Below are 71,843 nucleotides of genomic sequence, written 5' to 3'. Positions count from 1 at the left end.
GTCTTATCCATGAGGTTATCAAGAAAATTTTTATCAATACAATCTCTCATTTATTTATTAAGTCATTGGGTTAGCAATTATTGTGTTAGCTACTGGGCAAATGGAGGGGGAGAAAAATAGGGTAGGACAGAGTCACTCACTCAACAGAGAAGGAGCAGAAATCAGCGCTCCTATGGAGGTCGTCGGAGGGTGCACAGGAACACAGAGGGGCAGTCACGCTCAGTCTGAGGAACCCTCAGGGGCTGAGCTGAGTCTGAAAGGATGCGCAGGCCTTAAGTGAAGACCATAAGGGACAGGACAGCATAGGTAGGACTGGGAGGCACAAGTGAGGCCTGGTGGTTGTGTGGAACACGTGTTAAGGAGCCCTGAGAAGAGAAGCTGCAGTGGGAGTGGGAGTGGGCGGTGAGTGAATGAAGGACTGAGTATCACACCCCATGGGAATTCCAAATTTACTTATTTATCTGCTTATTTATTTATTTAAGAGCAAGAGAGAGAGCAAGCAAGCGAGCAAGAGAGCATGAGAGAGCTCCCATCCACTGGTTCACTCCTCAAATGCCTGCAACCCCAGGGGCTGGGTCAGGCCAAAGCTGGGAGCTGAGAACTCCATCCAGGTCTCCCACATGTGTGCCAGGAACCCAGTAACTAGAGTCATCACCATTGCCTCCCAGGAGCTTTGTTTGTCTTGAAGGTAACTGGGAATAGGCAAACAATTCACAGATGTGCCTTTCAAACTAAGTAAAGGAATAGCTTTTTTTCTTTTTAATTTTCAATTTATCTTGAATCAATACTTACATAAGACAAAATAAGTCTGAACTCTTGGGAAAATAAAATAGAAAGCTATGACACTCAAATTGGCAGCCTCAGGTTTTAAACTAGCTTCCTCTGCAAGCTACTGAACGAATGCTCTCTGTTTCTAGTCTTACCAGAGGACAGCCAGGTTTCAGAGTCCACAGGCTGACACTGACATGGAACTCCTTTTGCGTTTCACTAATTTAAAGAAAGGTGGGGGCGAACTCAGATTTGTACTTTAAAAATGAATTTTATTTGAAAGGCAGAGAGAGAGAGAGAGAGAGAGAGACTGTCTATCTGCTGGTTCATTCCTCAAATGCCTTCAACAATTGGGACAGGGCTAGGCTGGAACCAGAAGCTGGGAACTCCACGCAGGTCTCCTGCTTGAGTGGAGAGACCTAAGTATTTGAGCCTGAGGCCTCCCAGGGTGTGCATTAGCAAAAGTCTGGATTGCAAGCAGGGCCATTACTACAACTCAGGCACTCTGATTTCCGAAACCAGCATCTCAAGCTGGAGCTCCAAATGCCCGCCCCTCCCAAGTGCATTTTAAAAGATGTGCCTGGCTGAGCAAGGCAGGAGGCCGGCGAGGAGCTCCGGTGGATATGCAGCAATCCTGAGCCGTGCTGTGGTGGTGGGGAGGAAAGAGTGCACAGAATCTGTGTGTTAGGACCGGAGAGGGGACCCTGACAGTTGTGTTTCAGGTTCTTGCCACCACACAGAGCCATTCTGGACATGGGCAGTGCAGGATGAGGAGTAGCTTTATTTTTTGTTTTCAGTTTTAACATGAATTTTGTTTGAAAGCTTTATTTATTTAGTTGAAAGGCAGAATGACACAGAGAAAGAGAGAGAGAGAGAGAACTAGAGAGAGCGAGCAAATGCAGAGGGCACTCTTATCAACTGGTTGAATCTCCAGACGCCTGTAATAGTGGGAGCTTGGCTGACACTTGGAGCTGTGAACTCAAACCAGATCTCCATGTGGGCAGCAGGAAGGATTACTTGAGCCATCACCACGGCTTTCCAGGATCTGCATCCGTAGGAAGCTAGAATAAAAAGCTGGAGCTGGCAATTGAATCCTGTGACTGCAATGTCATAGGCGTCTCAACCGTGAGGCCAATGCCTGGCCCAGATACATGCTATTTTAGAAGAGAAATTTATTTTGGAAAGCAGTTGTTATATAGAATGATTTTAAAGCTGCAGCAAGAAAATAAAACCAGTTGTTAACAGAGTACAGATTTCATCTATCGCCATACGTCCAGCTAAAATTTTCAGGATTTTTGGTGTCCTGGCTTGGAAGATGGATTATATGGGCACTCTGTCCATAGATCATATTGGGAGGATTAACACGTTGCCAACACAGGGGCTTTCATGTTCAGTTTCCACCTTGGTGGGAGCTCAGCGGAGGTGTCTGGTTTAGGCGGGGTGAGGTGGCTGTTGGCTGTGCTCAGCCGTGACACTGTAGAAAGTTTGTTTCCATGTTCTAGGCGGTGCGGAGGCGAAGATAAAGGAACAGCCCTAAAATGCAGGGTTGAGGAAGGCAGTGAAAGAAGAGTCTGGAATCCACGGAAAGCTGGCGGGCGGGCACTCAGCAGCGCGGGGAATGGGGATTTGATCAAGACCACGTGTGGGTCTTAGGCAGCAGGGAGACCTCCACCGGCGTTCTGGTCGAGGTCAAGCCAGTTCCGAGCGCGTCCCGTGGTCTCCAGCCCCCTGCAAGGCACCCATCCTAGATCTGTCACTTGAGAACTAGAGTAACCTCCGGGGAAATCAAACTTAGTCTCTGTGGCCTATGTTTCTTGCTGTAAAATGTCTCTTAAACGCACTCCGAATCACTCAACGTGATTATGGACAATCGCTAAAATCAGCTTCTCGCCGCTACACACCTCAGTGTCCACTAGATGGCGCTGTTTCTCAAGTTAGGAGCCCATCGGGGCTGATCAGGGCTCAAACCACGGGTGGCAAGAAGGCTTTTTCAGATCTGCTCTAGACCTGTTCTGCAACTGTCCCTCCACCTGCCCTTTAATGAACATTTCTTTGTGTGTGTGTGTGTGTGTGTGTGTGTTTTAAAGGTTTGTCTATTTATTTAAAAGGCAGAGTTAGAGAAGGAGAGACACAGAGAGAGAGTAACTGGGGCTGGACCAGGCCAAAGCCAGGAGCCAGGAGCTTCTTTTGTAGCTTCCACGTGGGTGAAGGGACCATGGACATGAGCCATCTTTCCCAGGTGTATCAGCAGGGAGCTGGATAGGAAGTGGAGCAGCTGGAACCCGAACTGGCGCCAATATGGAATGAACGAGCCCTGCCAACATTTTCTATCTTTTGACTTTTCGATAACAGGTATGAGATGGTATCAGTTCAGATTTTTCATGTCCCACTAATTAGTGATGTTAAGCTTTTTTTTTTCAAGTTGGCCATTTGTGTGTATTCTTAGGAGAGATGTCTGTTCACACCTTAACCCATTTCTGAATCAGTTTGTTAGTTTTTTTTTTTTTTTTTCTACTGAGTTGTAGTAACCTCTTACCTATTTTGGTGATTAAACCACTGGGGTCCCTTTTTGTTATCAACGGATGCAATTGCCTGGCTTCAGTTACTAAGCTCCATGTTAACCTCTCTTTTTGTCTTCCAAGTCTCCCTTCAGAGTCCCAGCCACATACCCAACTCCCTGTGGATACCTGAATGTGACCATTTCCCAAATTCTGGGACCCAAGCTAAATTTGTGATTCCCTCTCTCATGCTTGCTTCTCTTCCCTGCTCTCTTTGGATGCATATGGTAACACCATCACACAGATGCCCCAGTTGGACTCACATAATTTTTTACAATAGTTTCTCTCTTTCATCCATACAACTAATCACCATATCCTGATATCCCTCAAGTCTACCCACTTCCCTGCTGCTACTATCCTGGTTCAAACTCCAAGGTTCCTCCTCTGGATCACTGAAACAGTCCCCTAAGTCACCTCATATTGTGGTATTTTTCCCATCCCTTTTCCACATTGCAGCCACACACGTATACCTATACTCACACAATGCATATATACACACATGTATACATATATGAAGACATGCATTTGCAGAAATACATATGCATCTATTTATTATACATGTAGGCTCCTCCTCACCCCAATGCAAGCTCCCATGAGGGCAGGGGTCTTATCCATTTTGATGTGTGCTAAATCTCCAGGGCCTACCATAGTGCCTGACACATGGTTCGTGCTAAGTACTTGTTTAATGGGAAAATTCCCTGCTGAACCAGTAGCTGTCGCTGGAGCAATGTTGTATGTTGAATGGCTTATACTTTAGCTATATGTTTTATTTATAAGGCTAGGGTGTGTGTGTGTGTGTGTGTGTGTGTGAAACTCTCGGTAGAAGACAGGAGTGAGCTTTGTGGAACTCAAAATAAAAATGGGGGCTGTTGTCAGAAAGAAGGTAAAAAGAAGAACAAGCAGCAACTTTTTTTTTTTAAAGAAACTTCCAGTCCAAATAAATTCAATAGGCATTAACTGAGTATCTACTATGTGCAAGGGCTTATATTAGGTATCTGCAATACATCAATGGACAACAAAGAGAAGACATTTTCCCTGACAGACCTGACATTTCTACTCATTTTTATCAGGTTTTCCAGGGTTCTCTCAATGTCACACTTTTCTCAGTATCTGGTCCTGTCCCTGCACTAATGAACACATCATTATCTTATTTTGGGTTTTTGTAGTCTTTACAGATTTTTTTAAAGATTTACTTATTTACTTTAAAGTCAGAGTTACACAGAGAGAGGAGAGGCAGAGAGAGAGAAATTTTCCATCCGCTGGTTCATTCCCCAATTGGCTGCAACAGCCAGGAGCTGTGCCGATCTGAAGCCAGGACCCAGGAGCTTTTTCCAGGTCTCCCACATGGGTGCAGGGGCCCAAGGACTTGAGCCATTTTCCATTGCTTTCCCAGGCCATAGCAGAGAGCTGGATCAGAAGTGGAGCAGCTGGGACTCGAACAATCGCCAATATGGGATACCAGCACTGCGGGTGGCAGCGGCTTTACCTGCTATGCCACAGCACCAGCCCCTTCACAGATTATGTTTACAGCAAGAGTTATTTCCAATAAACTTGAGGAAAGACTGTCTTCCAAGGACTGTTTCTTTTTTGGTGGAATGGTGTTGGGAGGTGGGTTGCTGAATGCCACTTTCTTGGATCTGTTTAACTCTGGTGAATTCTGTATTTGACATGGTTTCTTAGTAACCTTGGACACTCCCTTCAGCTTGAGAGCACCCTAATAAAACCAAGGGGTTTTGCTGGGAGTTGTCTCCTGGTACTCTACTGTCCTTGAACTGGGCTTTGGAACTAATGTTGGATTTCCCTGTCCACACTGGGCTCTCCGGAGAGTTCAGCAGAATCTTCTTTTTCTTTCCCTCCCTCCCTCCCTCCCTCCCTCCCTTCCTTCCTTCCTCCCTCCCTTCCTTCCTTCCTTCCTTCCTTCCTTCCTTCCTTCCTTCCTTCCTTCCTTCCTTCCTTCCTTCCTCTTTTTCTTTCTCTCTTTCCTTCTCTCTCTCTCTCTCTCTCTCTCTCTCTCTCTCTCGATAGGCAGAGTGGACAGTGAGAGAGAGAGAGAGAGAGAGAGATATCTTACTTTTTCTGTTGGTTCACCCTCCAATGGCTGCTGCGGCCGGCGCGCTGCGGCCGATGCACCGTGCTGATCCAAAGCCAAGAGGCTGGTGCCTCCTCCTGGTCTCCCATGCGGGTGCAGGGCCCAAGGACTTGGGCCATCCTTCTCTGCACTCCCGGGCCACAGCAGAGAGCTGGCCTGGAAGAGGAGCAACCGGGACAGAATCTGGCGCTCTGATTGGGACTAGAACCCGGGGTGCCGTCGCCGCAGGCAGAGGATTAGCCTATTGAGCTGCAGCGCCGGCCTCTCTCTCTTTCTTTCTTTATTTCTTTCTTGATTTATTTTATTTACTTGAAAGACTATAGAGAGAGGTAGAGACACAGAGAGAGAAGTCTTCCATCCGCTGGTTCATTCCCCAAATGGCCACAATGGCCAGAGCTGAGCTGATCCAAAGCCAGGAGCCAGGAATTTCTTCTGGGTCTCCCACATGGGTGCAGTGGCCCAAGGACTTGGACGATCCTCTGCTGCTTTCCCAAGCACATTAGCAGAGAGCTGGATAGGAAGTGGAGCAACTGGGACTCCAATTGGTGCCCATATGGGATGCCGGTGCTGCAGACCAGGGCTTTAACTCACTGTGCCACAACACCAGCTCTGTCATCTATTCTTTTATAGCTTATAAAACACACACCCCTACAAACTTCATGAATACTCAAAACAAACTTGTAAAATAGGTAGTTATGATTCCACCTGCTTTGAAAGGGGAATAAAATGTTCAGAGAGATCTTATCACTTGCTCAAGGTAAAAGAGCTCAAAAAATGCACAGATCGAATCAGACTCAGGTTTATCATTTCTCATCAAGAATTACAGGAGTCTGTGTCCCATAATTTAAAAATTATCTACAATGATACGTCAAAAAGTTAGTGGAGAATGTAGCTGAAAGATAAGTTTACTTTGATGAAAAACAATTTGGAATCCATGCATATGAAGAGGTCTTCAAAAGGCTCACGGAAAATGTGTACTATGGGAAAGCTACTATGGTTTTCAAATTTCTGAAGATTTTAAAGTATCCCTATACTTTAAATCTGCTTTAAGTTTGAATTAGTAAATACTAGGGAAGGAACAATTTAGGGGAGGAGATAGGTTGAGTTTGGGATACTTTGTGTTCCAGGTGGTGAGTTGGGTGCAGCTGGGGGGCAAAGGGAGCCCTAGCCAACAAGCACAGCACCCCAGGAGGGGGCAAAAATTCACTCTGACCTCTGTCTCCCCCCACGCCATGAAATTTAAGCCCCATTGGTACAGAGGGCAACAGGAAGAGCACTCCAGGACCCATTCTGTAACTAATGGCATCATCTTCTGCCTTTTTTGCACAGATTCATCTTGTGTAACACAGCTTCTTTACTTTCAGTCTTTCTGGACCATTTTGCTGCCTGAGTGACTATGAGTTATCCCCACAACTCAGGGTGGAGAGATCAGGATATTTGGTAGAATGGCCTGTGGAGGGCAGCAGCATTGGACTTGGTGAACAGGAGCAAACACTCTGCTCAAGAGCGCCCCTATCTGCATGTGCCTCCATCCACACGTGAGACCAGTGAGCATGGCCTGCACCTACTGATGTAGCTTCATGGGCACCAGGTGTGTGGGGGGTAGCCGGGGTGGGGGGTGGGGGCCCTTCCTGGCCTATCTCCCTTAGAACCTTCAAAAATGGCTCAGGAAAATGCACATAAGGGGAAATCTTGAGACAATCCTCAGGTAGTTGACATCTAGATACGACCTACTGTGTCAGGCATATGCCCCATGTCTTCCATACATGACTACATGTATTTGCAGCCCAAAAAATTTAGGAAGTAGGGGCTGATAGCCATCAGGTCTTGACATTAGACTGTCTTCCCAACTTTTACCTCTAGACTCCAGCATTATCTTTCTATGCATTATTGCAATTAAGTGATGAAAATACTGATTATTTTCTTTTTAGGGAACTGTGTGTTCAGGGTGGAATCCAGCTCTGAAGGCTGAGTTTAGTAGCCTTGTCTTGTTACCCTGTTGTAAGATGCTTTGTCTCTCATTCTAGGAGTTCAGGATATTTTTGCATGAGTAACAATCTCCCGAGAATCTTGTTAACATCCAGAACAGGTCTAATCTCTACAGGATCTGATTTATCATCAAAGGTGGGGCTCAAGGATCATTATTTTGAAATAAATCCCACAGGTGATTCTGAGGCAGTTTCTGAGCATCCCATATTGAGAAATTCTGTTAGCCCCGTGGCGATGATGCACCTCCACAGACACCTGGCCTAGCCCCTGCTTCCTAACTCCCTGCCTGTCTCTATGAGGGGCACCCCAGGTGAGCCGACCAATCAAGGGGCTATTCCTGGCCCTGGGGACCCCCTGTAGTCCACAACATTGCCTTCACTCTCAGTTGTATTTCAAGTGTGGAATTCCTGTCCATCCTTGGAGTTGGATGCTGTGAATTACCTCCCCTTCAGGTGAGAGCCATTCCTTGTAGGCAGGTGTGGCCTCACCCACAGGTCAGGCTCTGAGTGGTATAATGCCTCAATTGGGAAGCACACGCAGGCCCAGAGTAACCAGGTTGGAACAATGGTGGCAGAGGCCATGCTCACGCCCAGCCCTGAGGATGATGAGGATTTATCAGGCAGGGCAAGGGTGGGGTAGAAGATATTTCTGGGAGCAGAAAGCAGGAGCAGTGGAAGGGCAGGGTGTGTTTGGGAGGGCAGAGTGGGGCCTTGGCTTAAGTGTGTGTGTGTGTGTGTGTGAAGAGGGGGGATGAGCCCACAGATGTGGGCATGAGGGCTTGGTCAGTCACACCAGGAGGTTGTCCTTGTTGGCTGGGGACGTGAGCAGGGATGCACTTACAAATAGACAGGCTGGGAGAAATGGGGGACAGATTGGAATACAGGGAGTCAGTGGAAAATAGAAAAGCTGACTGGAGAGAGTTGGAGTAGAACAGAATAAAGATCAGGAAGGTTTGGTCCAGGGCAGTGACAGGAGGGCCCGGTGACAGAGGAGGGAGGTGGAGACATTTGGCAGGTAGAAGCAAGACATCTGATGACCTGTTGAAGATGGGAAGTGGCTAAACCAAGGAGAAATCAACTAAATTTCCCAGATTTTAAACTGAAGGAAACCAGCAGACAGAGGCCATTCTGTAGGATAAGATGCTTAGGAAGGAGGCTGGTTTGGAGGAAATACATTAAATTTAATTTTGGATGTACTGAGTTGCGTGTGTCGACAATTTTCTATTGGTACAGATGTCCGTATTTTCTTATAAAACCACATATTAAAATATTCTTTCATAAGAGTGAACAACCAGTAAAATCTTATTGCATAAACTGGAGAAACACTATACATGAATGCATATGTGTGTAGTTTGGGGCAGGAAAGGGAACTCAAATAAGTGAGAACAGAATTATACCAATAAAAACATAATTTATCATTTAAACATTGATGCTTTATTAGTTGACTTGGGCACAGTATTAGGTTACTTTTTCACCCTATTCAAGTTAAATTATCCCTCATCTACTTGTTTCATAATAGCTTCCTTTTCTTCAGGAACTTCCTCCTATGACATTTACAAACCTGCAGGACACTTTCTTGCTCCAAGAAATATTTACTGATTACTGTAATACTGTAATACTGAGGAGAGAAAATAAAAATGCCACCAAAGTGTATAGAGGAGCCTCATTCTATGGCCATGGCCATCTCCCTGCTGAAAAACAAGAATCCTGGGAGTGCTACTGAATCATTGCTAGCTAAATGACCTGGATGATCTGGGCACCAGGTCAGAGCCCCAGCCTGGAGACTTTGCCATGGTGAAGTATCCCTGTCCAATGCTAAATGATCCAGCTGACCATGGCATATAGAGCCCCATCCAGATGGCTTTGCTGTGGCGAGGTATCCCTGTCTGCTGAGGCAAATCTCTTTGGTGACGTCAGGCATGAAGCTACCATTGCTGGCTTAGGGGTGATACTTCAGGGGCAGACTGGGAGATGTCTTTACCTCCATCATATTCTCAAGTATGAAGATCACACCTCCGCAGGCCTAGACTGTCTTCAGTTACACTGCCATTCTGTTGCTGTTGTGTTTTAGCTAATTTATACACCTTCACAGTCTAAGGGATAGCACAGGATGGCCAAGTCTGGACCTACTCCTCTCCCTGAACTTGCAAGTCTCAGCTTTTGAAGCAGAGGAGGGGCCTCTTTCCCATGGAGTCAGAGCTTGCTTCCATTTCTTACCCTAGGATGAATATTTCTCCACTCAACCAAAATAACACTTGTGAAAGTCAGGAGTTACTGTCACACTGCCACCTTCAAATATGTCTTACTTTCAAAGAGTTGCCCTTAATACCAGGTAGCGAGTTGTATCAGTCAACATCGCCAGCCAGCAAGTCCCTATCAGGTTTCCTCAGATTATGCAACACATGACACTCACAGACTCGGGCCCTGCCTCAAGGATTCACAGTGACAGGTGTCTAGTTAAGCAAAGTGAGTCACAGGGAGGCAATAATTAGAACAACATCCTTAAATGGGAGGTGTGGGCTAGAGTAGGGGAGAAGAAGTGGGGAAAACCTTATGGAGGTGAAGGACTTTGAACAGCTCAGAACGCAGACTCATGTTTCATGAACATTACTGACCATTTCCTAAGAAGGAGTTGGAACTGGATGCTAAGGGGACCTCTAACAGTATTTGTTGAGGGTTGGCCCCAGGATTTCTTTTTTTTTGACAGGCAGAGTGGACAGTGAGAGAGAGACAGAGAGAAAGGTCTTCCTTTTGCCGTTGGTTCACCCTCCAATGGCCACCGCTGCCAGCGCACTGCAGCCGGCGCACCGCGCTGATCCGATGGCAGGAGCCAGGTGCTTCTTCTGGTCTCCCTTGGGGTGCAGGGCCCAAGCACCTGGGCCATCCTCCACTGCACTCCCTGGCCACAGCAGAGAGCTGTCCTGGAAGAGGGGCAACCGGGACAGAATCCGGCGCCCCGACCGGGACTAGAACCTGGTGTGCCGGAGCCGCAAGGCGGAGGATTAGCCTAGTGAGCCACGGCGCCGGCCCCCAGGATTTCTTAAGGATGCTAAAGCCTGAGGATGCTCAAGCTACGATATTTGCATGTAGCCCACACTATATACTATATACTATATACTATATACTATATACTATATACTATATACTATATACTGCTATATACTTTAAGTCCTCTCTGGATTACTTCTCTTTTTTTAAGATTTATTTATTTATTTGAAAGTCAGAATTGCACACAGAGAGAGGAGAGGCAGAGAGAGAGAGGTCTTCCATCTGCTGGTTCACTCTCCAATCGGTTGCAATGGCCGCGCGATCTGAAAACACAAGTCAGGAGCTTCCTCCAGGTCTCCCACGTGCGTGCAGGGGCCCAAGGACTTCTACCTCAGGCCACAGCAGAGAGCTGAATTGGAAGAGGAACAGCCAGGACTAGAACCGGCTTCCATATGGGACGCCGGCGCTTCAGGTTAGGCCGTTAACATGCTGCGTCACAGCGCAAGCCCCTACTTCTTCTTTTTCTTCTTCTTCTTCTTCTTTTTTTTTTTTTTAAAAGATTTTATTTATTTATTTGAAAGTTGGAGTTACACAGAGAGGGAGGGAGAGGCAGCGAGAGAGAGAGAGAGAGAGAGAGAGGTCTTCCATCCACTGGTTCACTCCCCAAGTGGCTACAATGGCCGGTGCTGTGCCAATCTGAAGCCAGGAGCCAGGAGCTTCCTCCAGGTCTCCCACATGGGTTCAGGGGCCCAAGGACTTAGGTCATCTTCTACTGCTTTACCAGGCCATAGCAGAGAGCTGGATCAGAAGTGGAACAGTCAGGAATTGAACTGGCGCCCATATGGGATGCTGGCACCGAAGGTAACGGCTTTACCTGCTATGTCACAGGATTACTTCTAATACCCAAATCATTGTAAATAGCTGTTTAACTGTATTGTTTTGGGAACAGTGAGAAGGGGAAAAAAGCACTACAGACATACCACTCCTGGCCCCCCTACATTTAAGAAATGATATTTTCAAGGAGCCGGGGGTAGAAAGAGAGAGAAAGCGAATAAGCGCTCCTCTTTCCTGGGTCATTCCTCGAATGTCCACAGTCTCCTGGACTGGGTCAGGCCTAAGCCAGGAGCTGGAGCTGAGAGTTCTGTCAAGATTTCCACATCAGTGGCAGGAGCCCAACTACTTAAGCCATCGCTTGCTGTCTTCCTGGATGCACATTAGCAGAAGGTAAGCCAGTTCAGAGGAAGCTGGAATAAGGACTTGGAGCTGGCACTTGAACCCAGGTACTCTCATATGCCTAACATGGCATCTTAGCCACTTGGCCCTGTAGCTACATTTTTGATCTGGAGTTGATTGAACCTGTAGTTGTGGAAGTTGCTGATAGGGCTCACTGTGCAGGACAATGCCATATCTGCTTTTGTTCCACAGAAGAAGATTAACCGGAAGACCAGAGCAACAAAACTTCCATGTACACTGATCATCTACGTAGGCTAAGCGTCCAGGATAATTCCTCTTTCAGGCCACGAGGTGTTGTTTGAGGCTGAGAGTTGAGAACACTTTCCATTGGCCAATATGAATGGAGGATACAAAGAGCCAACTACATTATTTTTCTCTGTCCAATATAATTCATACTTAGGTAAATATTGCATTGCAGGGAAGAACAATATTTCTTTTCTTAAAGATTTATTTTATTTATTTGAAAGACAGAGTTACAGAGAGAGGCAGAGACAAATAGAGAGTCTTCCATCTGCTGGTTCACTCCCAAAGGCTACAATGGGCAGAGCTAAGCGGATCTGAAGCCAGGAGCCAGTAGCTTCTTTCAGGTCTCCCATGTGGGTGCAGGGGCTCAAGGACTTGGGCCATTCTCCTTTGCTTTCTCAGGCTCATTAGCAGGGAGCTAGATCAGAAGTGGGACAGCCAGGACTTAAACTGGTGCCCATATGGGATGCTGGCAATGCAGGCCAGGGCTTTAACCTACTGGGCCACAGCGCTGGCCCCAGAACAATATTTCTTTAAAATCATAGGGTTCCCCAAGGCACTACAGACCCAAATCTGTCATTATAGCATTGCCACCTGAGGAACATAGAATGCTTGTCCAAATGTACAGGGTTTTGCCAGGGGTGTAACTGGGGTTTTTCTGAAGCCCAACTACTTAGGGGAATTTAATTAGCATTTGTTGATGGTAATGAATCCATGCCCCAAAAGAGATTGAGTATCCTCTCGAGTTGCTTAATTTTCCCTCTCTATGGGCTTGCTTGAATCTCAAAATGTCGGTTTCACTCTTATACATTACATTTTTTGGTACTCTATTAGTTACCACAGATCAGGGAAACATACGGTGTTTGTGTTTTTGGGAATGGCTTATTTTAGTAAGTGTGATGATTTCCAGTTGCATTCATTTTGTTGAAAAGACAGGGTTTCATTCTTTTTTTATGCCTGAGTGGTATTCCGTATTTTATTTCTGTATGTCTGAGATACATATATATCTCACAGTTTCTTTCCCCAGTCATCAGTTGATGGACATCTGGGTTGATTCCATATTTTGGCTATTGTGAATCGAGCTGCAAGAAACATGAAAAATAATTAACTCTTTCATATGCTGATTTCATTTCGTTTGGATAAATTCCCAGGAGTGGGATGGCTGGGTTATATGGCAGATCTATTTGCTGAGGTCTTTCTTAAACTTTAGCCAATATACTGGTTAGTAATTTTGTGAGCTTCAAATGGAAGGAGGAGAAACTGTCAAAGATAGAGACCAAGTGGGAGGTTTTCAAACTCGTGCAGGAATACGGCACTCTGTCATTTTCACTATTAACCTCAGATAGCATTGGCTTTTGAAGTAAAACACAAGAGAATAGTTTTTGAGATAGGGCAGATTTCAGAGTAAAAAACAAACAAACATGCGTTTGAATCACACGATTAAGACTTCTGTGACTTTTAGCAAGTCACTTAACCTCTCTTGAGTTTGATTTCCTAATTGGTTTAATTGAGGTAAAATTATTCCCTATATCCTATTGAAGTTTAAGTAAAATAAACTAATGAAATAGGTAGTTTAGTGCCTGTAAATAGTGAACATATAACAAATACTTGTTACTTCTGTTTTTTTCATTCCCCTAAATTAAATATGTCATATCTATTCCTAATATAGATGATACAAGGGACAAGCATTTGGCACAGTGGCTAAAACTTTGATTGGTAGGGCCATATCCCATTGTGAGTCCTGGCTTTTCTCCCAGTTTCAGCTTCCTGCTAATGCAGACACAGAGAGGCAGCAAGTGGTGGCTAAAGTACTTAGTTCCCTACCACTCATGTGGGAGATCTAGATGAAGTTCCTGGCACTTAGCTTTGGCTTGACTCAGCTTTGACTGTTGTGGGTATATGGGAGATCTTTGTCTGTTTTTCTCTCTGTCTCTGCCTTTCAAATAAATCAATAACATAAATATATAAAAATTACAAAAAAGTGATAGCTTGTAACAAGTACCAAAATGTTGAGAACTTTGTCTAAGTGGAATAATCACAACTGTTAATTTCACAACTCTGAACTGAGTAAATATTGTCATTTAATTGTAATAAACATGTTACTCAAAATTGTGGCACCCAGGGCATTGTGGTAGCACAGCTTAAGAGCCTCTAGTCACCATGATTTTGAGGTAGTTGCCATTCCATGTTAAAAGGCTACCAATGCCATCATGGAATTCCTATTGATTTAAAGGGTTATTTCCAATGTTAGGGAAATTTTCATCATAATTAATAGAAACCCATCTAATGATTCTCAAGGCCATTGGAACTCTAGCTTAACTTTTGCCTCCTTGTTCCTTACATTTTACTGGATAAGGCTGGAGGCAGCCACTTGGTGGTAGACACCCTGTACAGATACTAGTTTAGGGTACAATTACACATTTTGGTTCAAAAGACTCAGAGGTTGCTGACTTCAAGCCTTCTACCTACAAGTTTGCCAAGATCATGACAGATATCCTTTTTTTTAAATTTTTAACTTTTATTTAATGAATATAAATTTCCAAAGTACAGCTTATGGATTACAATGGCTTCCCCCCCATAACTTCCCTCCCACCCACAACCCTCCCCTCATCCACTCCTTCTCCCCTTCCATTCACATCAAGATTAATTTTCAATTCTCTTTATATACAGAAGATCAGTTTAGCATACATTAAGTAAAGATTTCAACAGTTTGCTCCCACACAGAAACATAAAGTGAAAAATACTGTTTGAGTACCAGTTATAGCATTAAATCTCAATGTACAGCACACTAAGGACAAAGATCCTACATGAGGAGTAAGTGCACAGTGACTCCTGTTGTTGACTTAACAAATTGACACTCTTGTTTACGGCCTCAGTAATCACCCTAGGCTCTTGTCATGAGCTGCCAAGGCTATGGAAGCCCCCTGAGTTCACCGACTCTGATCATATTTAGACAAGGCCATGGTCAAAGTGGAAGTTATCTCCTTCCTTCAGAGAAAGGTACCTCCTTCTTTGATGACCTGTTCTTTCCACTGGGATCTCACTTGCAGAGATCTTTCGTTTAGGTTTTTTTTTTTTTTTTTTTCCCCCAGAGTTGACAGACATTCTTTTTCAAATGCTTTAAAATCTACCCTCCCTGCCCGCCCCCGCATATGAATGATTGTCCATCAAGGTCATGGGTATCTTAGGAAGGGCCATATGTATTACAGGAAGGTTCCATTTTGCACTATTTATCATACTAGCTAGCTGACATCTTCCCTATCAGTGGATGTAATGGGGAAGTCAGTTTCTCATTGCAGCGTAAATATTGGGGGTTTAGGATACAGCAAGAGAATGCTAAGAACTGGATATCAAATGGCATGTCCTGGGCTGGGTGTTCATGGAATCAGTGGGGAATGTGGAGGGGGAGATGAAAGCTTGGGACCAAACTTGCCTACTCTGAAGTTTTGTCTTTCATTTTGTTATGTACTAATCTTCAAGAGCAAGATTACTTGACATAAAAGATCTTGTCTCATGATAGGTGCAAATGACTTCAAGTGCAGTAGGAACGTGTTCAGTAAAGGTTTGGTTCCTCTGAGAATGTGTCTGTAAGTCAGGTGGTGCAAATTTTGGCTTCTGAGTGATGTTTTAAAATAAAGATGATTGGAAAGTATGGAAAATAACGACAAAACAGCAGCAACAAGAACAGTAACCATGTTATGTTTGTAGAATGTCCCTAAACCTTTCTGAGCCTGGAAAAGTTGACCTGGGTTGTAACAGAAGCCCCTTATTACATAAATCTTTGATATTCAAACAACACTCAGTGCATGCTTATTAATGAATGAATCAAAAGTTAAGTCCTGGTGGTTGAGGCTGTGTAATAAGGTCGAATCAGGAATATGGCATTCAGTGAGGTCTTTTAACCCTGACATGTTGACATAATCATCAGTTAATCCAGTCATAGTCTTCACATTCAATTCTCATGTGAAAAAATATGATACCCTATCACATCTCACAGCAAGTCTGAAATTACAGAATATCAGAGCCAAGAGATAACAGAGTTACCTTTATCCAACCCTTCATTTTACAGATAATGAAACAGAGACAGGATAGTTTTAATTCTTTTGAAAACTTGCTAATCCAGTTTCCCTCATAGCCATAATAAATAGGTACTGATCTTCATTACTGCTCATCTGGAGCAGGAGTTTGTGATACTAATTTGCTTAACTCCCGTCGATTAGGTATATTTGTAACATGGCACCCATCCCCTGCCCTGTAAATTTACCCTCTCAAATGTTGAATTTCCTGGCCAGAGGAATGTGTCTGTAGGGGTAGAATTATAGAAATAAACACAGGTGTGTAAGAAATACACATATTTGGAGAAGGAAGATTTTTTTTCCTTCCTAATATCTTTCTAGATATAAACATTTCTGAACTTTTGTGCTCTGGGCTCAAATGAAAAAGAATACTGACTCAATGAGAATGGGTTGAATTCTTCAGTAATGTATATTACCTCTGAGAAAAAGACTGTGAAGCGGGGTGGTCTTGGGATACACAGAGAGACTGATGCATTCAGTGTCTGTAGTCACATTGGCATTGGCTGCTGCCTCCACTTTGTGCTGGATTTAATTCCATCTTTACTTTATTGAATGATTTTTTTGACAGGCAGAGTGGACAGTGAGAGAGAGAGACAGAGAGAAAGGTATTCCTTTTGCCATTGGTTCACCCTCCAATGGCCACTGTGGCCGGCGCGCTGCGGCCGGTGCACCATGCTGATCCGAAGGCAGGAGCCAGGTGCTTATCCTGGTCTCCCATGGGATGCAAGGCCCAAGTACTTGGGCCATCCTCCACTGCACTCCCTGGCCACAGCAGAGAGCTAGACAGGAAGAGGGGCAACCGGGACAGAATCCGGTGCCCCGACCGGGACTAGAACCCGGTGTGCCAGAGCCGCAAGGCGGAGGATTAGCCTAGTGAGCTGCGGCGCCGGCCTATTGAATGATTTTTAAATTGATCCCTGCTTGTTGATGCCTGCTTGAAAAATTGTCCAGAAATATTCTGAAATTAATTTGTCTGACAACAATCTCAGGATCAAAATAAAGAACAAAACTCAAAGAAGTGGCCTGATTGCATCAATGAAAGCAACTATAAAACAAATAACAATTGATATGCTATATTGGAAGGAGAGAACTCACTTAAAGATACTGTCTGTGTATGGCTATAGGGACTTTCTACAGCTAGAAGGTCTTGACTTTGTCATCGCTTGTCCTTGTTTTCCAAGTGTATCACCTATTATATATTAAGCAAAAGGACCAGATTTTCCAAATTGCTTCCTACTCAAAAAACTATTTATGAGCTTCTCATTATGTATGATCTTGGCTAGCACAGGACTGGACTCTTGCTGATTTTGATTGTACACTTGAGTTCCGAGAGTTTAATTGAATGGAACATGGAAAGAAACTGAAGTTGCTCAGTGATTTAAAAAATATTCCTTTATTTTGAAAGGGAGGGAGGGAGGGAGAGACAGAGAGAGAGAGAGAGAGAGAGAGAGAGAGAGAATTTCCCATTTACTGATTTACTTCCCAAATGCCTATGACACTCAGGGCTGGGTGGGACAGGGTGGAGCTAGGAGTGAGGAATTGAATCCAGGTCTCCCATGTGGGTGGCAGGGACTCAGTACCTGAGCCATCACTCACCTCCTCCTGGTGTATAGGTTAGCAGGGAGCTAGAACTAGTGGCAGAGGTGGGACTTAAACCCAAGTACTCTGATAGGGGATGTAGACCTCTCAAATGGCAGCTTCACTGCTGTGTCAACTGCCTGTCCCCAAAAGATATTGTTTTCTCTAGCATAATGAATAGGTATTTAGGAAAAATCTAATCAAACATGTTTCTCAGTAATTTGTACTCATTTCCATTCTAATATGGTGTCTCTGTACATTAGTCATCAGTGCTTGTCTTCTAAGTTGCTTTTCCAGTAGTGTTAACACTTTGCAACAGCATTTTGAGTTACCGGCTTCTCCTGGTATAATGACTGGGTGGCTGAGAGAGGTACATGCCTCTGATCAAACTTATTTGGAAATTGAAACTTATTTGGAAATTATTGATTAATTTATATCAAGAAACTAGTGTAGATCAGAGTGACATACTCATGTAGGATACCCTTAGTTTTCCAGAAACAGAGATAATGTCTAAAAAAAAAAGGGACTATTTTTTCTCAAAACATTTTAAATGTAGGTTGGGCATTTGGCACAATGGTTAAAATGCAACTTGGAACACTCACATACTGTATGGGAGTGCCTGGCTTTGAGTCCCAGCTCTGCTTCCAATTCTGTCTTCCTGCTGATGCACACCCTGGGTGGCAACAGGTGATGGTTCAAGTGGATGAGTCCCCTCCACCCACATGGGAGACTTTGATTTAGTTCTGGGCTCCTGACTTTGGCTTGATCTAGTCCTGGTTGTTTCAGGCATTTGAGGAACGAAGCAGTGCATGGACAATCTATCTGTCTGTCTGCCTCTCTGTTTTTCAAATAAAGTGAAAATAAATTAAAAATAAATAAACAAAATTTAGATGAAAATTTGAAAGGAAAATATAGGTACACTATGTTTGGTTAGGGTTTCTCTAATGGTTTACTGGTTTTAAGAACAGCTTTCCAGATTGCCAATTAATAAATATTAGAAATGACAATGGGTACAAAGGCACACAACAGAAAAAGATATAAGACGTGAAAGACAATGAAAATGCATAAATGTTTAACTTACTACCAACCAAAGAAATATAAGTTAAAACAAGACGGATTCCATTTTTTTACTATTTGGGGAAAATTTATAAAAATTGAAGTTGCAGAAATTATTTTTTCACAGGGAGACTGGGGCTTCTTTTATTTTTCTATTACCATGAAGGAAATACAAATGGATTAACAATTCCATATCTTTCCACTCCTCACCTTTTCCAGACAATGAGGGTTGGTTAGATTGGGCAAAGTAACTCAATATTTTTGGCAAGGGCTTCTGTACACTAGGCACTACATGGAATATATTATATACATACGTTATTTAATTCTCCCTTGCAATAATTCTATAAAGTTGGCTGTATTATTATTTATATTTTTACCAGTGTTTTAGCTTTATCATATATATATACATATATTTAAACTAATTGGATGGTAAGGTAAGCAATGCCAATCAAAGGATAAAATATTGGCGATTTACTACATGGTATTGAGAACATGGACTAGTTATTTAGTGGGAAATAAATTTAAATCCCATCATAGACCAAAATAAATTCTTGGTGGATTAAAAAACAAGTTAAAAATAGAACCATAAGAAACTGTAGATGAGTAATCAATCACCTGTTCTCTGGAAAGAGAATTTCATAAGACAAAATAATTAAAGAAATTAATAAAAATATTAGATTTACCATATATTTATAAGGATTGATGAGAATAAATCTGCAGAAAAATCAGATTACCACTGTGGCTTATTTGTAGACACTAGGGTCTTGTTAGCGACTGGTATACAGAGATTTTCTACGTGACACCAGTGCGCTCTGCATCTCTCCCAATAAACAGCATGTTCCTTAGGGAAAGTCTGTGCTCTGCTCAGCTGTGATCTCTACTGTCTTGTACTGCACGTAGAACACCTTGTGTTCTCTGGTTCAATTGATTGAGTAAATGAAATCATGGTAATACTCAGGTGTGGTCAAAGAAGAATAGAAAAGCACAATAGGCATGCTCCTAGAATGACGACATAACATAGATAATGATAGAGCTGGAACAATTTAATGCTTTCAAGATAATTTGATTGACTTCACCCATATTTCTAAATTGATTAGGAAAGTGGATGGATTGTGTGAATATTCTTGTGTGCCCAGTGACTTGCTATTAGAGGCTTGGAATAATAAAATAGCAGGTAGAACTCTGATTTTCTAGGAGGCAGCTCCAAAAGACCAAGTTATATGTTATCTAAACTAAATGTTGTCATATGGAAACCCCCTTGAGCATGGCTTAAAAATTATAGGTAGGTCACAGTAATTTACATTTAATAACTAATCTTTATTTTATTACTACCATTTAAAAATGATATTAAGGTCTTGGGAGCCCATCTCTAAAGGGAACAGGACAGGTAAGGGACTGTGGTGAGATGGGGCTATGGTTGATGTAATGGAAATTCCATCAATACTAACTTTGGATCTTTTCTATTAATTTCCAGAAGCTTTTATGTTAGTGTTCAATGATTATTTGTTGAATGATAGATAACAAGATATGGAAGTATGGATGAAAAAGACTTTGGACTCATGCTAGAAGTCTTGATTTGCCTAAAGCAACTTGTTTAATATTTTTTTTTAAGAAAATTTCTTTATGGGGGCCAGCATTGTAGAGTTTACGACACTGGCATTCTAAATAAGAACATTGGTTTGAGTTCCATTGCTCTGTTTTCAACCCACCTCACTACTAATGCACCTGGCTAAGCAGTGGAAGATGGGTCAAATACTTGGTCACTGGCCACCCATGTAGAACACTCAGATAAAGTTCTGGACTCCTAACTTTGACCAGATCCGGCTATTACTGCCATTTGAGAAAATTCCTTTCTGTCTCTGTCTGTCCTCTCTCTGTCACTCTCCCTTTTGAAATACGTAAAATCAATCTTTTTTTTTTTTTTTTGACAGGCAGAGTGGACAGTGAGAGAGAGAGAGACAGAGAGAAAGGTCTTCCTTTTGCTGTTGGTTCACCCTCCAATGGCCGCCGCGGCCAGTGCGCTGTGGCTGGCGCACCATGTTGATCTGAAGCCAGGAGCCAGGTGCTTCCCCTGGTCTCCCATGCGGGTGCAGGGCCCAAGCACTTGGGCCATCCTCCACTGTACTCCCTGGCCACAGCAGAGAGCTGGCCTGGAAGAGGGGCAACCGGGACAGAATCCGGCGCCCCGACCAGGACTAGAACCCAGTGTGCAGGTGCCGCAGGCAGAGGATTAGCCTATTGATCTGTGGCGCCGGCATAAAATTAATCTTAAAAAAGAAAAATGCCTTATGGAGATACAATTCCTGTGCTATAAAGTTCACTTTTTTTTTTTTTGACAGGCAGAGTTAGACAGTGAGAGAGACAGAGAGAAAGGTCTTCCTTCTGTTGGTTCACCTTCTAAATGGCGCTGTGGCCAGTGTGCAGCGCCAATCCAAAGCCAGCAGCCAGGTACTTCCTCCTGGTCTCCCATGGGGGTGCAGGGCCCAAGCACTTGGGCCATCTTCCACTGCCCTCCCGGGCCACAGCAGAGAGCTGGACTGGAAGAGGAGCAACCGGGACAGAATCTGGCGCCCCAACCGGGACTGGAACCCGGGGTGCTGGCGCCACAGGTGGAGGAGTAGCCTAGTGAGCTGCGGCGCTGGCCATGTTCACCTTTTTAAAGCATATAATTACATTATTTGTATATTCTTTACTTAGATGCTATTATTCTTTGCTTTGAGATATTAAAGGAGATCTTGATTCAAGAGGACTAAAGATAAAAATGTCACTCCATAACAACCAGGAAATCTGATGAGAGGAAAAAGAATACAATAAAGACACTTGTGTGCTACCAAAGAGCTTGCTGGTCAGTTTGTATCTAAAGGCACATGCACAACAGACAAAAGGCAGCTTATACAAGCAGAAGTGATTGTTGTCAAACTTACAGAAAAACCTAACGTCAGACTGGAACAAAGTGTGAATCAAAGACAGCATAAAGGCTGATGTGCATTCACAGAAGACGCACAGAAAGAGTATAAGGCCATTGGTGTGCTTTTAGGAAGTGGAGGGATGGGTTACTGAGTCACTGAGAACATGTCAGCCCAAGGAAATCTGATTCTTTCTGTGATTAGATTTATTGAATAATTGATCAGCAGATAAAGTGCATCCCAGCTCTGGCAAGATGACCAGTCAAGGCTGTCATGTCATGAAGGAGAAAACAGAGATGCATGTGGCCTTTCCTGATGACCCCTTTGCCACCAGTTTGATTCGTGGCTTTCTTCTTGTTATCCTAATTTTGCTGTTAGTCCCCTTTAGTTGGTGGCACCAACATTTGGAGTTAGCATGTATTGTGTGTCTACTTTCCACATTTCCTTTATCCTCTGGCTGGAAGAAATCAGAAAGATCCATACGTTTTGATGAAGAAAGAGGTTCAATACATTTTCCTGACTAGGTCAATGTCACACAATTAGAAAGTCTGTCAGAATGTTCCCTGCAAAAATCTTGGTGTTTCATTCACATTTGGACATAATTATTAGACTGAACTCACCCACAGACACACATACAAGGTTTATGGAAAATGAATATTTTGAAAAAAATGCAAAGATTTCAAAACCATTACACCAAAATAAACTTCTCTCTAATTTCATTTTCCACAAATATTTCAAAGAACTTTCGTGTGTGTGTGTGTGTGTGTGTGTTTGTGTGTATCTGCATATGTTTCCTTAGCCCTAGAGGTTTTATGCATAATCACGTGTCCTTAGATTTCCTGGATTCTGCCTCTTGACCTCATACTACTTGAAATGAGGAGATTCACTTGAAACAAGGAAAATGATGCAGAAACCCTGCCTTAACACAATTATTTACTCTTTTCTCAAAGTCTGAGGTAATTGGGCTAAATTTCACAGGAATAAATTCTCTTTAAAATGCTCCCCCCAGTTTTTAGTCAGTATTTAAGCTATGGTACCCATTTGGTATGGCTAAGACCAGCGTCTCCTCCCTCTATGAGAGAAGAGCACTAAGGGCTTACAAGGGCCATTGCCTCCCTCCTAGCACTGCCTCATCTTTGGCCATGTCTCTTCTCAAGGGCTCCAGTGACTGAAGTCTTCTCAGTGGTTCAATCAGAATGGACAAGGAGATGTGAAAGAAAAGAGAATGTGTTTTCTTTATTCCCATGTAGTTTTTCAGTGAACTTAAAAATGCTCTTAAAGTCTATTTTCAGGAAATAATAGAAAAATGTGCAAAATTTTCAGACTTCTCTAAGGAAGCTGAATAAGCACGGAGAGGTGCCACGTGTCACAGTGGTTTTACTGCTGTTTCCTCCAGCAGCAGGGAGGGACATGATGGTGCCAAAGACTACCTTATGGTCTGTACTTTTGTCAAGGAATTAGTGTTTGTTCCCTCAACTTTTTCCCTCCGCTAACCAGATATCCTTACCTTCACTTCCAAAATAAAAGTCTAGAAAAATCTTACCATTCTCTTTGGGTGCACATACTAAAGATGAGTAGGGTTCTATTCCCCAAGTACACAGAGATAATGAGGGTGATGGCTTTTTCTGAAACCCTCATGGTGAACGGGAGAACTCTCAGGGCATTAGCCAGGTCACTCCCCACGTGGATGACCTTCATGTGCACTGTTGCTTTCTAGCCTCCATTTTGTTCAGGAATATAACCAGATAATTACATTTCTGAGCCTGTCTCTAAGTGTTTAGATGATGAATCCTGTAGCAGACATTGCTGAATGGAGAAACTCAATACATAGAGAAGTACCATGGGGTGAAAGAGTCACAGGGAAAAATACAAGAAAGATAGGCTCTAACCTGTCCTTGGTGTTCCCTTAAGAATACTCAGAGAATTAGGTGGTTACACCCTGTCCTCACCCAACAGTGACAGACTGGTTTGAAGGATGCTCAAAACCTGGCTTGAAAGAGCAATAATTTATGTAAATAACACCAGTCATTTTCGTTCTTCTCTTATGGACTTTTCTGAAGAGAGAGGAGGTTGGTTACTAGGTTTTAGGACTGAAAAAACCCCTAAAATAACAGAAATAAAAATAACATAGTGCAATAACAGCTTCTTCCATGGACTCCTGGTGGTATTTTTCTGTAATACAATTTGACACGATGCAATCAAGCTTAACAATGTCCAAGCATTTTATCCAGGAATGTAAGACCAAGATATCTACATGAAGCAGACCGTCTGAGATTCAAATAAAAAGGTTAAAAAGTCTTTATTATCAATATTTGTATAAATTGGAAACCACCTAAACATGTAATTAATAAGGGCACAGGTGAATAACTTATGGTACATTCACACTGTAATTAAAACTATTTCTTAGGAACAAAATTTTAAAACATGGATAAATATTTAGGTTGATAATAAATGAAAGAAGGATATAAAATTACAAATGTAGTATGAGATCAGTTATATATTTAGAGAAAAGGAAATTGAATTGTGGATTTTTGATTTGCTTTTTCTTTATACTTAAATTTTTTAAAAAAGATGTATTTATTTATATGAAAGGCAGAGTTACAGAGAAAGGGAAAGACAGACATCTTCCATCCACTGGTTCAGTCCTAAATTGCTGCCACAGCTGGGGCTGGGCCAAGCCGAATCCAGGAGCCAGGAGCTTCATCAGGGTCTCCCATGTGAGTGGAAAGGGCTCAAGTAGTTGGGCCATCTTCCACTGCTTTCTCAGGTGCATTAGCAGGGAGCTGGATTAGAAGTGGAGTGGCCAGTGTACTGGTGCTTGTAAGGGATGCTGGCATGGTGGGTGATGGCTTCACCTGCAGTGCCATAGTGTTGCGCCTTATACTTAAAAATTTTGTTAAATGAAGTGTATTATTTATAATTCACTCTACTGTTTCAGATTTTTCTACCATTGCCCTAATTCAAAAATTTTTATTGTTTTTACAGATATACTCTCAGTTACATTATTTGTCTTCAGATTAAGTCTTGCTCATGGGAACTCAATTTCATATTTGCAAGTTATGTGCTATTCTAAGTTCTAAGTCTCTAATTCTCTGATTTGTGGGTTAGATGTTCACAATTTTAACATCTCCCAAAACCATAAAATTTTCTCACATGGTCAGGTGAGGTCTGCATTTCTGAAATAATTACAGACAGCAGGTGCTCTCTGAATTATGACCTTCACTCAGTCTTGGTCATGTTTTTTTGTAGAGCTTGAATGTGTTGTCCTGACATTAAAGAGAAAGAGACATTCTTTGTGTTCTATGGAAATCCAGTGGTATAGTTTACTCTAAGACTGTAAGTGGAACTAAATGAATATCCCCTAAATATCTGCTTGTAAGAGAATTCATTTTTTTACAATTATTTTTATCTATGAGAGAGGGAAAGAGAAAGAGAAAGAGAAAGAGAGAGAAACTCCCATCCACTGCTTCATAGCCCAAATGTCCAAATTTCTTCAATAGCTGGGGCTGTGCCAGGCTGAAGCTAGGAACTAAGAACACAGTCCAGGTCTGCTACGTGGGTGGCAGGGACCCAAGTACTTGAGTCATCACCTACTACCTGCCAGGGTCTACATTGGCAGGACGCTGGATTCAGAAGCGGGAGCCAGGAATTGCTGCCAGGCACTCTGATATGGGCTGTGGGCATCCCATGGGGCTTCTTAACTGCCGCATCAGATGCTCACTCCTGATAAATATCTTGAGGCTTCCAATGATGTGTTATTTTCCTTAACAAATACAAACCAAGATTGGAAAAAAAGAGCCGATGTTGTTCCATGATGATAGGAAATATTTGAATGAATGCCTGTGAATACCCTTACTGAGAGAGGGAGAGGAAAAGGGGCAGATGGGGAAATGGGGTGGACTGGGACAGAGGAATAGGGAATGGAGGAGAGGAGGAAGTCAGAGGTACAGAGAAGGAACCAGGGAGAGAAAGAAAGAGGGGACTTTCTGTTTCTTAGGTTTTTATCTCAGATGCCAGAAGAAAAAATATTAATGGGTGAGGATGTTTAGGGAATTGTCCTGCAGTTGCAGTCATGACTGAGTAGGAATCGTGGCAGGGAGAAGACAGGTTGATAATCCCTGGAAAGGGTAGCTTCTCACTTGTCTGAGAATTGCTCAGTTCTGTCACTTGTCTCTTCATTTGGTGGTGATGCACTGGGACAGGCTAAGGATTTTGTGCCTTTCAGTCATATGTTACGAGTGCATGGTATTGCATGTGGTTGAAGGCTTTGCAAGTTGTTCAAGGAGAATAAGGAGCAGAGATGGGAAGCTCAGGTTCTCCCAACAGCCCTTTACTCAAGACTCTAACCTCTTGCCTGTGGCTCCAGGAAATAAGCAGGCAGTGCGTCAGCTTGTAAAGATTCTGATTCATGATCACTACTTAAAAGTCACGGAGAGTTACTTGCTCAATACTTTTCTTTACCAGTTTCCACAGGTTGTAGGACTTGGCTGTCCTCTCTTCTGTATGATATCGAATTGTCTTCATAAGAGCACAGCTCTTGGCTGGGGACCATCCTTGTTGGCTTCCAGGTATGTGCTGGCAGGTGGATGAGCTGTCGGGGACTAGTTGTCCTGGCATTAAAGTCTTCAAATAGTTAATGGATAATGCGAATTATCTGTTTAGTCCATTTCCTATGAACTTTTTGAATTATATTTTTAAGTGTTACAGATCTTTATTCTTGGGATCAGAGAGACAGGGAGGTGCTACATTCAGGGTTCTACTTCTTTATTTTTTTGACAGGCAGAGTGGACAGTGAGAGAGAGAGAGAGAGAGAGACAGAAAGGTCTTCCTTTGCTGTTGGTTCACCCTCCAATGGCTGCCGCGGCCAGCGCGCTGTGGCTGGCGCACCACGCTGATCCGATGGCAGGAGCCAGGTGCTTCTCCTGGTCTCCCATGTGGGTGCAGGGCCCAAGCACTTGGGCCATCCTCCACTGCACTCCCTGGCCACAGCAGAGAGCTGGCCTGGAAGAGGGGTAACCGGGACAGAATCCGGCGCCCCGACCGGGACTAGAACCTGGTGTGCCGGCGCCGCAAGGTGGAGGATTAGCCTAGTGAGCCGAGGCGCCGGCCAGGGTTCTACTTCTTTCTAGCATCTTGACAATGAGCACCTTAAACTCTCTGCTTCATAGTTTTCTTATTACTCGTATTGGGATTAGAATGCTTCCTCTATGATTTAGAAAGATTGAATGAAATAATGAATGTGGAAGGGCCTACTACATATTAGGTCTTCAGTAAGTGCTTATTAAGTCTACACATGTGTAGCGCAGTTTGGATTGTAAGTTCCCGCTGCACTAGGTGTCATGGACACATGGGCAGTGATACTCTTGTTCACTGATCACCCCCACAGAGGCAGTTTCTGGGCTGGTATTTAATTGCAGTATTGAAGAAATGCAAAGTTTTGCCTTCGGTTAACTCCCCATGTAGGACTTCTGCTCTTAATGAGTTGTACTATGAGAATTAACCATAAAACTTGTTTTCAAACAGTACTTTATACTTTGTGTGTCTGTGTGGGTGAAAATTGTGGAAATCTTTACTTAATATAGAGTTGGTCTTATGTATATAAAGTTAATTAAAAACAAATCTTACTGAAGAATGGGATGGAAGAGGGAGTAGGAGGTGGGACAGGAGTGGGGGTGGAAGGGTGGGTATGAGGGGAAGAATCGCTCTATTTGTAAAGTTGTACCTGTGAAATTTGTTTTTTGTAATGAGATGTTGTATATCTAAGGATGTAAAAACATCATAGGCTCTGAAAACCGCTTCATCATTAAAAGCTAGGATCAGCGAACTTCTCAGTCAAGGGTCAGATGGTAAATATGTCCACCTTTGCAGTCCATATGTTTTGTCACAACTACTCAACTCTGCCAATGTAGAGCAAAAGCTGTCATAAACAGTAGTAAGGGAAAGGACAAGCTGCTTTCTAATAAAACTTTATTAAAAAGACAGGTAGTAGGCTGGCGCTGCGGCTCACTAGACTAATCCTCCGCCTTGCAGCGCTGGCACACCAGGTTCTAGTCCCGGTTGGGGCACCGGATTCTGTCCCGGTTACCCCTCTTCCAGGCCAGCTCTCTGCTGTGGCCAGGGAGTGCAGTGGAGGATGGCCCAAGTCCTTGGGCCCTGCACCCGCGTGGGAGACCAGGAGAAGCACCTGGCTCCTGCCATCGGATCAGCGTGGTGCACCAGCTGCAGCGCGCCGGCCGCGGCGGCCATTGGAGGGTGAACCAATGGCAAAAGGAAGACGTTTCTCTCTGTCTCTCTCTCTCTCACTGTCCACTCTGCCTGTCAAAAAAAAAAAAAAAAAAAAAAAAAAAAAGGCAGGTAGTGGGTTGGATTTGGTTCAAGATCTGGAGTTATGAGCCCTGATTTTAAGGATAAAACTCTCCAAAGTAGATATATGTCCTAAATATTTGGGTATAAAGAAGATGTATGCATTACTAATTCTATATAGCACAAGCAGTTGTATAACACAGTATGGAAAACCACATTATTATTCCATTTTTTGTAGGTGAGAAAATTGAAGTTCAAGAGGTATTTACTTGTGTGCTCAGACTTGTAAGATTCTTTGGTAAGATTCTGATTTGATCTGGCTTCTCCAATTGCAAATTTGCTGCTTTTTCTATATGGTTTTTGTTGCCTGTTGCTTGTTTTTGATCTCTGAGTCTTGGTTATATTGAGAAGGGCCATTGATATTTCAAGAGTGATTGCAATTTAAAAATAAATTTGTTGTGTTTTGGCTTTTATTATTTCTGCTAATTTGTTGTAGCAACATGTTTTCTCTTTTTGATTTTTATATATAATCAGGTTTTTAAGTTTGGAGGGTAATATGATGGATATAAGGTAAACTGTCTACTTTATAAAAATATACATGTTCTATTAAATTGAAAGTGTCTAAGCAGATATTTTTCCTATAAACACGTTCTATTTCCTCAGTATTTGGATGTAAAGTTAGAGGAAAAAGATCCTCTTGACAATATTTTATAAGATTGCCTTTACCAATAAGAGAATTTTAATCATATCATTTTGTTACAGAACCTGGCACAAATTTTGATTGATGAATCATTCTTGTAAATCATGAAAAAAAGATCAGTTACTAAAAGTTTAATTGATTGGCTCATAACTCATGAAGAATCATAACCTATCAAGGAGGAACCATTTAATTCTACAGTTGATGGAGCAAACACCATTTTTACAGCCTTTTGAATGCAATTGTTATTTTAGCTTGTTGTGAATAGCTCTGTCAGGTTAGTTGACCTCCCAAATTCCCCCAAACTCTAGTGTAATGCTTGATGTGACTGACACGAGAGAAGCTTACTTTATGAGTTTATGTACGCAAAGTTCCAAGTGGTGCTTGGCAAGTGATCAATACATTCTCATCCCCTCTTTAGTGATTTATCTAGTTACCTTAATATGCAGCTACATGTAGTGGGTGATTTCATCACCATTGATTGAGCAATCACAGCACACCAAATTTTTAGGCTTGTAGGGCACAGTCATCTATAGTCAGATCTTTGTTGGATTACTTGAAATGATAAACAGATGCAATCCTAGATGAAAGATATGCAAACTAGTTTTGAGTCTACTCAGGTACACAGAAGCTCAGTGCAACATGTGTATCAACAGCCAACAATAACAAGAGTGACAGCCACAAGTACAGGGAGCCAGGCGAGAGATCATCCTGTTCTAAATGTAAATAGTGCCCGTGGTGAAGGCCACAATAGGCAAAAACTCTATGAAATAGATGGCCACCGACTGGCATAGTTATTGACTGAGTCACATGACAACATTTTCCAACCTCTTGCAAGCCATAACTGATGACTAAACAGGTTTTTGGATGTTTGTGGAAGCTAGAGAAAAAACACAAAACCAGTATCTAATGCACGGAGTGAAAAGATTTAAGTGTATATTTGCTTCTTATGCTTACTGTTGAAAATGGATAAAATCTCTCAATACCTAGCCACTAGTTTCTATTGTTGATATCTTGCAAATACTATTTTTACTGGTTTGATTTATGTGACCACTGCATAATTAGCTTTCACTCTCCACAAAGACAATATCCCTTATTAAAAATGTTTTCTTTAACTTCTCTGTATCTAATATAATCCTGCAGGATTGCAAATTCAGACAATAGTATTGTGTGGCAAGAAATTGGAAAAGGCAGGTGAATGGGGTCAAAAGGGAGCCAGGCCAGAGAGGAATCCTGGTTTAGTTGCTACATCATGTCAATTCCCAGAGTTATAACTCTTCCTAGCTCTCTCCTAGTTGTTACAACCTTTGATACTGCCCACTGATCCCATGTTTACAACCATTAACATATCAGGATCCTGGTGATACAAAGTAAAAGTCATAGCAGATCATTATTTGACTCAGTTTTAAAATTTCTATTTTGTTTTTTTCAATTGTGAAAGACATTCTTCCAATGAAAGCTTTTTTAGAAGCCTAATAAGGGGGAAAAGATAGGGGAGGTGTCTGGGGCTCTAAAATTCTTTTTTTTTTTAACTTTTATTTAATGAATATAAATTTCCAAAGTACGATTTATGGATTACAATGGCTTCCCCCCCATAACGTCCCTCCCACCCACAACCCTCCCCTTTCCCACTCCCTCTCCCCTTCCATTCACATCAAGATTCATTTTCGATTATCTTAATATACAGAAGATCAGCTTAGTATACATTAAGTAAGGATTTCAACAGTTTGCTCCCACACAGAAACATAAAGTGAAAAATAATAGATGATTTTTTTTAATGATGATGAAATCAGATCAGACCTATTGTCGTGTTTAATCCCAGTGAGAGTCAAGTTGGGAGTTGATAATTTCTTTTTTTTTTTTTTTTTTTTTTTACAGAGGATCAGTTTAGTATGCATTAAGTAAAGATTTCAACAGTTTGCACCCCCATAGAAACACAAAGTGAAATATATTGTTTGAGTACTCATTATATAGCATTAAATCTCAATGCACAGCACATTAAGGACAGAGATCCTACATGAGGAGTAAGTGCACAGTGACTCCTGTTGTTGACTTTACCAGTTGACACTCCTGTCTATGGCATCAGTAATCTCCCTATGCTCCAGTCATGAGTTTCCAAGGCTATGGAAGCCCTCTGAGTTCTCCGATTCTTATCTTGTTTAGACAAGGTCATAGTCAAAGTGGAGGTTCTCTCCTCCCTTCAGAGAAAGGTACCTCCTTCTTTGAAGACCTGTTCTTTCCACTGAGATCTCACTCACAGAGATCTTTTGCCAGAGTGTCTTGGCTTTCCATGCCTGAAATACTCTCATGGGCTTTTCAGCCAGATCCGAATGCCTTTAGGGATGATTCTGAGGCCAGAGTGCTATTTAGGACATCTGCCATTCTATGAGTCTGCTGAGTATCTCACTTCCCATGTTGGATCACTCTCCCCTTTATTTATTCTATCGGTTAGTGTTAGCAGGTACTAGACTTGTTTATGTGCTCCCTTTGACTCTTAGTCCTTTCATTATGATAAATTGTGAACTGAAATTGATCACTTGGAATAGTGAGATGGCATTGGTACATGCCACCTTGATGGGATTAAATTGGAGTCCCCTGGTATGTTTCTAACTCTACCATTTGGGGCAAGTCAGCTTGAGCATGTCCCAAATTATATATCTCTTCCCTCTCTTATTCCTACTCTTATGTTTAACAGGGATCACATTTCAGTTAAATTTCAACACTTAAGAATAACTGTGTATTAATTACAGAATTAAACCAGTCATATTAAGTAGAACAGACAAAAAAACTACTAAGAGGGATAATGTATTAAGTTGTTCATTAACAGTCAGGGCTATGCTGATCAAGTCACCGTTTCCCATAGTGTCCATTCCACTTCAACAGGTTTCCTTTTTGGTGTTCAGTCAGTTGTCACCGATCAGGGAGAACATATGGTATTTGTCCCTTTGGGACTGGCTTATTTCACTCAGCATGATGTGTTCCAGATTCCTCCATTTTGTTGCAAATGACTGTATTTCGTTGTTTCTTACTGCGGTATAGTATTCTAAAGAGTACATATCCCATAATTTCTTTATCCAGTCTATCGTTGATGGACATTTAGGTTGGTTCCAGGTCTTAGCTATTGTGAATTGAGCTGCAATAAACATTAGGCTGCAGACCGCTTTTTTGTTTGCCAATTTAAATTCCTTTGGGTAAATTCCAAGGAGTGGGATGGCTGGGTTGAATGGTAGGGTTATCTTCAGGTTTCTGAGGAATCTCCAGACTGACTTCCATAGTGGCTTGACCAGTTTGCATTCCCACCAACAGTGGGTTAGTGTCCCTTTTTCCCCACATCCTCGCCAGCATCTGTTGTTGGTAGATTTCTGAATGTGAGCCATTCTAACGGGGGTGAGGTGGAACCTCATTGTGGTTTTGATTTGCATTTCCCTGATTGCTAATGACCTTGAACATTTTTTCATGTGCCTGTTGGCCATTTGGATTTCCTCTTTTGAAAAATGTCTGTTGAGGTCCTTGGCCCATCTCTTAATTGGGGGCTCTAAAATTCTATGAGGAGCCGGCCCCGCGGCTCACTAGGCTAATCCTCTGCCTTGCGCCTTGCGGCGCCGGCACACCGGGTTCTAGTCCCTATTGGGGCACCGCATTCTGTCCCGGTTGCTCCTCTTCCAGGCCAGCTCTCTGCTGTGGCCAGGGAGTGCAGTGGAGGATGGCCCAAGTCCTTGGGCCCTGCACCCGATTGGGAGACCAGGATAAGCACCTGGCTCCTGCCATTGGATCAGTGCGGTGCGCAGGCTGCAGCACCCTGGCCGCGGTGGCCATTGGAAGGTGAACCAAGGGGAAGGAGACCTTTCTCTCTGTCTCTCTCTCTCACTGTCCACTCTGCCTGTCAAAAAATAAATAAATAAAATAGTTATTTTCTCTTTTATTTTCAGAGATTTTAGTTGAAAGGTGGGGATCAAACATTATTTTGAAGACTCTATAAAGAGACCTAACTGAAAAGAATTGAGAAAATATAAACATATTAAATTAAATATTTCATTAGTTGAAAGCATAAAGTATGAGAATTTGGTTTTTAAAACCTATCTGGTACAATTTCTTTTTCCTTTTTCTTTTCCTTTCTTTTTCCTTTCATCAATCAATGACACTTTTGCTCTAGATTTCAAAATAGTACTTGGAGAAATGCCTTTGTGGGAGGGGCAGCCTTGGTATATCTTCATTCCTGAGAGGGTGTGCACTGAAACTTGGTCAGCTGTTAGCAGCGACTCTGAAGGCAAGAAGGTAAATGCTTGCAATGTTGAATATAATTTTTAACAATAAATACTGCATTAGAAAACTATTTTCAATAAGAGAAATGCAAAGACTGATGTGGTTGAAAATGAAGGATGTTATTTTTATTTTTATTTTATTTTTGCAAAAATCAGTAATTTGTTTTGTGATGCTTTGGATTTTCTGTGGCAAAACTCATTGGCTATACCAACAATAGCTACTGCATCCCTCAGCCCCTACCACCTGTCCAGATGTCTAATGTACTTCATTGTTTTTTAAAAAAATGCAGATGTTTGAATATTTTTTAGCACTCACATACTTGGCAATTATATTTCATTTATTAATGAATGATTTCTGAAATATAAAATGGTATAATATTTAGAATATCTGTCTTTTAAATAATGTGAGTTTGGATGTCTCTTTTGCATCGTTAGTTGGAAAACACTTTTGACTGTATCTTTCACAAGTATTCTCTTGTTTTACGATAGTTTGGTTTGTAGTATGTATAGGTTGGCTTGAACACTTATTCCAGGAGAATAGCATCTACCTGTGTGAAGTTGGAATTTTATTCCTGGTTTATTAATAGCTTTGTGAAAATTATAGGAATCATAAGACATGAAATATTTTTACAGTACAAATTTTTTTCCTATTATGTTTATAGGAAAGAACAATTTTACTTGGAACATTTTGGATTGTTAGAACATGTATCTAGTCTAAACTTCTACCCTTTCATTGTAAAGAAAACCACATTTTAAAACAAATGAAATATTTACAATATGGTAGAACATTAATAAAAGCTGATTCATAGTGGGACCTTTAATGTCCATAATATAAGGAATTCATAATAATCAATAAATATTTTTATAAATTATGAGGACACCAACAGATAACGGACATGAAGGGACAATGAACAAAAATAATCTGTAAACAGAAAAGAACACATGCCCAATATTCAAATCTTAGCAAGTGTAAAGTAAAAATTTTCAAATTGTGAAGAATGATAACAGTTATTATTTGAAGATGGTGAAATAATGATGCAGGTGTCTCACCTGTAACTTTTGGTTGACAGTGTGAAAGCTAAAAGTCTTTATTTGGCCTACAAGTCCCATGTTGAAGGAGATATCCTGAAGAAATAATATGAAAGAAGATAAAGTTATATTATGAAGATGCTCATTTGTAGAATTATTCATAATAGTGAAAATCAGGGCACTAATATAAATTTCCAGCAATAAGATCTTAGTTTATGAAATTAGAATGTCAACCTAATGGGATCCTGTGAAGATGTCAAAAGGCAGATCATATGAGTGTCTCAGTGTGGACAAGCACTGAAGATCCAATGTGAACTGAGAAAACAGCAGGCATGCACACAGACTGTAAGCCTGGAAAGAACACAGAAGAGAAAGAGCAATGGATTTGTCAGTATTGTGAGAGTAACGTATCTCATTACTGTTATTCTGCCATCTGTAGAGGAAGTTAGAATTTAATAACCAAATTCCTTCCTTTACTTCATTAAAGGTTAAATATTAAATTAATTACTTGGAATACATTATAGGTAAAATACAATAACATTTGTATAGATATAATATTTTCTATTTTTTAATACTAATCACCCATAATAGCTATGGTCAGTAGGAGGTGATATTGGAAATAGAAACTATGGAATTTGTAAGTCAGTCCCAATTTGGTGCAAAGTTATTTGCAGTCTTGAAACCTCTATCTCTAGGTCATATTTTCATGGATTTCAGCGCAATTTTAAAAAGATTTTTGAGTAAATCAATGCCCAAGTAGGTAGTGGGAATCCTGGGAGGACATACTGGGATGAGCAGAGGGGGGTGATCAGGGTGGTCCTGAGATGGATCCTTCATGTTGGGGAGGTCTTTTTTTTATGAGCTCTGGCCTTGGGCAGGAGACACAAAGGTGTGCACCTGCTGGAGGCTCCTTCACATGAGGGAGCTGTGTGGTGGGTCACTCAGGGCCAGGCCTTTCCACAGCACAGGCGTCACCTGCTCCAGATGGTATGTGTGGTGCAGGAGGAGAGAGGGTGGCCTTGAGATCACAGTGAATTAGGCCGGCGCCGCGGCTCACTAGGCTAATCCTCCGCCTGCGGCACCGGCACACCGGGTTCTAGTCCCTGTTGGGGCTCCGGATTCTGTCCCAGTTGCTCCTCTTCCAGTCCAGCTCTCTGCTGTGGCCCGGGAATGCAGTGGAGGATGGTCCAAGTGCTTGGGCCCTGCACCCGCATAGGAGACCAGGAGAGGCACCTGGCTCCTGGCTTCGGATCGATGCAGCACGCAGGCTGTGGCAGCCATTTGGGGGGGTGAACCAACGGAGGAGGAAGACCTTTCTCTCTGTCTCTCTCTCTCACTGTCCACTCTGCCTGTCAAAAAAAAAAAAAAAAAAAAAAAGAATGAAATCCTGTCTTTTGCAATGAAATGAATGCAACTGGAAACCATTATGCTGAGTTAAATAAACCAATGTCAAAAAGATAAATATATTTTCTCTGATATGTGGCAGCTAATATAGAATACAAAAAATGTATAGGAATGGAATGGTCTCTTTGGGACATGATTGTCATTTTTAGCCAGGGTTTATGCTCCTGTGGAACTGTCATCTTCTTACATTTTACTTGTTAAATATCATGATTAGTTATGAATTAAAACTTTGACTAAAGAGTGACTAAAATAGAACAACAACAAAAAGAGAAATGAGAGTAAAATCCAGTATGTTCCAGGAGTAGGCAGGTCTGGGCATGGACTGATCATAGCTGCTGTGTGATGGTGTGAAAGTCACTTCACTTCCTCTGGCCTCAGTTTTTTTTTTTTTTTAATCTGGAGAAGAAGGGGGTTGGCCAACATGAGCCATCATGCCCCTCCTAAGGTGGTGGGACTCAATTTTACTTCTGTGCATGTTCCTGCCAGAGAAGCACTTGCAACCCTGGTGCTGGGGCACAGCTGCAGGAGCACTGAGCAAGTGTCAGTTACACTGGACATTTAAAGAGTCAGGCTGGGATCGTTCGGTCTTTCCTCTCACACCCTTCTTTTCCTTCTGTTTTGCTGCCCCCAGTCTCCTGACAGCAGTGAACAAACATCCAGAATGCCCATTACCTTGTCCTTAGATGCTGAAGGTTTTGATCAACTATCAGCCTCCATTATACAACCAAGGCTTTGCAAAAGCATTGACCATCATTTATACACAATTTTGTGAATGACTTTATTTTACTTGAATAAAGGAAGTTCCATCAAGAAGTCTGTAGAATTTTATCCCCCTAAACGAAAAGTTTAAGCCTAACCACCAGATCTGTGGATATGCTCTTATTTGGAAATAGGGTCTTTGCAGATGTGATCAAGATACAATGAGATCTTACTGGATGGTCCTTAGTTCAATGACTGGTGTCTGTAACAGGGGCAGAAATTTGGAGACACACAATGAAGATACAGGGAGGGATGTGAAGATGGAGGCAGAGATTAGAAATAGTCTACAAGCCAAGGAACATCAAAAATTGCTGATGGGGCCAGTGCTGTGGCATAGTGGATAAAGCCGTCGCCTACAGTGCTGGCATCCCATATGGGCGCCGGTTGGAGTCCTGGCTGCTACACTTCCGATCCAGCTCTCTGATGTGGGCTGAGAAAGCAGTAAGATGGCCCAAGTCCTTGGGCCCCTGCACCTGAGTGGGATACCTGGAAGAAGCTCCTGGCTCCTGGCCTTAGATTGGCTCAGCTCCAGATGTTGCAGCCAACTGGGGAGTGAGCCAGCTGATGGAGGACCTCTCTTTCTCTGCCTCTCCTTTTCTCTCTGTGTAACTCTGACTTTCAGAAGAATAAACAAATCCACCCTCCAGAACTGTGGGAGAACAAATTCCTGTTGTTTAAGCTACCTGGTTTGTTGTAATTTGTTATGGTCATTCTAAGAAACTAATTCACACTAGTAAATGAAAATATAACTCTATCTGTATCAAAACTGGCATCAACTTCTGTATTTATAAATAATGATGACCTTTGTTTTCCAGTTCTTAATAACATATTGAATACTCATATCTTGGATATTTTCCTCCAATCACCCATTTCTCTCCCTCTTTCTTTCAGTTTTAGATTCTTAGCAGTTTTCCAATGGACTCTCTTGTTGCAGCAAATACCAAATTTTGCTTTGACATTTTCCAAGAGATAAGCAAAAGTGATGGTCATAAAAATATCTTTTTCTGTCCTCTGAGCCTCTCGGCTGCCCTTGGTATGGTCCGCCTCGGGGCTAGAAGTGACAGTGCACGTCAGATTGATGAGGTATGTATCTGTGTAGGGTCCTGAACTCTGGGTTTACACTCAGGTCTGATGCTAATCTCACTTGGGCAAGTGGAGATGCTCTGCTTACAGCACCCTGGGCTGGCTTGGAGCGTGTGCCTACCTCTGAGCCTCGGTTGCATTTCCCCCATCTTGCTTTATTTTTCAATCCTCTTGTTCTTCAAGGTCAGTCAGTCTCCATCTCCTTAGTGGTGCCTTCCCAAGCTGTCTGACAATCTGCCAGCTTTTCTCATGCGTCTCCTCTGACTCTTCTCTTTCTGCATGTCTGTCATTCTTCCTCCTGATAATTAGTGATATCAATATTCCTAGAAAATTTTGATATGTGCATGTGTTTTCTCTCACTCATTTCACTAACTATTGTAAGTATTTACTAAGCCCCAGATATGTACCCAGTAGCTGGAGATCTTGGCCTCCTCCTTGATTCTTGTGTTTCTCTCTCACTTCACACCACATTTGTCAGACAGTTTTCTTTGGCAATGTAAGTGGAGTCCAGGCACTTCTCACTGCCTTCCTGAGGTCTATGCCACACCATCTCTTCTAACCTGGTCACTGTGACAGCCTCTAATGGCTTCCTGCTCCACTGACAGTCTGTTCTCAATATTGCAGGCCCAAATGTCCTTTGAAAACCTGTGCTGCGTTTTGTTTCTCTTCTACTTGAAGACTCAGACTTTTACTTTGCTCCTGATAGAAGTCTAAGACCTTACAAAGAAGCTCTGAGATCTGACTCCCAGTCAACCCTGTGATTCCATCTCCCTCACCTTCTCCCCACCATCCCTTGAGCCTGTCACACTGGCCTCCTTGCCTTAGGGTTTTTGCTCCAGCTCCCTCTGCCTGATGGTTATTCCTCGGCTAACTGATCTTTTAATTGACTTTCTCCTTCAAATCCTTGATCAGAGTTTACCTCCTCTAGGAGATCTACTTTGACTTCCTAATTTAATGCTGCATCCTGGCCCCTAGTTCCACAAGATTCCAGCTACTTTTTCTCACATGGCATTTCCCCCTTCTAACACACTCCACACAGTCATTAACTACTATGTGTATTGCTTTTTGTATTACTCCTCCACTAGAATTTAACTTCCTACAGAACAGGAATTTTATCCTAGAATAGTGCTTGGCTTAGAGTACGTACCCAGTGAATATCTGCAGAATAAATGAGCGAATGTGACAAGAACAAATCATCAAACAGACTATCAGCTCCTGGGTTGGTCTTATACTTCCTTGGATCTCTGGTATAGCTCAAGGATTAGGCATTAATTAAGGTATTGCCCCTTAGCCAGGAGGAGTAGAATTTATAGACCAAGGCAGAATGTGTTTATGATGGCTCTGCTTTATTCATCTCCTTTCTGTTCCATTAGCAAAGGTTAGCTGCAGAGTGTGGCTTGTGTCCTCCAGATCTGGTTGTAGGCGTTTCTACTTCAGGCACTGGAGGTCACCTTCTCACAACCTGCAGCTGAACAGTGCAGAATGAACCCCTTGTCTCCTTTCTGCAATGCTCTAGACAGCTTATCTTTCGCTATTGATCTATAACTCTAGGTCAGTGCTGCCAATCCAAATATAATACAAATACTAAAATGTTAGCAGCCACATTAAAAAATAAAAAAGTAAGGTCAATTTTTTAATATCAAATTTTATTTAACCAATATATCAAAACTATTCTCACAGCAACATTTAATCAATATTCCATTTTAGTTAGATGTTTAACATTCTTTGTTTTTCGTATTGTCTTTCAGATCTGCTGTGTATTTTACAATTACAGTCAATGCTAACAGGCCATCTGTAAAGTGCTCAAGGCTAGGTGTATCTCCTAGATTCCTCGATATTGTTTTAGTTTGGTTCTATGCATTCCTAAATGCAATCCCAGGGATTTGGCATTCAATGACTCTCTGTCATTCCACTTCACAACCCAAGGGAAGAAGCACCCCTTTTACTTTAAACTATTGTTGGTCCTTTTGTTTGTCTAAGTAATCATTGTTATTGTCACACTATGAAATGTTTCTGAATCTATTCGGACCTTTATTGTTCATATTATCTGAAAGATGTTGTCAATATCACACAGGTACTACACTTCAATGAAATTTCCCAGGATGAGGGCAAAGATGTCAATCCCTGTCTGAAAAGTAAAAAAGAAGTGCCGCCTGACAGCTCTCCGGAGGGGCAGAAAGGGACGGCAGGATCAGTGGGTCCAGAGGTGAGTCACCACTGCCTTCTGGCTGAACTGTATGTGGTGATTGTTGCTTATCCACGAACATTGGATGCCACCAATAGCAGTATCCTCCTATGATCTGCCATTCCTTTTTAGTTGTGCTTTTTAATACATCTTTGGCAGTGGGTTAAGTTTCTTAGAAGCAATATCCCACTGAAAAATCTAGTATCCTCTGCTCATGATAAAGAAACTCAGATCCTTGCCTGCTTCTATAGGCCATCGGTTGCCAGGACGGAGCATGGTTGAAGAGGAAGAGCGGCGGAGTTCTTGCTCTCTCCGCTCCACCTTAGGATGTTCTACTTCATGCTGAAATCCGTACTGACACATGTATCTTTTATTGGCTGTTTCATACCAGGAGAAGGAACAGAGATATTCTCCAGGGTACTGCTATGCTAGAGAGTTTAGGAGGAGGGTGGAGAGATGACTGCATTTCTTGGACATTTTGAGTGCAAAGAAAATCAAGTGTCCCATTCTAACTACAATGTGCACTGCTGAGACACACGCTATTTTTTTTTTCCTGAATGAACTCACAGTGATGTGGGGGCCATCACCTCTAATGGGGGATCACTTCTCACCTCCCATTCCTCTCTTCTTTCTAGCATGCTCCCCCTACAAGGAACAAAAAATTTTGTTAGCATATAGTAACAAAATCTCACAAAACAGCTCTGACTGCAGCTCTATACAAACTTACCCCACTTTTAGTGGTGTTTAGCTCTGGTTCATGTTTAAGCTCACATTTTATTTGTTCTTTGTTAGACTGAGTCTTCCAAGGAAGAGAATGAACTACTCGGCTGCTATTTCGGCAAGCTTCTCTCCAAAATAGACAGAATCAAACCTGATTACACCATGAGTATGGCCAACCGGCTTTATGGAGAGCAGGAATTCCCAATCCGCCCAGTGAGTTGTGCACGGCAGATGATTGCAACTGTAGAGCATACTGTTTAAAGATGAATGGCTAGATTACTCACCTGCTACCTGGCACACAGACCTTTGATAGGATGATGTGCTGTGGACTGGTGGGATGTTCAGGACCCACCTCTTGCTGTTCCAAAATTTTTCTGTGTCTCCCAGCTTTCAGTATGAGAAATTACATGGTCCATTGTCTGTGGAATAGAGTGGGTAAGAAAGAGTCATATGAGTAATAGCTTTGGATCATGAATGGGTTTGGTAATGGCATTTCTCATGACTAACATTTCCCTATGAAAATGGAAGTATTTTGTAGCTCCTCTACCTGTTGGCTTCCCCCAAGGTACTTCTCTAAAATGATCTTTTGTGCCACACAACCAGGCTACGCCCAATGAACTTTTGTACGTGTGCCCTTCAGAAGGGGTGCTACAGCACAAGCAAGGAGCTTGTGTTTGAAGCCCGAGGAGCACGTCTGAAGGCTGGGACTAGCCAGCTTTGTGTGTAGAGCAGCATGTGTCTCAATTTGGCCTTTAGCTCCTCTCTAGTCACTAGAAGGAGCCACATACTAAATAATAAACATTAAGGGTACAACCGCTGGCAGATATGGGACACATTTGGTGATACCTGGACAGAGACAACATCCTTTTGACCACAAAAGGTGTGTTCTCTTACTAAGGAAATGCAATTTTATGTTGTTTTTTTTAAAAAACTGTATTTTTGAGATACAAATTCACATATCATACCATTCACCTATTAAAAGTGTATAAATCAGTGGTACTGGTGTGTTACATTACCCATTTTAAAATTTTCTTTAAAATACATTTAACAAAATTTGTTATTGTAAATATTTTTAAACATACAACCTTATGGCATTGATTACATTCAAAAAGTTATACAAGCACCAAATTAGTGGGTAAGTCAGCAAATATTAAGTGGGGTTTTAGTTTGTAGAAACAGAAACATTTATAGTTAACTCTCTCAAGTTACTTGATATTTATCTTGTGATGTCTTCACAAATGGATTGTTGAGGTAGAAGGGTATCTGATGGGGAAAGGCCCTTCCCATCACTGTGTCACTGTGGACTGCTTTGTGAGTCCATGTTCTGTGTCCTGTCTCTACAATAACAGAAGTGTTGTTACTGCCAGTTAAGACTGAGGCTAGGTATACGTGGACATAACTGCTCCTCCAATGTTAAGTGAACAGACACAGCTCACTAGACTTCTTGTGAATGTCTCTTAACTGTTAGCATCACTATTTGATTTTATTGCACCATTTTCCATTTATTCCAATTGAACAGGAATATGTAGATGGTGTGATTGAATTTTACCACACAACAATCGAAAGTGCTGATTTTCGGAAAGACCCTGAGAACTCCAGACAAATGGTTAACTTCTGGGTTGAATCTCAATGCCAAGGTAAGAAAGGCCAAGCCCATTGTTGCTGATTTCCTTTTCTATCTCAAAGAAAACAAAGCAGCTTAGCTTCTATTATTATATTTATTATGGCTCTTTGCTCTATTATACAGGTTAGAGGCCTTTCAGTCAACCACAATGCTAGCAGACGTTAACTTTTTCTGTTGACTTTAAAATGTCAGTACAAAGCTGAGATTATGAAGAGATTTGTTACTCAAAGGACATGGATATAATAAAATTCTGTTCTTATTAACTAGATTCAGAGTTATTTTTGGAGTGAAGGGGAATACAGAGTTAGTGACAAAGAGTGGCACTTTGATTTCCACATAGATGGAATAATCTTTTAAAACAAAACTCCTCTTTTATCCTCACCCAACTCCCAGCAAAATAGAGGCCTTCAAATGGAAGTGAGGTCAGATTGTGCTTCAGTGGGGCCCCTAAACTGGGCATTCCTTCCCAGGCACATTTATTTATTTTAAAGCCAGAGAGAGAGAAAGAGAGAGAGAGAGAGAGAGAGAGAGAGAGAGACCCCATCCCTAACTGCTTCATTCCCCAAATGGCTGCAACAGTCAGAGCTGAGCCGATCCAAAGCCAGGAGCCAGGAGCTTCTTCCCGGTTCCCACATGGGTGTGGGGGCCCAAGCCACCTTCTGCTGCTTTCCCAGGCCATTAGGAAGGGACTGGATAGAAGAGGAGCAGCTGGGACTCGAACTGGCACCAGTAAGGGATGCATGCACTGCAGGTGGAGGCTTAGCAGACTACGCCACAGTGCTGACCCCCCAGTCACATTTAAATACAGCCGAGTGTCCTGACTGGCTTGCCAGCAGCTATATTATCAAGCATGCTTTTCTGCTGCAATGGGAAGTTGTTGTCTGCCATGACCCCCCTGGGCACTCATTGTCAGCAGCTCCCTAGCCTTTACTGGTAGTGTGTCTTCTTCACGGAGCTCAGTTACATGGCTATCCCAATAGACATAGAAACTGCGTTGCTTTGGAATAATACTACTCTTCATGAAAAATCTATGCCTTGGCAGTGTTCAGCTTGGTAAGGTTATAGCTCTTTATTCCTGAGATGCTTGCATTAAAAAACAAAATGGAAACTAACTGAAGTTGGATCTGACTGCTCCTAGATTTGCCAGAAGACCCTGGTGTTAGTGAGCTTCATGAGCCTCAGTAGTTATGTCTGTAAGATGACAGAGTAGGAAGGAGGTCTCTTGCTTCTGTAAATTCCATGATTCTTTAAAGCAATATTTCCTTTTGTAAATGGAACTTATAGTTTCATTTTTTAAATTGGTTCTCCTTGCAGGTTATGATTTCTATTTCAATATTTCTTTTGAAAATTTTCTCAATTTTTTCATTAAAAATTTTTAAGATAATGTTTTTAATTTATATTATAATCAAAGGCTTAATGATCCATTAAATAGTTTAACAAGTAAAAAGTAAAAAGACAGTAGTTCAACAGGAATATAGGCAAGGGTTATAAACAGTGATCAAGTAAAATATGTAAATTTTTCTCATATACAATAAATTTTAAAATAATCATAGATCATTAAAACCACAATAGTATATATTTCTAATGCTTTAATTATAGGTTTCTTTCTGATGGTGGGATTGGATAGCTATTATTTTTGGAAACAAATCAGTGTTTCAGTGATAAATGTTCATTTGCCCATAGAATTCAAGCTCATTTTCCCTATAAAAGACTCACTGAAACTGGAGTTAATTTGTCATAATTAGAATTACTAAGAAGCCCATTTCTTGGATTTACAACATTATTCATACAAGAAAAATAACATGACACATTAAAAATTCTTTAATTGGACTATAGTGACTTTCAAACCTGAGTGTTTTATATTTACTTATAAAAGTAATATCTAAATCTGCATTGACTTAATAAAAATATACAAGATTTTAATAATATAAAAGATTTTACTTCATTGCTTTGTGTGATGAACTAAGAACAAATGGAAGCCCAAGAAGGTTTAAGAAAGTGGAGCGTTTTTTAAAGATAACAACACTCTGATCTGACCATCTTAATTCTTCAAGATGCAAAATGCAGTCTATACACTCACATTTTCTTTTCTGCCACTGATTTATGTCTTCTTATAACATAGTCAAATATCTTAATGCAAAAAATTTCAAAAATTATGTTTTTCCCATAAAGGAAAAGTCTGTATGCCCTATCTGTGACCTTCTTTTAAAAAGGGTTTCTAAGAATGATAAAACTTTATTGAATCAGATTTGTGTCCTCAGGTTTGAAGTGTTATTCATTATAATTGTTATGTAAAGATTGGCCTCATCAGCAGTACACATGTTAATTAGCTTAATTTAGGTATTCCACCGTGTCTACATATTTCAAAACATATTGTACATAATAAATATATACATTTTAACTTGTTCATTAGTAAGTAAATTAAAAAAAATCGGAAATCAGACTGTTCACTTTGAATTAGCTTCTGAGCTCAGTGTGGCCAGCAAGTGTGTGGCCTCAACTTCTCCCTAATGCCTTTTCTTTCCTGTTTCTTATTTGCAATGGTCAGTGGTCTTGCTGGCATACCTTGGCAGGAAGGAAGCAGATGAGTCCTCTTGTTGGTCTGGGTAGGCCTTAGAGAGCACTGCCTTCGACCGTATATGCATGGATTTGCAAAATAGAAAGAACGCTTTCCTTTAAGCATAAAGGTTAGTAACTTGCAGAGTCAGGTCAACTGCTGGACACAGACCAGGGCACCTTAAAAAAAGTATTTATTTACTTAAAAGGCAGAGAGACAGAGAGAGAAAGAGACATACAGAAAGAGGGAGAGAGAGAAAGAGAGAGAGAGAAAGGGAGAGAGAGAGTATGTGTGCAAGACAGCACTCATTTGCTCGTTTACTGTGCAAATGTTTGCAATAGCCGGGGCTGGGCCAGATCTGGGCCAGAAGCTGGGCATATAATCTAGGTCTCCTGTGTGAAAGCCAGGAACTTAATTACCTAAGCCATCACTGCTGCCTCCCAGGATCTGCACAGGCAGGAAGTGGAGTAATTAGTTGGAGCTGAGAATTGAATGAGCTCCAGTGTGAGACGTGAATGCTTTAATTGCTAGGATAAATGCACGTTCAGATCAAGGAACTTTTTGATCAAGCATTGCTGCTTCTGCCTTTTGAATAAAACTATCAGTCACTGACAGTCTAGGAACACTATCTGACTTTTCAGTTTGTCTTTGGTACCTGGTTCAATAATTTCTGCTCCTTTCTTTCATCTAAGGTCTTCTTGTTCATGTTTCCTGTCCTCACACTGACTTAGGGCAAAGGTATCCTTGGCTTTTCCTTGGGAGAAGTCTCTAAATCTCAGAATTGTTTGTCATTCTTTCTTCCACATGCCATAAAAATTCCCATTCCTTCAGGGCTCCGCTCAGCTGTCAAGAGGAAAGTATTTAATTGAAGAAATTCAGGGGTGGGTATTTGCAGCGGTAGTTAAGATGCCTCTTGGGATGCTTGCCTTCCATGTCAGAGTGCCTGCACCCAAGTCCTGCGTCTGCTCTCAGTTGCAGCTTCCTGCTAATACAGACCCTGGGAAGCAGCAGGTGATGGCTCCAATTCTTTGGCCCCTGCTACCCACATGGAAGATCTTGATGGAGTTTCTGGCTCCTAGCTTAGCACAGATGATGCAGGCCTTTGGTGAGTGAAACAGCAAAACAGCAAATAGGAGATCTCTCTTTCTCTCAAGTAAATTAAATAAGTGTAACTTTAAAAAAAAAGAAACTACTTTTTTTTTTTTTTGCACACAGGAAAAGCTTTATTAAGTCAAGGAAGTATTACACTTTTTGAAAGCTTTGATGTGGAACTACTTTCTTTTAAGTGAATTAACTCTCCCAGGGTATATTTTTTTTTAATATTTTATTTAGTTGAGAGGTAGAGTTACAGACTGTGAAAGGGAGAGACAGAGAGAAAGGTCTTCCGTTGGTTTACTCCCCAAATGGCTGCATTGGCAAAGCTGTGCTGATCTGAAGCCAGGAGCCAGGAGCCAGGAGCCAGGAGCTTCTTCTCAGTCTCCTATGCAGGTGCAGGGGCCCAAGCACTTGGGCCATCCTCTACTGCTTTCCCAGTACATAGCAGAGAGCTGGATTGGAAGAGAAGCAGCCAAGACTAGAACCGGCACCTACATGGGTTACCGGTGCCATAGGTGGAGGATTAACCTACTGCGCCATAGTGCCAGCCCCTATCCCATGGTATTTTAAATGTACATGGTGTCAACACAGTCTGTTGTTATAGGTTTCAGTTGAAGGGTCTTAAGACTTCAGATTACATGCAAGTAACTGAGGATTTGGTATTTTTGAGGTGGGCAAGGATGTACCCTAAAAATGAACTATTGCTTGATGGTATTGGGTTTAAGCCTGTTTTACTGTGTGAGGATTCCCCAGAGCTGGGTCAACAGTTGGAAGGCTCGGGCTGGCATTGTGGCAAAGCGGGCTAAACCACTGTCAGCATTGCTGGTATTCCATATGTGTGCCAGTTCAAGTCCTGGACGTTCCACTTCTGATCCAGATTCCTGCTAATGTGTCTGGTAAGGTAGCAGAGGATGGCCCACAAGTTTGGGCTCCTTCACTCATGTGGGAGACCTGGAGGAAGCTCCTGTCCCCTGGCTTTGGCTTATCCCAATCCCAGCTATTGCAGTCATCTGGGGAGTGAACCAAGGGATGGAAGATCTGTCTTTCTGCCTTTCTGTCTCTCCCCTGCTCTCTCTGTAACTCTGGCTTTCAAATAAATCAACCAATCAATCTTTAAAAAAGAGAGTTGGAGGACTCTGGACTGGTCTTACCTCTCATTGGTTGTAGTTTATTCTGCTATAAATAAAGGATAATTAAACCCATTTCTCATGCTTTATGTGAGATGGTGTGAAAGAGGGCATGTAAAGGTCTCTACAAAATAAGTTTCATATCATAGCCTGGTACATTTGTGTGTGTTTTTGCTTATACTATCTTTATACTTTTTATATTTGTGTATGCTTTTGTTTATATTTAGTTTGTAAGTACATAGAGAAGTCTTCAAAATATACATGGGTAATACATATTATAAAAAACTAGGCATAGTTTAAAATTTTCTTGCACCAAAATAAGCATTGTATTTTCATTTTTATGTGATGGACACTTGAAATACTGTGATAAATGCTTGAAAGAGAAAATTTATACCATGTTATTTTCTCAAGAAGATGATAAAATAGCCAGGTGGTTGGATCTATAATTAGGAAGATAAGCCATGGTCTAAGATGTCTGATGACAAGTACCAACCACAAGTGATATGGAGAATTAAAGGATGGTCCCTCAATTATTGTGCTCTGGATGATGTCATCACTCCAGGATGGAGTGAGAGAGTTCTTCCTCCCATCACTCTACCTCTTTAACTAACCTTTCATGTCACTCATGACACTGAGTGGTTTAATTTTCTTGGGTTAGTTCTTTTTAAAAAAAATTCATTTATTTATTTAGAAAGCAGAATGGTGGTAGCAGGGAGAGAGAGAGAGAGAGAGAGAGAGAGAAAGAGAGAGAGAGAGAGAGAAAGAGATCCTGTATTCATATCCTGGTTCATATCCCAAGTGACTAAAAAAGTCAGTTCTGGCCGAGACTGAAGCCAGGAGCCAGAAACTCCATCCAGGACTCCCATATAGGTGGCAGGGCTCCAAGTACTTGGGCTATCATGCACTGCCTTCCCAGGCACACTGGCAGCAAGCTGGATCAGAAGTGGAGCAGCTGGGACTCAAAACAGCACTCCAATGTGGAATGCTGATACTGCAATTTGTGGCTTAACCTGCTGTACCACAGTGCCACCTCCTTGGGTTAGATCTTGACGAGATCCTCTCTAACCTTGAAAATGTTAAACTTTATTTAAAAAGTCTGTCTACATGTATGATTTTGCTATAGTGCAAATTCCAAATATTCTTTGGGATCTTTTCTTTAGGTAAAATCAAGGAACTCTTCAGCAAGGGCATGATTAATGACGCGACAGTGCTGGTGCTGGTGAATGCTGTTTACTTCAAGGCCAAATGGGAAAGACGCTTTGATTATAAAGACACAGTCGATGCACTTTTCTTTATAAATGAGGTACTTTATTTGAACTCAACATTTTCTTTTCTTTTTTTTTTAAATTTTTTTTTGACAGGCAGAGTGGACAGTGAGAGAGAGAGACAGAGAGAAAGGTCTTCTTTTGCCGTTGGTTCACCCTTCAGTGGCCGCCGTGGCCGGTGTGTTGCAGCCGGCGCACCGCGCCGATCTGATAGCAGGAGCCAGGTGCTTCTCCTGGTCTCCCATGGGGTGCAGGGCCCAAGCACTTGGGCCATCCTCCACTGCACTCCCTGGCCACAGCAGAGAGCTGGCCTGGAAGAGGGGCAACCGGGACAGAATCCGGTGCCCGGACTGGGACTAGAACCCGGTGTGCTGGCGCCGCAAGGCGGAGGATTAGCCTAGTGAGCCGCGGCGCCGGCTGAACTCAACATTTTCTAGATGGCCCAGTTGTAATTTCCTTTAAGAAATTGGCTGTTTGTAGACTCCAATCTAAAATTTAAATCTTTGAGCTACAGCTTACATTTATGATGAGCACATTCAGTTATTAATAAACATCATTACTTCAAGTTCACTGAGCCTTTTTCGGGTTTCTGCTAGTTGAGACCTGGGTAGATGCCTACACAGAAGGTCTACCAACAAGTGGTTGGGAAGGTAAAGAACTGATAAAAATACGGCAAGATAAAATGTTGGCAAGAGAAGTGCTGACAGGGCAATGGGCGGCTACTCTGCTCGGATCACTGGCATGGCTCAGAACCTCTGCTGCTGACCCTTTCATCTTAAACAACCCCTCTGCTGAGGGGAGCTGGGGCCGCTGAATTGTGAGTTCACTATGGCAGTCCTGTGACCTGCTGTCTTGCCCACTGCAGAATGAAAAGAAGAATGTGAAGATGATGAAGCAGAAGGGTTTGTTTAGACTTGGCTTCATAGAGGAGCTGAAAGTGCAGATTCTGGAAATAAGGTACACCAAAGGGGAGCTCAGCATGTTTGTCCTGCTGCCTTCTTCCTCTGAAGACAACCTGAAGGGCCTGCAAGAGGTAAACCCCAACTTTTATGTCCCTACAAAATGTTGAACTATAGAGCTTTGGAGAACACCACCACCTACCATTTGTCATCCTGAGGCAGAAGGATGCCTGAGCTATCAGAAACTGAAGACTGTATAAGGATCATCTGAATTATGTGAGATATTTATTCCTCACTTGTTTCACAGTAAAGTAAAATTGCTAAGAACATTGGAATAGAAGTCTCCTCTCCAGTCTGGTAGCTGTCTGAACCAGTTGTCCAAACCAAGGACACTGGATGCTGAGTAACTCAAGAACCGCCGTAAATGAAACAATTTTCTTTTTCTGTGGAAATCCTGACTGCTGGCCTCTCACTCAGACTGTTTTGCTGCAGCTCAGTAAAAGGCCTGTCGGCAGAATCCTGTTTTGGGTGCATGTGCCTTGACAGAAGTCCAGATACTAATACTGGAACACATTGCCTGTAAAGTAGGACTTAATGAAGCCTGGGGGAGCTCAGCTGCATACTGTCCTGGGGGTAAAGAGAAACAGAAAGAGAAGAAAAGTGGGGAGAAGCATCAGTATAGTAATTATAATATCAGTAAAAGTCATTCTTCAAATTTTATGTGGCACATCATGTTTAGTGCTTTACATACATTTTTTGTCCTAGTCCTTGCAAGAACTTAATTGCATTATCTCTGTTTAATAGAAGAAGTTTGACTTTAGAATGTATGGGCTTTCCCGAGCCTACTCAAGTAATCAGCTGAGCTTGGTTTGGCTCTGGACACTGATCTGTCAGACACCAAAACACATGGGAATCCAAATTGTCCTATAACTTCTTAAGAGGAAAGAGTTTTGCTTGGAGGAGTTTAAAATGAAATCAGACTATTTTGAGATTTAGATTTGAAGGCTGATACTGTTGAAACAGGCTTAGGCACTTGGTAGTAATTGGAGTGTTCTTTGCAGGCTGGTGATCTGACCCTAAATATTATGTTTCTTTCTGTTATAGCTTGAAAGGAAAATCACCTACGAAACCATAGCAGCCTGGTGCAGCGCAGAAAACATGTCAGAAGAGAAAGTAGATGTCTCCTTCCCCCAGTTCACCCTGGAAGACACCTATGATCTCAATAGCATTCTCCAAGACCTGGGCGTTACAGATATCTTTGATGAAAGCAAGGCTGATCTTACTGGAATCTCTCTAAGTCCCAATTTATATTTATCCAAGGTGGTCCACAAAGCCTTTGTGGAGGTGGATGAAAATGGCACGGAGGCAGCCGCAGCCAGCGGTTCTGTGGGCATGGAGATGTCAGTGCCATCTTGGGTGGAATTTAATGCCAACCACCCTTTCCTCTTTTTCATCAGACACAACAAAAGCCAAAGCATTCTCTTCTATGGCCGGGTCTGCTCTCCTTGAAAAGGATGCTCTGTCTCCTACTGGAGAGCTGGAGGAAGATTGCCATACAGTCTTCCTGCAGTATTACACAGGCTCTTGCATTTTGGCTAAAATCTAAATCTGACCTCCCTCCATTAGGGCTGTACATTGCCTTCCTCCAGCTGTCAACTGGTGTGCTTGTCCTATCTCTCACACCCCGGAGTTGATCTTCATGTAAGTCTTAGTACTGAGGGCCTTTGCTCCCTCCCTAACTTTCCACCCTAAACATTTAAGCAAACAGATTCACCCTCTGAGACCTGAAGGTCAACACAATTCACAGTGGTCTTGATTTTATTATCTACCTCCTTAGGCAGGAATCCTGAGTTCAAGTTTCTAGACTACTTCTAAGAGATGGGACACTCAGATGCCATCTTGTCAGGGGTGGTCAGAGAGAGTGTTTGGCTGCAATGTGTTTTGGAAACTCAGCTGTCTCTAGGGCAGTTGTAATTGTGATCTTCACTTGGCAAGATGCTCTGCTTTTGCTTCCTGTGTCTTCCACTGTTGTGTGAGGTCTTTTCACTTGTGAGGAGGTAGGGCTTGGTACATTTCCAACCACAATTTGTTTTGCACAGAGCAGGATATGATACTTTGAATTTGACACTGAACCCATGGGAAGTTGATTTAGATGAGATTGGTCTTAGTTTTCCATATTTAGTCCTGTAGGGAATCAATAAACACTTCCTCCACCTCTTCACCATTTTCTTTAGAGAACTCCCCTTGGGAGCTAGTTACTCCTAAGTAGCCAACAAGATGACAGAAGGGCCTATTGCCCTTGTGGACAGCAGATTTCCCAAGACCGCCTCTCTGCACTCTGGCCACATGAAACTATTCCCCCTGCCAGAGGGCTCATGCCTGGATGCCTGTACCAGGGCACAATGTACATGGAAACCATTGTCTAGGGGCTGCCAGCTTCCTGTGCAGATTGGCTCTGCTGAAAGCCTGGCACATGTGTTCAGACTCCTGGACCCAGGCCCTTTGTTCTCTGATAAGACCACCTGTGTTTTTGCCCTCTGCCTTAGCTGAACACCTGGGAATGACCAGTGACACGTGTAACTCAGGGAACAAGTCAGTCTCCTTTTGTCAGGGTAAATTCCTGTTCTTGGTTGTGACCCAGTTTCCCTGCCCTGCCTTGTGACTGTCCTCCACCTAGCTGCCCTTGCCTTGGCCTGGAGTGGCAGTAGCAGTCTGCAGGAAAGGGCAGGTCAACTATCTGCTCCAACGCTGGCCTCCTCCCTCAGGCCTCTCCTGTGCTGTGATTTCTTTGTGATGTGAGGGACACATTCCCTGTTCTTCACCCAGACTTGTCAGTGTCAAAACTTACTTAGGATATAAAACAATTCGTTATTGGTAATATGAGGCCGTTTGAGACAGTCTATTCCCCAGAATGCATGTTTTATGGGTCAAATTTCTCTCAGGTAATCAAAAGTTTAGTCTCCTCTATGGTTCCTTTTGAGGTTAATGTTTTGAGGGTTGATTCCATGCCTGACTTGGTGTCACTGCGACACTGATCCAGTGACAGGAAGCCCATTAGACACTGAGATTTATACATAGGGCTGGCATTGTCTGATGTTTCTTGTGTTGTTATTCTTTTACTTGGTGAACATGTTTTTCTGATTTATCTTGAGAGTTCTCAGAATTTGAAGCATGTGGGGTAAATGTTATCTATTTACAACAGTGAGAAAGAATAAGATTCTTTAATGTTTCTGTTAACATGTAGATTTATTCTTTACTGTCCTTTGATTGATTAGAATAGTTTTTCTTAGTGAATAAATCCCTTTTTTGTTGCTAGTTACAATACATACAATGTGGAGCCGGCACTGTGGAGTAGACAGTACTGTGTCAGCATCATCCCATATGGGTGCTGGTTTAAGTTCCTGCTGCTCCACTTCTGATCTAGCTCCCTGCTAGTGTACCCGGGAGGGCAATGAAGAATGGTCCAAGTGCTTGGGCCCCTGCACCCATGTAGGAAACCCGAAGGAAGCCCCTGGCTCTTGGCTTTGGCTTGGCTCAACCCTGGCCATTTAGAGAGTGAACCTATCTTTCTCTCCTTCTCTGTATTTCTGATGTCAAATAAATAAAAATAAAATCTTAAAAACTACATACGGTGTGTTGCCAAGTTTAAATTTTTTTCACAAGAATGTTGAAATACATAAATCTATAAAATTAACAGTATACACTGGTTATGTAGGAAAATATATCTTGGCCCAATAATGATTTCTTACACTTTTCCAGCATAATTACATATCAGGGCATATTAAAAAAGATGAAAACTCACATTAGTGGCAAAAACCCAAGAAAAATAACAAACTGCTCATCAGAATACACACAAAAAATTTCTTCTGACTACAGTGAATGGGGCTAAACAGCAATGCATAATCAAGGGTTATGGGTATCAGTCACCAATGCCCCAGTCTGCCTTGTTTCCTCTCATTACTTCTTCCACTGGGCTCAGGAACAACAGATTCCTGCCAATCTAAATTCTGGAATCCATTTCTCTACATTGTATTTACTACTGTCTCCTACCCTCTCTTTCTTAGCCATTTTTTTTTTTTCTGCAGCCATTTGCATACTGCCGGAAGCTACCTAAGGATGACTTAGGGGAAGGTGAGAACATGTGTTGGCTCCTTCAATCCTAACCATTTTAGTCATCACAAGTGAAATAGTTTTGGTGGGGTTAAGGGTAGAAAGAACTCTGTAGCAGTGTTCTTGATTTCTTTTCTAAAAAGACTTATTTTATTTATTTTAAAGGCAGAGTTACACACACACACACACAGAGGTGTTTTCCCAGGTGCATTAGCAGAGAGCTTGATTGGAAGTGGAGCAGCAGGGACTTGAACCAGTGCTCATTTGGGATGCTGGTATCACATGAAGTGGCTTATCCTGCTGCCCCAGATTTTTATATTTCATCTACCCTATCTGTTTAAAGAACCACAGAGGCAGGCTACACAAGGAGGAGAAGATTCCACTTTCATCTAGCCTCTAAGTGGAAGCTGATCAAACACTGAGAATTATACTCAAAATAAGGAACCCTTGAGTCTTCATTTTTCTTACACCAGCAATACTGATCCTCCTGTATGGCAACCAGAGACAGAAAGAGCTATGAGGGTTTGTGGAAAAATGAAAGTAAAGATAAGTTCATTTTGGTGCAAAAATTTTTTGAAATCATGAAGGTTTTTCATAATGCATATTTTCACAAACTTTTTGAAGACCTCTTGTGTAATTTGGCTGCTATGAATGCGAGGCAATCAGCACAGCATGAAAATCACCAGGAGGTAAATCCTCTATTTTTCATTTCAATATTCCATTTATCCAGCACAGCTGACATGTAGTACAAATGAGGTGATGTTGGTTTAAAAACAATTGGTTCACTGGGATGGGTGTTGCGGCGACACCTGCATTCCAGTTTGGAGTGTTCAGGATCAAGTCCAACTGCTACTTCTAATCCAACTTCTGGCTAATCATACCCTGGGAGGCAGCAGTCTCAAGTACTTGGGCCCCTGTCACCCACTTGAGAGACCAGGAAGGAGTTCTAAGTTCGTGGTTTTGACCTGGTCCAACCCTGGAGTTGTGGGCATTTGAGGAGTGAATCAGTGGATGTAAGCTTGATCTCTCTTTCTCTTTCTCTGGTTCTCAAATCAATAAATAAACTAATAAAAAAAACCCCTATCAATTCACTTTTGGTGATGATATGTATCCCAAAGAGAAGCATGGATAAATAGTACCCAAAGGACTTTCCACCCTCTCAGTTCACAAACTTTGAATTTTTTTATTTAAACTTAAGTAATCTTTTTTTTTTTTTGAATTAGACAGGCAGAGTTAGACAGAGAGAGAGAGAGAGAGAGAGAGAGAGAGAAGGTCCTCCTTCTGTTGGTTCACCCCCCAAATGGCCACTACGGCCGGCGCACTGTGCCGATTCGAAGCCAGGAGCCAGGCCTCCTCCTGGTCTCCCATGGGGGTGCAGGGGCCCAAGCACTTGGGCCATCCTCCACTGCCCTCCTGGGCCACAGCAGAGAGCTGTCCTGGAAGAGGAGCATATGGGATGCCCATATGGGATGCCGGTGCCCCAGGTGGAGGATTAACCACGTGAGCCACGGCGCCAGCCCCTAAAGGCCCCTAAACTTAAGTACTCTTACAACTTTGTTCATTGTCTAACTTGTATTTTCCCCTCAAATTCCTCCCTAGTTTTCCCCTCATACTAGGACAAGCCATAACATGTTGCTTCATTGCTAATTGCTGTTTATCACTTTTGTGTGGGTGGTATTTTTACCAATTATAATATCATTAACCTGAGGTGGAGGTGCAACTGGGGCACAGGGTGAGGAGCTGTGCTGTTGTCCAAGTGGATCTCTGCTCCACAGCAGAGTGCCAACTCCAAAGGAGGTCTCCACCTGCATTACTCATGTGAAATTCTTGATTTCCCAACTCACTGTCTTATCCTTTTATTTTTACTCAATGGAAAGAATTCAAGTTCTTTTCTCTTTACTCAATAAAAATAACAAAATAAATCCCCAAACATGCATACCTATGACCAACATGCTCTATATATTTAATACTTAATTTATAAATTCCCATGTCCTCAAACAATGTTTATCTTCTAAACAATGTCATCTACTGTGTACATCAAACAAAGTGTTAGCTACAGATGGATGCTAAAGTTTTGAATGTGATCAGTGGGGATCAACACTGCATGCAGCTGATTAAGCCGCTGCTTACAACTCTGGCATCTCAAATGGGAATGCTTATTTGAGTCCCAGCTACTCTGCGTCTAATCCAGCTTCTTGATGACACATCTGGGAAGGCAGAGGAAGGTGGCCCAAGTACTTGGGCCCTGCTACCTATGTGGGAGACCCTGATGTGGTTCTTGGCTCCTGGCTTTGGCCTGGTGTAAACCTGACTGTCGTGACCATTTGGGGAGTGAATCAGCAGATGGAAGTGCACTCTCTCTCTCTCTCTGATGCATTGACTTTAAATAAATAAATAATTCTTTAAAATAGCAATCAGTTCTGAACGCCTTAAGGGCTGATTCTGAGGCCAGAGTGCTGTTTAGGAATCTGCCATTCTATGAGTCTGCTGTGTATCCCGCTTCCCATGTTGGATCATTCTCTCCCTTTTTAATTCTATCAGTTAGTATTAGCAGACACTATTTCGGATCTGGCTGAAGAGCCCATGAGAGTATTTCAGGCATGGAAAGCCAAGACACTCTGGCAAAAAAAAAAAAAAAAAAAAAAAAAAAAAAAAAAAAGGAGAAAAAGAAAAAAGAAAAAAACCTAAATGAAAGATCTCTGCAAGTGAGATCCCAGTGGAAAGAATGGGCCATCAAAGAAGGAGGTACCTTTCTCGGAAGGGAGGAGAGAACTTCCACTTTGACTATGGCCTTGTCTAAATAAGATTGGAGTTGGTGAACTCAAAAGGCTTCCATAGCCTTGACAACTCATGTTGCCAAAAGCCTAGGGAGATTACTGATGCCGTAAACAAGAGTGCCAATTTGTTAAGTCAACAACAGGAGTCATTGTGCACTTACTCCCCATGTAGGATCTGTGTCCTTGATGTGTTGTTCAATGTGAATTAATGCTATAACTAGTACTCAAACAGTATTTTTCACATTGTGTTTCTGTGTGGGTGCAAACTGATGAAATCTTTACTTAATATATACTAAAGTGATCTTCTGAATATAAAGATAATTGAAAATGAATCTTGATGTGAATGGAATGGGAGAGGGAGTGGGAGATGGGAGGGTTGTGGGTGGGAGGGAAGTTATGGGGGGGGGAAGCCATTGTAATCCAAAAGCTGTACTTTGGAAATTTATTAAATAAAAGTTAAAAAAAATAGCAATCAGTTATTGATGATGGGGCTGAGAGTTGATACGTGTAGGTCCTGAACAGATCACCTTGTGTTCAAGGATAAATTCATGGGAAAAATGTACAGGGCTATGAAAAAAATAGTATGAAAAAAAAAGAAAAGATACATCACACTAAAAGCCACCTCCCTGTGTGTATGTATATGTGTATTAGTGAGCACAAGTGCAGGAAGAGCACTGTAGCAAAGTTCTTGAGTTTCTGTCTGTCTTCCTCTAGAGAAAATTTCATAAAATGACATGGCAAGGACTGAAACAAAATTTTAGAAAGATGTTTGGGTGTGGCTAATAGATTAATGAATACATGGCACCTATGGAATTGGAGTGGAAATCCATGAAGATAAACTTGAAATGTGAAATAACTGAATGAGATAAAGAAGAACAATGAGCGAACAAAAAATGCAATAGAAGAATTAGAATAGATTTTAAATGTAGTTGAGAATTAAAATTGACAAAATTGGCAAACTGGACAAACTGAAAATTTATTTTATTAAAAGATTTTATTATTTTATTTGAGATGTAGAGTTACAGACAGTGAGAGGGAGAAAAAGAGAGAGAAAGATCTTCTGTCCAATGGTTCTCCCCAGATGGCTGCAACGGCCGGAGCTGCACTGATCCGAAGCCAGGAGCCGGGAGCTTCTTCCCGGTCTCCCATCAGGTGCAGGGGCCCAAGGACTTGGGCCATCTTCTACTGCCTTCCCAGGGCATAGCAGAGAGCTGGATTGAAAGAGGAGCAGCCGGGACTAGAACCGGTGCCCATATGGGATGTCGGCATTGCAGGCGGAGGATTAACCTACTGTGCCATGGCGCCGGCCATGAAAATTTAATTAATAAAGAATAGCACATTTTTTAGAATTAAACGTTATTTCTTTGTTCATTGCAGAGTGAGAGGGAGGAAGGAGAGAGAGAGAGAGAGAGAGAGAGAGAGAGAGAGAGAGAGAGAGAAAGAGAAACACACACACAGAGGTCTCCCATCCACACCCCCAAATGCTCACTACAGCTAGGACTGGATTAGGCTGAAGCTTGTATATAGAAACTCAATACAGTTCTCCCATGTGGGTGACAGTCACCCAATTATGTCACACCTCTCCTGCCTCCCAGGGTCTGCATTAGTTTGAAGCTAGAATTAGGAGCTGGCATCAGGCATTGAACCCAGGCAGGCATTTTAACCACTAGGTTAAACAACAACCCTAGGTAGGGCATTCTTGAGTTTCTTTGTTAGAATGTATAATACATAATAAGAGGGAAGTTGATGGATATGCTCATAAAGTTGGAACAGATAGTAAATCCAATGATTAGGGTGTTTATGAAGAAGAAAGATGAAAACCTTCTTGACATCTTGGATGGTTGCCTGGTTATACTGACTGATTTCCAAGAAAACTAAGCAAAAAAAATAGCCAAAAATCGTTATTTGTTTGTTTGATAGGGAGGGAGGGAGGGAGGAAGAGAGAGAGAGAGAGAGAGGAAATCTCCCATAGCTGATTTACTCCCCAAACATTGCAATGGCCAGGGCTAGGCCAGGTTGATGTTGGGAGCTGGGACCTAAATCCAGGCGTCCCATGTGGTTGACAGGGATTCAGGTACTTGAGTTACTACCTGCTGCCTCCTAGGGTGTAGAAACCTAGAACTGGGAGCAGAGCAGGGACTGGAATTCAGGCACTGCACTATGGGATATGGGTGTCCCAAGTAGTTTATTAACATTCATGCTAAATGCTCACACTTTCTTTAAAAAGAAAAGAGTGAGAAGTAATTCTATCAGAATCTGGGCAGATAAGAGAGTAGTTTGCAAAGTATAATGAAAATCAGATGGGACCCAAACATTTGTTTTTCATTAAATTTTTGAGGCCAACAAAATCTAGCCTTCAGGTTTGAGGGAAAAAGCATGATTAAAGTCTTTCATAACCAATCAAGTTGACTTGCACATGTAAATGCAAGAGAAAATAATTTTCAGATTTTCTGTTTATGTGAATGTGGGCATATTCAATCCCCATGCCCTAGTACCATGCTGTGACCATCACAGGAATTAAAATTAAATGTGTGCCACCGTGAGTGGAATTCAATGCAGTCAAAGACTCAAAAGCCAGTAAAGAAACTCTTTCAGTAAAAATATGGCCTCAATCGACAACCTAAGGGATGAGAATTTAGATTTAGAATTTAAAACTTTTACTCTGCACCCAAACTGTTGGCAGCTGTGACTCTTCCCTTTGGCATTGATCTTGTTGTTGGGTCCAGGCAAGGGAGGAATTTCTGTATTTGGAAGAATGCAGCTCTGAAATCTCTGAATCGGAACACAATTACTGTGCTATTTGCCCACATTGACTAGAGAACACCTTTCTTTGATTTAACTCAATCATTTTAATCAACTTGAGAGGCAGGCTATTACTATTATCCACATTTAACATATGGGAAAACTGAGGCACTCAGAGATTAGGAAGTTTGCTTGTAGTCATCCAGGTATCAAATTGGATGAACTAGGATTTGAACCAGACCACCTGGCTGGATGTTAAACACTGAGTGCTTAACCACTACTTTTTAACATCCGTACAGATAGAAATAAAGAACAGGAGAGGTCATTTGTTTCCTTTTCTTTGTTTTGCATATGTGCATTTTGAGGATCAAACACTTAATATAAAGCTTTGAATGGAAGACTAGAGACTAGAGTCAAAAGAGAGAGAGAGAGAGAGATAGAGAGAGAGAGAGAGTCAATGCTCTTTAAGCTTGGAGATAAAGAATTCAGGGAGCAATGGAGTAGGAGGTTGCAACTGTTGTGGGGGTTGGGCTGAGGATTGCAGCAGGAGTAGCCAGGCAGGGAGTGGCACAGGCCTTTGTCCTGGGGCAGGAATAGTAAGTGTGGCTGCTTGAGTCTATGCAGCAGTGCCCCAGGTGACTGGCAACGTCAGGGAAGAGAAGTCCCACACAAGGCTTATACACTACTAGTCCACCTGCCTGGAAGCACATACATCCCTTCCCACTCATGAATTGCAAAGTAGTTGTGGTAAACCCCAAATAGCATTTGTTGCTAGTCTCAAAAGCAAACTCAGTTATAAAAAGAAGCCTACAGCCAAATCTACAGAACGTTTGGGGGTCAACAATCACAAGAGAAAATCAACTTCAATAGAGTAAGTGGGTCAAACATGAGACTTTAAAAGTATAGACAATATAATCAATAACACCCAAGAAGTAAGAATGGGACATAATTAAGATTCATTTTGAATTCTTGAGATTAAAATCAATTATCTCAAAAGATCGGTGAGTGGACCGAAGAGCAGAATGAACCCAGGTAAAATGTTAGCTGGAAGACTGGACTATGGGATTTCACAAAATAGAGGATAAAACAACAAATAAATAAAGTGCTTAAAATGTTAAGAAGCCTGTGGGGTAGTTTAGATGTTCCTGTATTCATTAGTGGGCATTTTAGGAGAAAGAACAGAGGAAGGGGGATATACCTCTCTCCCTAAATGGTGAAGAATTGAAAAGTCTCACATCTTTGGATCCTAAAGGCCCATTGGAACTCACACTTCTATGCTGTGACGAAATTATAGACCGTCAGGAAGAAAAGGAGGTAAAAGCTTTGTGAGTTAAAAGAAACAGAATTTGGGGTCACTGCTGCAGTGTAGCAGGTAAAGCTACCACCTGTGGCACAGGCATCCCATACGGATGCTGGTTGTTCCACTTCTGATCCAGCTTTCTGCTAATGCACCTGGGAAAGCAGAGGAGGATGGCCCAAGTCTTTGGGTCCCTGTACCCACATAGGAGTCCTGGAAGAAGCTCCTGACTCCTGGTTCAAGGCTTTAAATTGGCCAAGGTTTGACAGTTGCAGCTATCTGGGGAGTGGAAAATCTCTCTTTGTCTATGTCCTTCTCTCTCAGTGTAACTCTGCTTTTCAAATAAATAAGCGTATCTTTTTTTTTTTTTAAAAAAAAGAGAAATAGAATTCATAGAATGAGATGAGGATAGGACTGAGCAGCTGGGACATGAACCAATACCTGTGTGAGATGCTGGAATCACAGATGGTGACTCTACCATCTATGCTTAAAATCATGAGGGAAAAATAATGAAAAACACTTGCTCAAATAAAAATATGAAAAAAGAAAAATGAACAAGGAAGCACGGCATGTACAAGACATAAAACAAGCTGAGAAATACATCCAAATATGACAGGAGTATGATGAATTAAGTTGGTAGGTTAAAAACTGCATGGAAAAGACCAAGATTCAACCTTAAGTTATGTATAAAATGCAACTTGTAACAGGGTTCTCCAAAGACACAGAGCTGATAGGATCAAGATCTATGTATATAGTGGTATGCGTATCAATATCTATGAAGGTGCTTCAAAAAGTTTGTGCAAAACTGAATGTAAGTTCATTTTGGTGCAGATTTTTTTTTATTTGACAGGCAGAGTTACACAGTGAGAGAGAGACAGAGAGAAAGGTCTTCCTTCTGTTGGTTCACCCCCCACAATGGCCGCTACTGCCAGCACGCTGCGCCGATCCGAAGCCAGGAGCCTGGTGCTTCCTCCTGGTCTCCCATGCGGGTGCAGGGCCCGAGCACTTGGGCCATCCTCCACTGCCTTCTCGGGCCACAGCAGAGAGCTGGGCTGTAAGAGGAGCAACTGGGACTAGAACCCGGCATCCATATGGGAGGCCGGTGCCGCAGGCGGAGGATTAACCAAGTGAGCCACAGTGCCAGCCCCTTGGTTCAGATTTTTAAAAAGGATTCACACAGAGTTTTTTTTTTTGCCATGATCTATTTCAAGTCCCCACATACACATGAATTTCAACATTTTTTTCACTGAAAGAAATTTATCTTTTAGTTCCATTTTCTATGCACTTTCTGAAGTACGCTTGTACATTATATCTATCTAGACAGGATCCAGATGTATTTGCTTATGGATATATGGAAAAAATTTTTTAAAAGATTTATTTATTTACTTTAAAGTCAGAGTTACAAAGAGGCAGATGCAGAGAGAGAGAGAGAGAGAGAGAGAGAAGAGAGAAAAGTCTTCTATCCGCTGGTTTACTCCTCAAATGGCTGCAATGGCTGGAGCTGAGCCCATCCAAAGCCAGGAGCCAGGAACTTCTTTTGGGTCTTCCATGTGAGTGCAGGGGCCCAAAGACTTGGGCCATCCTCTACTGCTTTCCCAGGCCATAGCAGAGAGCTGGATTGGAAGTGGAGCAGCCAGACTTGAACCGGTGTCCAAATGGGATGCCGGCACTGCAGGCAGCAGCTTTACTCTCTAAGCCAACTCTGGCCTGGAAAGAAATTTATCAACAACAATGGCTCAGATAAATACAAAAGCTGAAAGGTCCCAGGATCTGCCTCCTTTAAGCTGCAGGGCCAGGTGAGCTGGTGGAGTGTTTTAGATTGAGTCCGAAGGCCTGAGAACCAGGGTGGTGTGTGTGTGTGTGTGTGTGTGTGTGTGTGATGGTATAACTTCCTACCCAAATATGATGAGGTTGCCAAAACTGGGGATCCAATGGTGTGAGTCCCACTTGGAGACAGATATCCAGAGAAACTGGAGACTGCTGTCTGATGTCCGAGGGCTGGAGAAGATGGGTGCCCTGGTGGAAGTGGACAGGGCAAACTTGCCTTTCCTCCGCCGTTAATACTCCGGGCACTCAGCAGATTGGATGGTGCCGTGATGAGGGAGGATCCTCTCTACTCAGTCTACTAATTCATAGACCATCACATTACTCTAAATTAACAACTGCAGGAAGAATAAAGTAATAATAGAGAAAAGAGGATGCCAGATAAAAGGGAGGCAAAAATAGCAATAATTTCAGGAAAAGTTTAGTGGCCGGTAATGGGGACAAAGGCAAGCATTTGACCTTGATGAAATATACCATATATCTCAAATAAAGATGAAAAGTCACATCACTTAATAGCATAGTTGTAAGATATAAGGAGGTACAATAGAATTTAAAATTTTATAACAATAGTGAAAAATTTAATTTTTTCTGCATATCAGTAATTCAGGTATAATAAACTACTCAGAAAAATGTTATACATTTAATTCATTATTAAAAAATCAATCAATCAATAAAACAGGTAAATTGAATGTTTTCCACCCAGTAGTTTGAAAAGAGAACAATATACTTCTCAAGCAACCAAGGGCTGACAAGTATAATGCTCTCAACATTTTTGTTAGTTTAGCAGTGTTTCTCTTTGAATTTGAATCAAGAAAGGGTTCTTGAGGGGACATGAAATTCTTAGTTTGGACTTTTTGGAGTTTCTTTAAATATTATTCCTCTGCTCTGTGTGTTGTGTTCAGGAATTCTGATGTCAACCTGATTTTCTTTATCATGATTCACTCATCCTTTCTCTCTCCATGTCAAAGCCTAATTAATTTTCTAGAATTTGTCTTGGACTGCATCACACAGTGTCAATTTCCCTGGGTACACTGTAGGCCATTTAAGTATTTAGGTTCAGGATTTATTTTGTTTTTGAGACGTTTGGACTACTGCTTTAAATATTACTTCTACTCCATTATTTCATTTCTATCTTTCAGAAACTACAATTACATGCATTTCAGATTTCTTCTTACTGTCTCTTAGTTTTTCTATTTGATCATGTTCTTCTCTTCTTTATTTTGTTTTCTATGTTGAGATTTTTTTAAAAAAAATTTATTTATTTATTAGAGAAGTAGAGTTACAGACAGAGAAGGAGAGATGGAAAGTAAGGTCTTCCATCTGCTGATTCACTCCCCAGATTGCTTCAATGGCCAAAGAAGAGTTGATCCGATCCCAGTAGCCAGGAGCTTCTTCCAGGTCTCCCATGCGAGTGTAGGGACCCAAGCACTTGGGCCATCTTCCATTGCTTTCCTAGGCCATAGTGGAGAGTGGGGTCTGAAGAGGAGCATCTGAGACTCGAACCAGCACCCATATGGGATGCCAACGCCTTTGGCAGAGGATTAACCTATTGTGCCACAGCGCTGGCCTCTAGGCTATTTTTACTTCTTTTTTTCTTTACTGTGCATTCTCCTTTGGCAACTTATAATTTAGTCTTATATCTGAGATGATTTTGTTATTTCTTTGATTTCTTTCCAGTGCTCAGTTATCATTACATGTCTTTGTTTCTGTGTTTGCTGTTTTTGCTAATCATGTCTATTCTGAATGTTTGAAATTTCAACTGCTCTAATTGATTTTCCAGTGGCACTTAATCCATAAGGTAGTTTATGTTTCAGCTTTATTTCTTCTCCTGGTTTATTTATTGCCGAGTATTTTCATCAGAGGAAAAGTTTTGATCTGGTTTCATCTTTAAATTTTTTTATTTATTGTATTTGAAAGACAGAGTGACAGAAAGAGGGGGAGAGGCAGAGAAAGAGAGAGATTTTCCATCTCCTGGTTCACTCCCAGAATGCCTGCAACAGTCAGGATAGGACCAGGTCAAAGCCAGAAGCTAGAGACTCCATTAGGGTCTCCCATGTGGGTGGCAGAGGCCCAAGCACTTGAGACATCATATGCTGTCTCCCAAGTGCATTAGCAGGGAGCTATATTGGAATCGCAGAGCAGCCAGAACTGGACCAGCACCCTGATATGGTATGTGGGTGTCCCAAGCAGTGACTTAACCCACAAGGCCCACCTCGTCTGTTTCCCTCTACTAGCAGCTTTGCGTATCTGTTGTGTACCTTTTCCTGTTTGTACTCATGTGTGTAAAGTTTTTGAACTAAAAATGATAGGCACCTTTATGAAGGGAACCTGCTGTCACATTCTGTTTTCCTGGTTCAAGGGTTCCCTCTTCTGTCAGTGTGGTTAAGTGCATTTAAAAATAAATGGTAACTCACTGTTATACTGGTTGATTTGAATTTTGTGCCCTGAGATTTGAAGTTAGGTGGCTTTGTTATACTGAGCAGCAGTTCCACCACAGATTTTTATGATTCAGAGATTTTATCGTCACCTTTCTGAAAATTCTAATGAATAAGCTGACAATTTACACGATAAAACCATTCTTAAAGGTGGTTAGTGAGACACTCACCCAATAAAGTTTTCTTATACATTTTGTATTGACTATTTATGAGCATGACATTTTATTTAATTCATAGAACTTAATCCAATTTGAGACCGTCTTTTTACTTACTTGTTTATTTATCATATACATCTCTCCTATAAGGAAATTTAAAGAGAAAAAGGACTTTTTACATTCTATTCATTGCTGTACCTCAGCACATAAATCAGTATCTGACATTGGGAAGATGGTCAAAAATATCTGTTACTTAAATGGAAACACTAAAGGTCCTATTCAGAGGAAGAATAACAATGTTTATGAAAAAAATCTAACAAGGATGTGTTATTTTTGTGACAAATAACACAAAATATGGTTATTAAAAGTAGTTTATTGAGTTATTGTGAACACCTATGCAACCATCAATCAGGTAAGGAAATAAAACTCTAGCGTTCCTTCCAAACACCCTCCTGCATTGCTTTCCAGTTACTACTGTCTTCATTCCCCAACTAAAAATGTAACTAGAATGCTGACTTGAAGCACTATAGAATAGTTTCACCTGCTTGTAAGCTTTATATGAGTAGGATCACACCGTGTGTAACCTTTTACATTTGACTCCTTTTGTTCAGTATAGTTTGGGGATTTATCTTTCTCGTCTTTAATTTCCTCATTGTCATTGCTGTGTAGTGAGGGTATTTCATGGTGTGAACATGCCACTATTTACATATGTGTTCTACTAGTGGTGCACATTGGGTTCCCGGTTTGGTGCCATTATGAATACCCTGCCCAACACATTCTCTTGGTGCTCATCCACATACATTTACTTTGAGTGCATCCCTGAGATGGAATAGCTCGTTCATTGGATATGTATAATTACAAATTCAGCTTTGATAGTATCTTTCATGAATGAAAGCTTTTCAATTTTATATAGTCCAATTTATGAATCTTCACTATGTTTTCTTTGTGTTCTATTTAGCCCTGTAATTCATTTAAACCTGAAATTTAGTTATGGTGTGAAGTAATGATCTTGATTCCCTCTTTCCCCTGTGTGGATTCCCAGCAGACATAGATAATACTTTTTTTTAATTAAAGATTTATTTATTTATTTGAAAGTCAGAGTTACACAGAGAGAGGAGAGGCAAAGAGAGAGAGAGAGAGGTCTTCTTCCATCACTGGTTCACTCCCCAACTGGCTGCAATGGTTGGAGCTGGATTGGAAGTATAGCAGCTCTGTCTCTAGCTGGTGCCCACATGGGATGCCAGCGCTTCAGGCCAGGGCATGAACCTGCTGTGCCACAGCGACAGCCCCAGCATAATACTTTGAAAAGACCAGTCTTGGCCAATACCGCTGCTCACTAGGCTAATCCTCTGCCAGCGGTGATGGTACTCTGTGTTCTAGTCCCGGTCGGGGTGCCAGTTCTGTCCCGGTTGCTCCTCTTCCAGTCCAGCTCTCTGCTGTGGCCCAGGAAGGCAGTGGAGGATGGCCCAAGTGCTTCGGCCCTGCACCCGCATGGGAGACCAGGAGAAAGCACCTGGCTCCTGGCTTCGGATCGGTATAGCGCGCTGGCGGTAGTGGCCATTTGTGGGGTGAACCAATGGAAGGAAGACCTTTCTCTCTGTCTTTCTCTCTCTTTCACTAATTCTGCCTGTCAAAAAAAAAAAAACAAAAAAAAAACAAAAAAAAAAACACAAGTCTTTTCTCACTGCTCTGCAGCAACACTTATTTATTTATTTGTTTGTTTATTTTGCCTTTTTAAAATCATGTGCTTTTTCTTTAAAATTTATTTTTTTAAGGAATACAAATTTCATAAGTATAACTTTAGGAATATAGATTCTTCCCAACATACCCACCCTCCCACCCACCTTCCCAGCCTTCCTCCTTCTCCCTCTCCCCTTGCCAGTCCCATTCTCCATTAAGATTCATTTTCAATTAACTTTGTACACAGAAGACCAACTCTATGCTAAGTAAAGAATTCAACAATTTGCAAACACGCACACGCACACACACAAAAACTGAGAACTGATTTTACAGTTAGCTCTGAATACAACTCATTGAGAACAGAGGTCCTGCATTGGAGTTAGTGCACAGTAACTCCTTTTGTTAATTTAATAATAACACTCTTATGTATGACATCAGTGACCACCTGAGGCTCATGACATATGTAGCCTAGGCTATGGAAGCCTTTTGAGTCCACAAACTCCCATCAATATTTGGACAAGGCCATAAACAAAGTGGAAGTTCTCTCTTCCCCTTAGAGAAAAGTACATCCTTCTTTGATGGCCATTTCTTTCCACTGGGGTCTCACTCACAGAAATCCTTCATATAGAACATTTTTTTGCCACAGTGTCTTGGCTTTCCATGCCTGAAATGCTCTCATGGGCCTTTCAGCCACACAAGGAAATCATAAGGGCTGATTCTTGAGGTCAGAGAGCAACACTTATTTAAAAAGGAGTGCACATATGTGTGGGTACTTTTCGAGGGCCTCTGTTCTCACCCATCCTTTGCTAGACTGGCTTAATTACTTGACTATGAGCCTTGCTATTTGACTGAGTAGGTCTTATCTCCTCCTTTTTCTTGAAGAATTTTTGACATTCTACATCATTTTCTGTTCCCTATAAATTTGGAATCAGCTGGCTAATTTGAAAAATGAAGCCTGGGATTTTGATTGAGATTGCAACGGCCAATTTTGAGAGAACTGATATGTTCACAACACTGAGTTTTCCAAATCACAAGTAAAATGTGCCCCTTAATTTACTTTTGCCTTCTTAATTTCTCTAATTTATAGTTCACCTTTTTCTATGTAGATCTTTTCATAGCTCCTCCCTCTCGCCCTTTCCTCCTTCTTCCCCTGCTCCTTTTCTTGGAGCTGCTTTTCTGAGACCAGGACAGGGCAAGGGGACACCATTAATCAGTCATGTGCTTTTCCCTGAAGACTGGTGTCAGTCTGATTCCATGGAGGAGGTCTGGAGCAGGAACTACAGAGTTAGTTCTACCTAAGGCTGTCCTTTGATGACCTGATGTCACTGAATCATGCCTTAGGTATGCCTTGGCTTGGGTGGGGCCAGGAGTGGAGTGGGACTCAGCTTTCAGGCAGGTGGTTCCATTTAACTGAGTCATTTACCCCAGAAAGGGGCAGCTGTGAGTTATCAGCCAAAAACCTAGCTGGGTAGTAGGTGCACTGGCTGGTAAAGGGAATTTGGTTGTTACACCAGGAGCATGCACTACAACAGTGTAGTATTCATAACAGAGATACAGTGACTGCACTCAAACTGTGAGCTATGAGATAGGGTGGGAACCTCATCAGTACTCTGCTTCAGGGCTTACCCACATCATCTTCTCACTTGTAACTATAGGAACAACTTAAACAGTTTTTAATCGTCAATATACATTCAATTTCAGAAACAGTTTTGATATCAGAAAGAAGAGGCTGAAAAGCTAAAGTAGGTAGAAGAATAAGAAGACGAATGATTTGGGGTTTTGAAGAAACTGAAGATTTGGTTTAGAGAAAATAAAAATGAGAATCTGTAACAAGTTGGAGATATTTCGGTGTTCAGCAGTTTATAACAGGAGCAGTTCCTGGTGCTGACAACAGGCGATGCAAGCCAGTGTGAATGGGTTTCTCTAGAAAGAAGGGGAAGAGCAGAGAAGTGGGCGATGCCATCGACAAGGATGGTGAAGAAATACGAAGTGGTGGTAGCTGTTAGGGTAGGGTGGACAGGAGGACTCTGGGCAGACTACCCGAGAGGCTGGTGGCAGAGAAAAGGACAGCACAGATAGATGGTGTGTGTTCAAAGGGAACACTGAAGGCGACTGATGAGGAACAGTAGGAAGGAGAACAGTAATGGAGACCTTGTTTTCTGATGCCCTGATATGTGTGGCTGTTCCTATAGAAGACTTTGTGGGATGTAGTGATCCCTAGGGGAAAGCCAAGTTTCCCAGTGAAAGCAGGTGGTAAAGATTTTAGGAAAAACATGGAATGAGCTGGATAATTGAATAGGATAGTGAGGGACCACAGAGAAAGATTTGAGACATAAACTCTTAGATATTAAAACATGGAGTATTACCAACCACTCAAAAAAGATTGTATGCTACTTTTAAAAACTCACACATTCATTTCATTTACATTCAGGGTTAACTCTATAACTAAGCACTAATTCTTTCTAAACCTTACTTAATATTTAGATGAAAGGGCTCTAAAAAGTTTGTGGAGAAATGAAATTGAAAGATATGTATATTTTGGTGCAAAAATTATTTGAAATCCATGCATGAAAACGATCTTCAAAAAGTTCGTGGAAATATACATCATGAAAGAACTATGCGTGAACTTCAAATTCTTTTTGCATCAATGTGAGCTTTTCTTTCAGTCCATTTCCACGAACTTTTTGAAGTCCCCTTGCACATGCCCTTTGCACAGATGGGTTACATCTCTAAGGAGTCATTCTATAGGCAGAAGGCAGAGGTCAGGTGCCCTTCTGGGAGCTGTAGCCTTGTAACAAAGGCTATCTCCACACCCTTCAGTGAAGATGAGAGCTGAGTCTGATCCAAGTGCTGTTTCTTTTAATGAACTAGTAAAGCAAGTCCGGATATTCGAGGGTTGGCAGGAAAAACTGGAATTTGAAAGTGCAATTTTGTATTGAGTTTTTTTTTTGTTGTTGTTGTTGTTTTGGGTCTTGTTTTCCTGAAATCAATGAAGTTGTGGAGTGTTTATGAATTAGTGGCCCTTAGCATGGTGTGTGTGTATGTGTGTCTGTGTGTGTGCATACACACATACATGCATGGGCACATGTATTTGTCTGCCCAGACTTTTTTCATTTGTTTTTCTCATTCATTTCTAGCAAGATAGTTTCCTTCATTTGCATCTTTGTGTTTGGCATTCAAAATAATATAACTACAAAGCTAACTCTATTAGGGAGAATGACTTGTCAGGACACAACTCCATCTACCTGTGGTAAGTAAAGTATGAGGTTAATTCAGGTCTTCATCAGATTCCATAAATTGGTGGTTCTCAACTTTGGCTGTACATCATAATCACCTGAGGTCATAAAAATTCTGATACCTGGTTCTCATCCCAGATATGTTGACTCAGTTGGGTTGTGGTGGGGCTTGAGCATACATATATTTTTAAAGTTCTCTAGGAGATTTTAATATGCATCCAAGGTAGAAATTCACTGCTCCAAACAGTTCTTTCCAATGGATCCCCAGTGTTATTAGGGTTAAAGACTCTCTCATATGGGTCCTAATGTATCTGATCTGTTGATTTAATTCTTCCCATTAGTACTTCTTTGAGCTTTGATCTTCAGTCTTATTTTTTTCCTTGTTAGTTAATTGGGATTTCTTTAAGCTTGAACTCTTACTCCTCTAGTCCCCATAAAAAGAATTTCTAAGGGATTTTGGAAAGTTAGAATTTAAATTCTCCTCTTCTATGTACAAGGTACACACTATTTGAGCTTTAGTTAAGACATAGTTGCTGACAACTTCAAATGCAGAATTTCATGGCCATGAATGAAAGATAAAATAGGAACTTAAATCTTCAGTTTTGTCAGAAGCCTGTACACATTAATTTTATTAGGGAAATTATCATTGAGAAACCAAGGTTGTTTCATTAGAAATACTCTAATGAGTAGGGAGAGGCAGAGAGACCTATAAATTAAAGACATCAGCTACTCATTTTACAAATGTTTCCTCATTCCTTGTCCAGACGGTTTTGTCTCTCCAGAAGCCAGGTAAGGTCTTCCTTTTTCTCCAACTTCAGACTTCTCTGTTTTGAGAATACTGATGTCGACTAGAAAGACATACTTTTATTGTACATAGACTTTTGATGAGATGCCTTTATTTAATTCAGTGCCTACATGGCCATGACAATGTATTTTCATCTTGTTTGACAGTAAGTTAATTCATTTTGCTTCTGAGTAAACTGGCCAGGGATACTTGAAAGGAACCCTGAAGCTGACCTTGGATCTCTAGCAGCAGATGCGGGGGGATGCCTTAGCAGGGATTAAGCCCAATGACAGTAAAATACCCCAACATATGTGGGCTCTCAAAAACTTCATTCTGTGTTAATATTACTCTTATATTAGGATTCTTCTTAAAGTTTTTGATAACTAGTTATCAAGTAGCTCATGAGAAAGAAAATACAAAACATGTTCTACTTATTTATTTTGGTAAGTATTAATTGTTCTTTAAAAATTTTTTTTGTTAGGTAGCAGAGGTAATATAAACTCTCCATACAATCCTGAAACAATTGAGAAAAGTAAAAAAGGAAATCTTTTCATTCTAATAATCCGTGAGCAGTGTATGTCATGTGAGAAAATGCAGCATAGATTCCAGTTTTAATGAAGCTAGTGACTGAGACTTAAGAAAGTTAATCTATCTTGCTACTCTCTGGACTGGATTTTTAAGCTGCAGAGAAACAGAAAGTATCAGTGAGGATGCATCTGTTGGTGATATCATTGTTAAAATTCCATTGTCTGGCTTTGAGACCAGTGTCGCAGTCTGAGCAGCTGGACAAGCTGGACATGGGAGGGATAAGGGCTGGTTCTGCCTGGGGAAGCTAATCACAAGGAGGAAGGGCTGGGAGGCAGAGGCAGAGGCAGAGGCAGGCAAGTTCTGACAGAGAACAAGTGAGAATAAAACTAGTGAGACATTAACCCTGCTCCCTGGGGAAAGGAGAACGGAGAACAACCAGATGAAGCCAGCCTGAAGCTCATTCCTGTCTCCTGCCAAGGAAAGGGGTGAGAGTGGGCATCAGGAATGTCTCACTGAGAGGAAGAGGAAGAGCAGTGGGAGAATTTCAGCGACTCAGCAATTCAAATACTGGGTTTTGATTGCTTTCATTGCTGTTCTAGATATCACTCAAATCATCATGGATTCACTCGGCGCAGCAAACACTCAGTTTGGGTTTGCTCTTTTCAAAGAGCTGAAGAAAACAAACGATGGCAATGTCTTCTTTTCCCCTGTGGGCATCTCCACTGCCATTGGTATGATCCTCCTAGGGACCCGAGGAGCCACTGCCTCGCAGTTACAGAAGGTAGGGAGCTTCCTTTGTTTCCCATGCACAGATTTGTTTCTGGAGTAAATCTATCTTTACCTGGAAAACAGGCTCATTTTGACCTGTGGTGCAGGGAACCATAAAGACATGGAGGAAGTTCACACCAAATACCATCATGCCATCTCTACCCTGATGCTAGAAATCCCTTTGAATGGGGGCTGGGTGAATGGCCTTGTGAAAAGTAATTTCTTTCATAATTAGAGCTATATCATGAAGGGTAAAAAGTACTGGGAGAAGCAACATAATCCCCATCACGGTATAAATGACACATCAACGATGAATATGTGAATGGATAAAGTGGGCAACCCAGACCTTTTCAAGATTTTGCAAGGATATAAATGTATGCCCTTGGGGGTTCTTTCACAGGCATACACTTCCTCCTGACTGATTCAATGTGATGTTTGCTTTCTGTGCTCTGACCATCGAAATAATATTTTTTCCCTACCAGGTGTTTCACTTTGAAAAAGACACAGACAGCACAAGAATAAAGACTGGAGAAAAAGAGGTGGGAAACATGATTCACATCTTCAACATAGCTTTTTAGGTGTGAATTCACTGGGGAAAAGGGCTGGGAGAGATGTGGAACACTTGACACTTTTTATTAGGCAATAATAATCATTGCAACCAAATAGTGTTGCTAGGATCATGTAACAATAATAAAGCCTTAATATTAAGAAGAGGCCCTAACTTTATTGGACAATAGCTACTATGATGTAACTAGTAAAGGTTAATGACAGAAAAGTTCCCTTAGTAGGTGGATGGATTTTGAAGTTAAACAGGTTTCGGTTCAAGTTTAGGCTTGGTCATTTAACAACTGTTCTACTTTGGACAAGTTATTTATCTTCTTTGAGCCTCTGAAAATAGATCACATTGGTTACTTATCTAGATGTGGTGGTTTAGTACGAGATATTATTACTAAATTCCACTCATATTTTAGTTTCCCTGCTGATGTTTTATTTTATTAAAAAAAGCACAGGACCA

General features: G+C 41.7%; 2 protein-coding genes across 8 annotated transcripts in view; both read left to right on the top strand.

Annotated features, from left to right (window-relative positions):
- Positions 1-25,929: 25,929 nt before the first annotated feature.
- On the top strand, positions 25,930-52,117 carry SERPINB12 (serpin family B member 12). Of its 5 annotated transcripts, XM_051851083.1 has the most exons (10): positions 25,930-26,051; positions 28,025-28,084; positions 28,549-28,760; positions 36,829-37,020; positions 39,095-39,226; positions 39,998-40,138; positions 41,445-41,562; positions 47,489-47,631; positions 48,459-48,626; positions 49,597-52,117. In XM_051851083.1, the coding sequence occupies exons 4-10, from the start codon at positions 36,853-36,855 to the stop codon at positions 49,999-50,001; spliced, it is 1,275 nt and encodes a 424-aa protein (XP_051707043.1). In that variant the 5' UTR covers positions 25,930-26,051; positions 28,025-28,084; positions 28,549-28,760; positions 36,829-36,852; the 3' UTR covers positions 50,002-52,117. The 5 variants fall into 5 exon arrangements, with proteins under 5 accessions (XP_051707043.1, XP_017199137.1, XP_008259602.1 ...); XM_017343648.2 differs by lacking the exon at positions 28,549-28,760; XM_008261380.3 differs by lacking the exons at positions 28,025-28,084; positions 28,549-28,760.
- A 17,274-nt stretch (positions 52,118-69,391) lies between these two features.
- Positions 69,392-71,843, top strand: part of SERPINB13 (serpin family B member 13) — a 22,882-nt gene continuing 20,430 nt past the window's right edge. The window contains exons 1-3 of one of the 3 annotated variants that reach the window (XM_008261382.4): positions 69,392-69,537; positions 70,660-70,841; positions 71,311-71,367. In XM_008261382.4, coding sequence (XP_008259604.2) covers positions 70,677-70,841; positions 71,311-71,367 — 222 coding nt within the window. In that variant the 5' untranslated portion in view covers positions 69,392-69,537; positions 70,660-70,676. Of the gene's footprint in view, positions 69,538-70,371; positions 70,546-70,659; positions 70,842-71,310; positions 71,368-71,843 lie in introns of those variants that run through there. The other 2 variants (XM_008261383.4, NM_001171283.1) reach the window with 2 other exon arrangements.

Source organism: Oryctolagus cuniculus, chromosome 10 (genome assembly GCF_964237555.1).
Source record: "Oryctolagus cuniculus chromosome 10, mOryCun1.1, whole genome shotgun sequence".
Lineage (NCBI taxonomy): Eukaryota > Metazoa > Chordata > Mammalia > Lagomorpha > Leporidae > Oryctolagus > Oryctolagus cuniculus.
Note: the sequence above shows the minus strand (reverse complement) of the source record. Positions and strands in the feature narration are given on the sequence as shown.

Excerpts from the sequence above, each read along its gene's own strand:
- SERPINB12 (XM_008261380.3), top strand. The coding sequence starts at position 36,853 with ATGGACTCTCTTGTTGCAGCAAATACCAAATTTTGCTTTGACATTTTC. Across the intron at positions 39,227-39,997 it reads CAGGATCAGTGGGTCCAGAG|ACTGAGTCTTCCAAGGAAGA; the intron begins GTGAGTCACCAC and ends GTTCTTTGTTAG. Across the intron at positions 48,627-49,596 it reads ACCTGAAGGGCCTGCAAGAG|CTTGAAAGGAAAATCACCTA; the intron begins GTAAACCCCAAC and ends TTTCTGTTATAG.